This window comes from Castor canadensis, chromosome 16 (genome assembly GCF_047511655.1).
Source record: "Castor canadensis chromosome 16, mCasCan1.hap1v2, whole genome shotgun sequence".
Lineage (NCBI taxonomy): Eukaryota > Metazoa > Chordata > Mammalia > Rodentia > Castoridae > Castor > Castor canadensis.
The window spans coordinates 24,688,919-24,759,904 of record NC_133401.1 but is presented as its reverse complement, the minus strand read 5'-3'; the positions used below and the strand labels follow the sequence as shown (position 1 = coordinate 24,759,904).

Sequence of the window (70,986 nt, the reverse complement as noted above, 5' to 3'; positions counted from 1 at the left end):
CGGTAGAGCACTTGAGCATGCTCAAGACCCTGGGTTCAATCCCCAGTACTGAAAAAAAAAGGTTATTCCTTCCATCTAATTCCATCCCCATGCCTGTTAACCATTCTCTCTCCATCCCTCCCCCTACCTAACTGAATTTGATTGCAGTCATCAATGCTTTCCGACAGAATATAATCCAAGCTACATATGTAATTTAATTTTTCTTGTAGTCACATTACAAAAGTAGGAACAAACAGATGAAAATAATTTTACTAATTTTTTTTAAGTTTTGGCAAGGATTTATTTTAGTATAACAGGATTAAAGTATAGACAAGGGGGCGAGAAAAAGAGAGAGAAATATTTCCTGTTCCCCACGCAGGAAATGGAAGAAAAGAGTCTTACTAATTTATTTTATCAAGTGTTAAACAGAACCACTTGGTGGAAGTATGCTGGGCCTATAGCAAATTTCACCTCATACATCCCAAACATTATCATTTCAATATGTGAGTGATATAAAAATATACCAGTGAGGCATTTGACTTTTTTTCATACCAAATTCTTGAAATTGGGGATGTATTTTACATCATGGAATTGTGTGTGTGTGTGTGTGTGTGTGTGTGTGTGTGTGTGTGTGTGACTAGGATTTGAACTCAGGGATTTGCACTTACAAAGCAGGAGCTCTACCACTTGAGCCACACTTTCAGTCCATTTTGCTCTGGTTATTTTGGAGGTTTGATCCCAAGAACTACTTGCTCAAGCTGGCCTTGAACCACAATCCTCCTGAGTCAGCCTCCCAAGTAGCTAGGATTATAGGCATGAGCCACCTTCACACAGCATTTAAGCCTTGTATGACTGGTAGCTATAGCACAGAACAGGGCAGGTCAGTTTGACCCTAGTATTGGGATGGGGAAAATAGTAGCCTTAGAACCCAGAAGTACTCACACCTGGTTTAGAACTCATATCTGCTTCATGCTAGTGCTCTGCTCAAGTAGAATTTGCTTTGCATTTTTCAAGTAGAGTGACTCTATTTAAGAGACACCTGGTCTTCCCCTCCCCAGCCCTACACACATCAGCAGGTGCACTTGTTCATCCATCTTGGCTTTCCCTCCTGCCTTGCACTGTGCTCTTCTCACTTCCTAAGCTTTAGTCCCACTTTTTTCCTGCATCTATTTGGTGCATCTATTCCATACCCTTACACCATCTTTCCCATTCCCCTCACTGGACCTTTCCTTCAGTTAAGGCAGCTTTTATACCCAGTTGTTCAGTCTCCCTCTGTCCTAGCTTTTCTCTTCCCCTGACAAGCTCCCTCTCTCCTTAGCTGCAGTCCTTCTTTCCTAGCCAGATAGTCTGTCTCCCTCCCCATTCTTTCCCCTTCCTCCCTCCCCCCGCTTCTTTCCTTTGTCCCTGTCCCATTTCTCTCCTGTCCAACATGCTACCTCTCCTTTTACATGTTTACTCTTCCCTGTACTCCACACTCCCCTCCCTCACTGACTGCCCTTTTTTTTTTGCGGTACTGGGGCTTGAACTCAGGGCTTACACTTTGAGCCACTCCACCAGCCGTTTTTTTGTGGAGGGTTTTTTTTGAGATAGGGTCTCTCAAACTATTTGCCCAGGCTGGTTTTGAACCTTGATCCTTCTGCTCTCTGCTGCTGAGTAGCTAGGATAACAGGTGTGAGCCACTGGTGCCTGGCTAAAAGGAACATGTGATTTGGAAAAAGGATATAACACCCTTCCTTCTTTTTTTGGCAGTACTTAGTCTTGAACTCAGGGCCTTGTGCTTGCTAGGCAGGAGCTCTACCATCCGAGCCATACCTCATACCCACAGGCCTTACTACCCCATTTGCCCCTTTCCTTGTCCACCCTCCTCCCCAAACTCTCTGTCTTCTTTATGTAAACATGCCCACACTCTTGTCCAACTCCCCATCTCCATCCCCAGTCTTTGTAGTTCAGGGGGCATCTCCACTCTCAATTGCTCCCCCCACCCCCATTGTGACCTTGCCCTAACTCTAGCTCTTTTCCGAATGGAGTTTTTCATATCCTATTCTTGGGAAAAAGCAAATGAAGGAAGAAGAAAGGAAATTCTCCCAAAATGCTGAGCCCCAAACAAGTTCCCATGAGCAAAGTTTGAGGGAAGTTGAGTTAATCAGTCTCTTGAGGATGATTAAAAGTTTTCAAAGTTTTTGGGGTCCCTAAGGCCTGATAGTCTCCCACTTAGAATCTTCCAAAGTCAGGAGGTGCTACGGGAGTTGAGAGAGGAAAAGATTTCCCCTTTCACACTGAGGTATAACCTCGTCTCTTGGTAGCAATGGCCTCTAGAGACCAAAACAGCTGCATTCTCACCAAAGACCTCAAAGACTGGAAGCAGTTTTTCTCTCTCTTTTGCTCATAGACTCTCCATCTTTATCTCTTTTCACCTTGTTTTTCTTGCTTTATCTTTCTTTCTTTGTTCTGTGTCTTTCCTTTGCTCTGATTCTGTGATCTTCTCCTTGGTTTGTGTGTCTCTTAGCTGCCTCTCTTCCCTCCTCCCCTCAACCTTTTTTTCCTGCCAGTCTCTTTTGGTGTCTACCTGACTGTGTGCCTGTCTCTTTCCCTTTCTGGCTCCTCTCCTCATCTCTGTCACTTGGGCTGGTTTGGTTGATGGCATTCTCCTTTTGTTTGTTTTCTGCCTTTCTGGAAAAACTCCAGAATCCAAACTTTAATCCTTCATGATAAAGAAGATAGAATAAATTCCAGGTAAAATCATTCTGACCACCTGATCTGTGAGTGCCATTGGGGAGAAATGGGGGACTGCTCCTCAGAGCAGGAGGAAATCACCCAAGAGGTAGAAGAAAGAATTGCACTGAGGGAGACCTCCCTGAGTTTATGCCCAATTAGAATGGGGCTAGGTGGAGGAAGAGGGATGAATGGAGACCTCCCTTGGATGGGCTGAGGTGGGGAGGCAGCCTGGCTACCTGGTTTCCTGCAGGCACAGGGTCACAGCAAACCACTAGGTCCAGATTTGGATGGCAATTTTATTTTATTTTATTTATTTGTTTGTTTATTTTTGGTGGGACTGAGGGTTTTTTGTTTGTTTGTTTGTTTTTGGAGTACTGGGGTTTGAACTCAGGGTCTACAATTAGAGCCACTCCACCAGCCCATTTTTGTGATTTTTTGAGATAGGGTCTCTTGAACTACCTGCCCGGGCTGGCTTCGAACCAAGATCTTCCTGATCTCTGCCTCCTGAGTAGCTGATAGTATAGTCATGAGCCACCAGTGCTTGCTGAGACTGGGGTTTGAACCCAGGGCTTCTCACTTGCAAAGTAGGTACTCTATCACTTGAGCCACTCCTCCAGTCCATTTTGTACTGATTATTTTGGAGATGAGGTCTAGAAAACAATTCACCCAGGCAGGTCTTGAGCTGTGATCCTCCCTATTTCAGCCTCCCACGTAACTAGGGTTACAGGCATGAGCCACGGATGCCCAGCCACTTTAGTTATTTTTTAGGTAGGATTCCATGGTTTTTTCCCACCAGCCAGCCTGGACCTGGATCCTCCTACTTATGCCTCCTGCACAGCTGGCTGGTAAGTCTTTACCTGGATGGCAGCCATGGGAGTGAGCTATGCCAACAGAGAGAGGGAACACAATCATTTTAATGACTCTTACACTTGCATCACAGGCTGTAACTTATTAAATATCTCCTATCAATGGTCTTGTTCAGATGCTAAGGGGGTGAAAGAAACAAAACTAAATCTGAAGCAGCCACGTGTTTGATGAATGGCACAACCACTGTTGAAATCCAAATTTGTGTGCCCTCTCAGTTGTGGAGTGAGGAGGACCCCCTGCATGAATATGCTGTACACAGGGCTCCTGCCCTCTGTTTCTCCTTGAAGGGAGTGGAGTGAGTCATGTTGAGGGTTCTGGGGAATCCATGGTGTCTAATTCTAGGACAGTCATCCTCAGTCATTCCTGAATGTGGCACCTGGCATTTCCTCTCTCATCCATTAATTAATCCAACCAATGATTCATACCATCATTTATTCATATGTATATATGTAGATACATATTTGGTGGTGCTAGGGATGGAACTCATGGTTTCATGCTTTCATACTGCTAGGCAGGTGCTCTACCACTTGAGCCACTCTACCAACCCTGATTTGTGTTGGGTATTGTGTGTGTGTGTGTGTGTGTGTGTGTGTGTGTGTGTGTGTGTGTGTTGAGTATTTTCCAGATAGGGTCTCTAGAACTCTTTGCCCCAGCTGGCTTCAAGCTTCGATCCTCCTGATCTCTGCCTCCTGAGAAGCTATGATTACAGGAGTGAGCCACAGGTGCCCAGCTGTATTTATTTTACTTTTATTTTTTGCAGTTCTGGGAAATTGAACCCAGGGTCTTTTGAGTGTTAGGCAAGTGCTTTACTATTGAACTACATCCTAGTCCTTTATTATTATTAATTATTAGGGACTTTTTTCTTCTCCCTTAGGATGCCCAGAGCACCAGTGTTCAGTCCTGTGAGGAGAAGGTAGAGCTCCTGTCCTCTGCTTGCCTCTGCTATTCAGATGAAGCAGGGAGAGGGGCTCCCATCCCCACCAGGATCCTAGCTCTCTGGTCCAGGTTGGTGCCAAACCCATCTCCTGTCCCCTAGGCTCTTTCAACTGTGTCTAAGCAGGTGGCACTTGAGTTGACTCTTCCAGATGGAAAAGGGTGGACACTTGGTTTCACTACAGGTAACTAAGAGGGTGAAGAGGGACAGAGGGTTTGGAGGCAGGGAGCTGGAGGTAGAGATCAGCTGGGGTTCATGAAGAAGGGCCTTGAATGCCATGCTGAGGAGTTGGGACTTACTTCTGAGGACAGTGAGGAGTCATGGAAGAGACCTGAGCAGGAGAGTGACAGGTCAACTCTGAGCAGAAGAGAGAACTGTCACTCAGAGAATGAGGAAGATGTGGAGGATGCACATCCACCAGGAGACCAGTGGAGAAATGACCTAGAATTCAGCTGTCCAATATGGTAGTATGTGTGGATATTGAAATTTGAAATGAGGTGGTAAGTGTAAAACACATACCAGATCTTTTTTCTTTTTTGGCATACTGGTTGAACTCAGTGCCTCACACTAACTAGGCAGGTGCTCTAACACTTGAGCCACTCCACCAGCCCTTTTTTGTGCTGGAGATTTTAAAGATAGGGACTTGAGAACTATTTGCTTGGGCTGGCCTCAAATGGTGATTCTCCAGATCTCTGTCTACCAAGTAGCTAGGGTTTCAGGTATGAGCCACCTGTGCTCAGCTCCACCAGATTTTTTTAAAAAAAAAATGTAAATGCAGTGGGTGCCAGTGGCTCACACCTGTAATTCTAGCTACTTGAGAAACTGAGATCAGGAAATCAATGTTCAAGGCCAGCCCTGCCATTTCGAGAGACTCGCCCCCATCTCCAAAATAACCAGAGCAAAATGGACTGGAGGTGTGGTTTAAGTGATAGAGTGCCTGGATGCTTTGCAAGGGCGAAGTCCTGAGTTCAAAGCCCAGTTCCACCAAAAAAAAAAAAAAAAAAGTTTTCATGTTGGGGGAGCAGAAAAAGAAACTCTTCCGATTAAAGGAAATAATACTTTTTTCCCAATCATTGTCTACAGATAAGAGCAAACATTCAGGCGGTGTTCGTGATGTGCCAAGCGCCATTTTAAATGTCATTTATTTAATCTCCACAACCTTATGGGACAGGCACTGTGACTGTCCCCACATTATCTCTGAGGCCCAGAGGGCAGGAGCCACAGACCAGGGCCAGAGCAGGGAGCGAGCTACCGTGGCCCCTGAGGATGGGGGGCCACGGGCGGAGCCCTGCCGCTAACTGCACGTTTGTGCAGGACTTCGTGCTGCTGGGGATCACCGACGTGCGCGGGCTCCAGCTCCTTCTCTTCATGGTGCTCCTTGTCACTTACTTGCTGACCCTTCTGGGGAACCTACTTATCGTCATCCTGACCTTGGCTGACCGCCGCCTGCACACGCCCATGTACTATTTCCTGCGCCACTTCTCGCTGCTGGAGATGGGGTTTACGTCAACAGTCACCCCTCAGATGCTGGTCCACCTCCTCACCGCGGACAAGGCCATCTCCCGCGCCCGGTGCTTCACGCAAACGGGGCTCTACTTCATCCTGGGCACGGTGGAGACCCTGCTGCTGGCGGTGATGTCCGCTGACCGCTACCTGGCCATTTGCAGGCCCCTGCGCTACGCTGCCATCATGACGCCTCGCGCGCGCGAGACCCTGGTTTTGGGGTGCTGGGGCGTCAGCCTCCTGGGGCTCACCGGGTTGTGTGTCTGGATGTTTTCGCTCCCCTTCTGCGGTCCCCATGTCCTCAATCACTTCTTCTGCGACAGCACCCCTTTGCTAGAGCTAGTGTGCGCTGACACCAGGCTCCTGCAGCTGGTATCCTTCCTGATGGCCATGTGCACTCTGGTCAGCGCAGTGTTGGTCACCGCCCTGTCCTACGGCTGCATCGTGCACACGGTCCTACACCTTCCCGAGGCTGGGGGCCGCTGCAAGGCCTTCTCCACCTGCTCCTCGCACATCTTGGTGGTCTCGCTCAGCTACGGGAGCTGCATCATCATGTACCTAAACCCCACGCAGACAGGACGCCTGGACCTCAACAAAGGGATCGCTTTCTTCAACACCATGGTGTCGCCCCTGCTGAATCCCTTCATCTACTGCCTCCGGAATGAGCTGGTGCAGAAAGCCAGCAGGGACTTGCTGATGAAGGGAAGAGGGCTGTCTGAGAAGGTATTCAGGGTGTGAGCCTTTCAAGACATTACTGGATATTGGCCTCCTTTTGTTTTGATTCCTTTTATTTTTCAGTGAAATCGTTTTTTACTTGAGTAGGGGGCAAAGCTAATTTAAAAGCAGATGCCACTCAGGTGTGGTGGTTCATGCCTGTAATACCCGCACTTCAGGTGACTAAGGGACCAAAAGTCCCAGGCTGAATTATTGTTCTATCAGAAAGGGTTAAGAGAGAAAGAAGGAGAGGGGGCAGAGAGAGAGAGAGAAAAGTAAACAGAAAGAGAGTTAAGAGAGAAAGGAGAGAGAGGTACAGAGAGAAGACAGAGGTAGAGAAAGGGAGGTAGAGTCTATCTCTCTCTCGCTCTCCTTTCTCTCTTAACTCTCTCTCTACTTCTCTTTCTGTTTACCTTGCTCTCTCTCCCTCCCTACCTCTCCCTTCTTCCTCTCTCTGTCTCTACCTCTCTTAACTTTCTCTTTCTTTGTATCTCTCTCTCCATTTGTCTGTCTCTACCTGTCTCTTAACTCTCTCTACCTCTCTCTCTACTTACTTCTTTCTTAACTCACTCTGCATTTCTGTCTACTTTTCTAACTCTCTCTCTCTCTCTTTCTATTCCTCTCTCTCTCTCCCTCCCTCCGACCCCTCCCCCACACTTGCCTGGCTGTCAATTTTATAGGAAAATCCTTAACTGCATGGAAATCCTATCACCAGGAGATTCCATCTGTCAATCTCCCTTCCTCCTTCCCTCCCTCCCTCCTTCCCTTCCTTCCTTCCTCCCTTCTTTTCAGCTTTGCTGTGAACCTGAAAGTGTTCTAAAAACATAAGTCTGTTTGAATAAAGGAGCTCCCCTCTCACTCTTGGCTGTGCCTGCCAGGTGACACCTACAGGAGCCTCCTCCCCATTTCCTTTGGTGTATCCTCTGTAACTATTTCTTTATGGGTAACGTAATGGGGGTTCTATCTGACATCCTGAAGTCATAACTCTGATGTTCCTGATGTGAATTTATACCAGCTATGTTCAATAAAACACAAAAGTGACACTACTGTATACAGCTCAAACTACACGCCATTGTATTTACAGATGTCACAAACATTCTGCCTGAATGCATCATGTGTCTAAAATCATAGAGTCATAGTTATTTTGATACACTGCCCTCTTAAATCATGTAGGAAAAAAAAAGCAGCACCAGTTTTGCTAACTGTCCATGTGCTTAAACTGTACTAGCAATTTTTAGTTTCTCATCTCACTCATCTTTGAATGGAGAAAGTGGCCCTCATGCAAAGTGGGGCTAAATGGTAAAATAAAAGGCAATAAGAAAAGGAAAGAAGCCTTTCACAGATTTTAGTACCTGGAAATGTCTTTAGTTCTGCCTTCAACTCACTCCCTGATGTCCTTCTCACTCCTGTGGTGAGTTCTGGGTGTGGCTGTAGGCTCAGCCTCTGCATCATAGAGACCTTCAGGCATTTGATGTTTAGACCTACAGACCAACCACTGTGTGGATGCTGTACAAGTGGAGTTTCCTGAGTGCTCTGTGGAGGACACACAGCCAATGAATTCCCAGTAGTACCCCAGCTGGTAGCAGGGCCTGACTTGATATTCCCGGGCCAGACCCCCAGTTAAAAAAAAAACAAAAGTCCCAGGCTGGCTGGGTGCTGGTGGCTCATGCCTATAATCCTAGCTACTCAGGAGGCAGAGATCAGGAGAATCAGGATTCCAGGCCAGTCTGGAGCAAATAGTTCTTGAGACCTTATCTCAAAAAAAAAAAAAAAAAATTATTAAAAAAAAGGCTGGTGGAGTGGCTCAAGGTGTAGGCCCTGAGTTCAAACCTCAGTACCACAACACAAACAAAGAAATAAATAAGTTCCAGGCCAGCATAAGCTACATACTGAGATCCTGTCTCCAACAAAACCAAAACCAGCCAGGTGATGGTGGCTCACACCTGTAATCCTAGCTACTTGGAAGGCTGAGATGGGGAGGATCTAGATTGCAGGACAGCCATGGCAAATAGTTCACAAGACCCCATCTCCAAAATAACCAGAGCAAAAATGGACTAGAGGTGCGGCTCAAGCAGTAGTAAAGCACCTGAGTTCAAACCTCAGTCCCACCAAGAAAAGAAACAGAAAACAAAAAACGAGTGAGATCAGGATGGTTGTTTGAGGCCAGCTTGGGTCTTAGTAAGACCTCATCTCAAAGAGTAAACTAGACATGGTGGTGCATGTGTGTGATCCCAGCTACTGTAGAGGCCTTAGATAGGAGTATCTGAGGCTTCCCAGGCAAGAATATGAGACACTACCCAAAAAAATAACTAAATCGAAAAGGGCTGTGGGCATGGTTCAAATGGTAGAGTATCTGCCTAACAAGGAGGTCCAGAGTCCTAAACCCCAGTACTGTCAAAAAAATTAAAAATTAAAAAAAATATATAAAATAAAAGCAGGTTGTGGTAACTTTGTAGGGCAGGAAACATATTTCTTAAGCCAAGTGATCAAGTTCAACAGGAACAGATCATATTGGCCATGACATGGTGAAAATGGCCCTTTCTTTACCTTTGTACTCTGCTAAAAAAAAAAAAACTTGTGACCCTACTCCGGTGATGAGAAAAATATCAGACAAATGCCAAGTAGAAGGGTATTGTATAATATAACTCACCTGAATTCAATATTGCCAAGGTCATTAAAGATCAGGAAGGTGCCAGGAGCTGTCAAGGCCAAGAGGAGCCCATGGTGTCATGAAGATCAACTACAATGTAGGCTCCTGCATGGATCCTGGAACAGAAAGACTTTGGTAAAAAACTAAGGAACTCTGAATAAGCCACAGACTAGACTTAATAATCATGCAAATATTGCTTCATTCATTGTAACATTGTAACAAATATTCCATATTAATATAAGATATTAATATAGTGGAAAAACATATTGGGGTCTTCTTGGACTGTCTTCTAAATATTTTTGTAAGCCAAAAACAGTTTAAAAAATAATAATAAAATCTGGAGTTGGTCACCAGTGGCTCACATCTGTAATCCTAGCTATTTGAAAGGCTGAGAGTGGGAGGATTGAGGTTCAAGTTCAGACCAGGCAAATAGTTTGTGGTTATTATCTCCAAAATAACCAGAGCAAAATGGACTGGAGGTGTGACTCAAGCAGTAAAGCCCCTGCTTAGCAAGCATGAAGTCCTGAGTTCAAGCCCCAGTCTCACACACACACACACACACACACACACACACACACACATACACACACACGTCAGTAGAAAAAGAGGCCAATTGAAGTTATTTCAGCGTGAAAGGGGACTGGAAGATGAAACAGACCCCTCTTTTGCTTGGGAAAACACATCCTGCTGACAGCCACGGGAAGCTGATGCTCCTTCTGCACATCCTGGCTCACAGACACTCAGGTTATCTGGCATCTGATCCAGCTCTCCTGCAGCTACGTGAAGTCGTGTGACTGTGTATTCCAGGATGGGATGTAAGCGAATGATCTGTGTGATTTATCATCATGGTTTCAGAAGGAAACAATTAGCATTCCATTTTTTATTTCCTCCTGCCTATAGCTGAGAAAGGGTGACATCCTTAAGCAGACACTTAAGGACCAGGTGTGGAAGCCATCTGTTGGGGAAAGTAGACACATCCTATCAACCTGGGTCCCTTAGTGAGATTGTGGAACAGAGTGGGCTGCATGCCTTGGAACAGCCAGGTGTTTCTGTCTCTGATGACAGAGAAAACAAAGGTTGACTTTATTAGCCATTGTACTTTGGGTGTCTTTGTTACAGCAGCTTGGCATAGCTTTTCCCTACTCTTGTAGCTACAAATTACAATTTCATAGCATAGCCTGGAATGGGGAAGTCAAGGTCAAAGGAGAGAAACACTGTGCCTAGCAAAGTAAAAAACAAAAGCATCTTTTCTGGGGTGGATAAATTGATCTGTGGCAAAATGTACTGGAACCTGGAGATAAGAGTTATTTGGAAATACTCAGACTTGAAGAAATGGCCCATCAGATTTGCTTGGGGGAAAATAGGCTCTAATTTGGTGGGTGTAAGGCAAAAGTTCAAGTGACAGATGGCAACCAGTAAGTTACTACAGGGAATGGATTTAGACTGATAAACCAGGCATGGTGGTACACATCTGTAATCCCGGTACTCTGCAGGCTGAAGCAGGAGGATCATGAGTTGGAGGGCAGCCTGGGCTATGTAGTAAGATCCTGTCTCAAAACAAAATGGAAACTGAGCACCAGTGGCTCATGCCTGTAATCCTAGCTACTCAGGAGGCAGAGATCAGGAGGACTGCAGTTGGAAGCCAGCCCAGGCAAATAGTTCATGAGACCCTATCTCGAAAAAACCCATCACAAAAAAAAAGGAGGCTGGTGGAATGGCTCAAGGTGTTGGCCCTGAGTTCAAGCTCCAGTACTGAAAAAAAAGAAAAGAAACAAGACAAAATGCTAGTTTGTTCATTCTGCAGAATGTGACTTCCCTACAGGCCAAATTGGAGCTGTCATTGGCTCTTCTTTTCCACTCCCACATCTAATTGGTCACTTGGTTCTTCTAATTCTACTTTACTGGAGTTGTTTGTTTGTTTTGGTGGCACTGGGGTTTGAACTCAAGGCCTTACACTTGCTAAGCAGGCACTCTACCACTTGAGCCACCCAACCAGCCCTTTCAATTTAATATCTCCCTTTCCATTTCCAGAGCCCCCACCCAACGGGTCTCATCTTCCTGCTCCTAGAATAAACCTGATAATTATCAGCCTGTAGGTCTGTTCCTGGAGGCTGTAGGCTTTTTGGACAAGGATAGGTAATTCCAAACCATAACTTGCTCGGGATTCTTGGAAAGTCTGTAACAGGGGAATGAGGGTTAATTTTTTATGTCAACTTGACTGCGTTAAGGGATGCCCGGATAGCTGGTAAAACACTATTTCTGGGCATGTCTGTAGGATGGTTCTGGAAGTGATTAGATTTGAGTCAGTGGACCAAGTCAGGAAGATCTGCCCTCTCCAGTGTGACTGAGCATCATGCCATCTGTTGAGGCCCCACACTGACCAAAAAAAAAGGTGCACGAAGAGCCAGTTCACTCTCTCTTCTTGGAGTGGGACACCCCCGTGTTCTCCTGACTCTGGGCATTTGAGATCCTCATTCTCAGGCCTTGGAATCAATTGAACCACCGATTTCCTGGTTCTACTGTTTGTAGATAGCAGATGGTGAGACTTACGGGCCTCCAGGATTTTGTGAGCCCAGTCCCAGAATAAAGCTCTCTCTCTCTCTCTCTGATTGTGTATGTGCTTGTATATATTTACCTAACTATCTTTCTTTCTGTCTATCTCTATCCATCCATCTTTTTTTTCTCTTTTTTTGGTGGTCCTGGGGTTTGAACTCAGGGCCTCACACTTGCTAGGCAGGTACTTTACCACTTGAGTCACTCCACTGCCCCATTTTTGTGTTGATATTTTCGAGATAGGGTCTCTCGAACACTTTGTCCAGACTGGCTTTGAACTGTGATCCTCCTGATCTCTGCCTCCTGAGTAGCTAGGATTACAGGAGTCAGCTACTGGTGCCCAGTCCCCCAGCTCTTTTGTTCTTAGTTATTTTTTAGATAGAGGCTCACACTTTTTGTCCGGGGCCAGCCTTGGACCTTGATCCTCCTACATACACCTCCCACACAGCTAGGATTACAGGTGTGCACCTAGATTTTTTTTTTCTTGAGGTGGAGGTCTCACTAACTTTTTGCCCAAGGTGACTTTGAACCTCAGTCCTCCTGATTGCTACCTTCCAAGTAGCTGGGATTACAGGATTACAGGCACTACCTACCATACTTTGCCCTATCTATCTTTCTATCATCTGTCTGCCTACCCATCTGTCCATCGTCCATCTGTCTGTCTATCTAGCTATTTATCCATCTATCTATCTATCTCTCCTACTAGTTCTGCACTTCTGGAGAATGCTGATGAACAATGGAGGTAGAAGACTCCTCTGAGAAGTTAAGGACATTATACATTTTCTTTGAGTGCCACCCACAGCTCCCTGATGTCACATTTTAGCATCAGTAAAGCAGTCTAATTGATCAGGATGGGATGGTGGAGTCTGGGGGAGCTGGACTCTGTTCACTGCCCTAAAACTCTTGGGGGAGAAGACAGCCAGGATGCAAGCTTCCTGCTAAGGTCTGTGGTCAGAGAGTGAGCACACAGCTGGCAGAAGGGAAGTTACACAACCCATCCCAGGGCCTTGGTGAAGGTGTGACGGTGACCATGATAGATCTTAGCCTTGATTAGTGGGGCAGCAGTGGGCTGTGACTGACTGCTTTGGGGTGCTGTGTGATGGTCTTCAGACTGCCCTTTGGCCCACAGCTTACCCCCCTTGAATTGGAAGTGCGTGAGTATCCTTCTAGCTGATTAAGTTCTTGCTCAAACTTTGCAGCCCAACAGATATGAGTTTGAATGTCAACCCCATTTTTTTCTAGCTCAACCATGTAGGTCACAGTCTCTGAGCCTCAGTTTGCCCAGCTGCATATCAGGAATGAGTCCCACTTTCTGGCTAGTTGGCTGTGAGCCAATAATGCTGGGATGGTTATGATAATGATGGGGGATTTGATGTGTAGCACAAAGTTCCTCTCCATGTGAAAACAAGGGTGTACGGAAAAGGAAGAGTAATGAAGTCCATTAAAAATTGTTTTTAAAAGGAGGGGGAGAGAATGAAGGTGATCAAAGTATGTTGTATGTATAGATGGAAATCTCACGATGCAGTCCCTTTGCACAATTAATATATGCTGAGAGAGAGAGAGAGAGAGAGAGAGAGAGAGAGGGAATGGAAACATAGGATATGACCTCCCCATGGGGCAGACTGTTCTCATCCAATGCCACCAAAGGACTCAGCATTTTGTCACGGCACCCGGGTCCATTTTTGTAACACATTAGTGAGTAATGTAGATTTTACTGATGATGGGTTTGGCTGGAGTAGAAGACAGTGTTCCTCTTCACCAGGCAGTAAAACAATTCATTCTCATTAGTCACCTCCATCAGGCTACCAGAGGTTTTCTCTAGGTACTTGACATCTCATGTTGTTTTCTTCCTCTGTCTTTCCCAACATGGCTAGTTCTCAAGGCCCCATCTCCAAAAATAACCAGAGCAAAATGGACTGTGCATGGCTCAAGTGGTAGAGTGCCTGCTCTGCCAAAAATTCCTTTTTGTACTGATTGTGCTCTACCTGCAAACAACACAGATCACAGTCAAAATCCCTCCAACAGGTACCAGGTGCAGTGATGCAAATCTGTAATCTCAGCAGTCCAGAAGTGGAGGCAGGAGGATTACCAGTTTAAGGCCAGCCTGGGCTATATAGCAAGTTTCAGCCAGATTGGGATTGCAGTTCAAGGCCAGCCTGTGCAAGAATTTCATGAGACCCCCATCTCAACAAATCTCTGGGCACAGTGATATGTATCTGCCATCCCAACTACAAGGGGGAAGCACAAATAGGAGACCAATATAAAGTGTGTTGGTGGAATGGCTCAACTAGTAGAGCAAGCATGAGGCCTTCTTCAGTTTAACTCCCAGTACCACCAAAAAAAATAAATAAAAAAACTCCAGGCTGGGTGCCGGTGGCTCATGCCTGTAATCCTAGCTACTCAGGAGGCAGAGATTAGGAGGATCTAGTTTCGAAGCCAGCCTGTGCAAATAGTGCCACAGACCCTATCTCGAAAAAACCCTTCACATACACACACACGCACACATATACACACAATGCTTCAGTCAATATATCCCACACCTAAGTGACTTTGTAATAACAACAGGGGGGTTGTTGGTTTTGGTGGTACTGGTTTGAACTCAAGGCCTCATGCTTGCTAGTCAGGTGCTCTGTGATTTGAGCCACTCTACCAACCCAACAACCCTCTTCTGGGATGGTAAAAAGGGATTTCTGCTGCTAGAAAACTGATTTCTCTGTTCCTTTTGCAGTGTTAATGTGGAGTGATTTTCAGCAGAATGTCTCAGGGAGCTTCGTGAAACCATGCTGTGATGGTCTTACTTTTAGTCCCTGCTGCAGGAGCTCTGTTTCAGGAGGTCCAGGAGGCCAGGGGCCCACCTCAATGATAGAGCACATCTTTTTTTTTTTTTTTTGGTGGGGGGAGGGCCTGGGGTTTGAACTCAGGGCTTCGAGCTCACAAAGCAGGTACTCTACCACTTGAGCCATGCCTCCAGTCCATTTTGCTCTGGTTATCTTTGGAGATGAAGGTATTGAGAACTATCTGCCTGGGCTGGCTTGAACCTCAGTCTTCCTGATCTCAGCCTCCCAAGTAGCTAGGATTATAGGTGTAAGACACTGGATGAAGCCTGTTCTTCTGTCTTTACAAATGTTACCTTGCTTCTCATGCCAGCTCCTCCTCACAGTTTCACCATCACTGCTTAATCTCCAGGCATGAACACAGATGCAATGATTTCCAAACAAATGTCTTTTTCCCCTCAAATGTATCTTTCTGCCAGATGCCAGTGGCTCACATCTGTAATCTTAAACTACTCAGGAGACAGAGATCAGAAGGATTGAGGTTCAAAGCCAGCCCAGGCAAATAATTTGTAAGACTCTATCTCAAATAAATCTGTCACAAAAAAACAAAAAGGGCAGGTAGAGTGGCTCAAGGGGTAAGCCCTGAGTTCAAGCCCCAGTACTGCAAAAAAAAAAAAAAAGTCTCTTTCTAGGACAACAAATCTTTCCCAGGACCTACCTGTAGACTTCTCACAGACTACAACTGGGTCATACAGATTTTAAACTGATTCCTAGCCAGGGAAAAGGTGTTCACACAATTGGCTTCATGAACCACGTGGCTGAGTGCAGTAAGAAGAAGAGCATGAACAGAGTCTCATCAGCAGAGAAGAAAGCAGGAAGCAAGTCTGGGGCAGTGCACTCAGTGGCAGAGCACTTGCCTCCTGTGTGCAAAACCCTGGGTTCCATCTCCAGCACCACACACACATGCACAAAGAACTAATAAGCAAAATCATCACATCAGCTGATTTTGCCAAGGTACACTGCAGTAAGACATAAGAGGCACATGTTAGTGACACAGCAACATTGCTGACGTCTTTCTTCCAAGTTCATCATGAGCCAGTTAACTACAGCCCCCATCTATGTTCTCTTCATCCCTATACTAAGCTGAAAAATAATTTGTATTAGTGTCTTATCACTGCTGTAAAAGCTACCCCCCTCCAAAAAAAAAATCTTGAGATTTTGTAAGTCAAAACTTCAAAACAGAACCAAAATTAAGGTGCTAGCAGGTTATGTCCTTTTGGAGGTTTTAGGCAAGAATTCATTTCCTGGGCTGGTGGAGTGGCTCAAGTGGTAGAGCTCCTGCCTAGCAAGCCTAGCAAGTGTGAGACCAAAAAACCCAAAGAATTCATTCCCCTTTCCAGGTTCTAGAAGTTTCCTTTATTCCTCTAATGATGGTCCCCCAGTCAACAATCATATCCTCCAACTTTTGCTTCTTGCCTTGCCCCTTTCTCTTCTCTTCTCTCCTCTCCTCTCCTCTTCTCATCCTCTTTGTCTCTCTCTCTCTCTCTCTCTCTCTCTCTCTCTCTCTCTCTCTCTCTCTCTCTCTCTCTCTCCCTCTCTCTCTCTCCAGTGCTGGGGATGGAATTTAGGACCTTGCCTATGCTAGGAGCTATACCTCGGCCCTTCCTGCCTCTCTCTTATGGAATTTCCTGTGATTACTGCCTCAGCCTCCCAAGTGCTGGGATTTTAGATGTGTGGCACCACACTGGGCCATGTTGTTCTTTTTTTTTTGGTGGGATGAGGGTTTGAACTCAGGATTTGGCACTTGCAAAACAGGTGCTCTAGCACTTGAGTCACACCTCTAGACCTTTTTGCCCGGTTATTTTGGAGATGTGGAGATGTAGTCTCTCCAACTATTTGCCTGGGCTGGCCTTGAGCCTTGATCCTCCTGACCTCAGCCTCCCAAGTAGCTAGGATTACAGGCAGGAACCACTGGCACCTAGCTCTGTGTGGATTTTTTTTTTTTTTTTCTTTTCTGGTGGTACTGGGGTTTGAACTCACACTTGCTAGACAGGCACTCTACTGCTTGAGTCATTCTGCCAGCCCTTTTTCTGTGTTTGGCATTTTCAGAATAGTATCTTACAAACTATTTGTCAGGGGCTGGCTTTGAACCACAATCCTCCGGATCTCTGTGTCCTGAGTAGCTAGGATTACAGGTGTGAACCACTGGTGGCTGGCTCTGTGTGACTTCTGCTGTATCTCCCTGGAGAGATTGAATATGCAGTGTAGACAAAGAAGACAGGAGCAAGAATAAAAATGAGTGGCCATTTGGTTGGGCACCATGGCACACAATTATAGGAGGAAGGCTGAGGCAGGAGGATCTGGAGTTCCAGAACAGCCTGGGCTATATATTGAGACCTTGTTTCATAAAGCAAACAAAATAAACAAGATTGGCTGCTTTGTCAAGGAAGTCAGGAAGACAGAGCAGAAGTGAAAATCTTTCTCACCCTCTAGGACGCCTGTGATTTCTTAACCTCCCCAACTTCCCACTCTTTAGCGCAAATGCCCATTGGTGAGAGGGCAGCAGGAGGGAACTGAGAGGTGAGAAAGCATGATTTCTGTAGAAGGTCTTTCTGCTCTCCCTCTCCTCTCAGTCCTACAACCACCAGCAGTGGCCTCTCCTTCCTTCTGCCTGCAAATGAGCCCAGTGGGCAGGCTGGAATTACCACTTGTTCTATGAAGAGAGACATCAGAGTCTCCAGCTCCTCTGTAGTGCCCCCATGCTGCCAATCACAGCTGGGGATGGCCTCTGTCGCCTGTCCACCTACCTGGAAGAACTTGAGGCTGTGGAATTGAAGAAGTTCAAATTATACCTGGGGACTGCCCAGGAATTGGGCCAGGACAAGATCCCCTGGGGACGGATGGAGATGGCTGGTCCCCTGGAAATGGCCCAGCTACTGGTGGCCCATTTGGGGACAAGGGAAGCCTGGCTGTTGACTCTCAGTATCTTTGAGCGGATCCATAGGAAGGACCTATGGGAGAGAGGACAGAAAGAGGATCTGGTGAGGGGTAAGGAGGTGGCGGGACGGTGGAGCCTGGAACCCACCAATTCCCTTATCTATCAGGTCACCCTAATCCTGAGACCTGGAGTTCCCATTTCAGCCCTTTGGTTTTGCTCATGCTGCCTTCTGCCCAGAACACCCTCCATCTTTTTTGCTTGAATTTCCTTTTTCTTTCTTTCCCTCCCTCCCTCCTTTCTTCCTCTTTCTTTCTCTCCTTCCTTCTCTCTCTCCCTCCCTCTCTCCCTCCCTCCCTCCCTCCCTCCTTTCCTTTCTTCCTTCTTTCCAAAATTCTTGGGACTGGAAGTGTTTCAGATTTTAGATTTTTGTTTGAAATATTGGCATTTACATGATGAGATATCTTAGCAATGGGACCCAATCGTAAACACAAAAGTTAATTTATGCTTCATGTGTACCTTATGCAGGTACCCTGAAGGCAACATTATGCAGTGTTTTTAGTGTGCCTGGGGCTTTTGTTTTTAGTGGGACTGGGGTTTTTGTTTTTAGTGGGACTGGGGTTTTTGTTTTTATTGGGACTGGGGTTTAAACTCAGTGCTTAGAGCTTGCAAAGCAGGTGCTCTATTGCTTGAGACACAACTTCATTCCATTTTTCTCTGGTTATTTTGGAGATGGGGTCTTGAGAACTATTTGCCAGGGCAACCTTGATCCCCCTGATCTCAGCCTCCCAAGTAGCTAGGATTCCAAAAACAAAACAAAACAAACAAACAACAAAAATCCAACAAACCCTTCTGCTGGTGGAGTGGCTCAAGAGGTAAAGTGCCTGCCTAGCAAGGATGAGGCCCTAAGTTCAAACCCTAGTACCACCAGAAAAAAAAAAACACCAAGTACTTAGGATTGCAGGCCTGAGCCACCAGCACCTGGCTGTGTCTAAGTTTTAATTGTGATTGGTCACATGAGTTCAGGTGTGGAATTTTCCACTGCAATGTCATCTCAGCACTCAAAAAATTTTGTATTTCCAGACTGGTGGAGTGACTCAAGTGGTAGAGTTCCTGCCTAGCAAGCATGAGGCCCTGAATTGTCCAAAAAAAAAAAAAATTGTATTTCCAAGCATTTCAGATTTTAGATTAAGGATGCACACAATCACCTGTACTACCTTCTCTGTAAATTCTTCTTTTTTTTTTTTTCCTTGCAGTACTAGGGTTTGAACTCAGGGCCTTCACCTTGAGCCACTCTACCAGCCCTTTTTTTGTGATGGATTTTTTTGAGATGGGCTCTCCCGTACTATGCCTGGGCTGGCTTTGAACTTTGATCCTCCTGATCTCTGCCTCCTGAGTGGCTAGGATTACATGCGTGATCCTGTAAATTCCTTACTGCCCTTCCCCCCCTTTTCTGCACTCTGCCCCTGACCACCTAACTGGCTTAGGAACCCCACTTTCTGCTTCCTCAGCACCCTTAGGTGCTTAGGGCACCAATGTTTATTAATTCCCTTCTCTGCTAAGGCATCCTTTCAGTGTAGCGATGTGGCAACACAGACCACATTCAAAATGTATTACTATTACCCCTAATATATACAGGAGAAAACTAAAGCTCAGAAAAAAACAGTATTTGCTCTCAGATAAAAATTCACAAGCAGACAGGTATGGTGGTGCATTCGTGTAATCCCAGCACTCAGGGGGCTGAGGTAGAAGAATTGAGAGTTGAAGAGACCCTGTCCCCCACCAAAAAAATTCATAAAATGTAACCCATGTACAGGGCTTAACACTCACTTGTATGTTGTAAGTACTCAGCATACAACACCTACTGCTGGAAGTAGCCAAGAGGTTGCTTGAGCTTGGGTTTTTAATGTCATTCATCACCTGTGTGGGGACATGGACCACCTCCAGAACAGAGAGAGTTTTGACTTCTCCACTTAATTCTGTTTGATTCAATCCCGATGGCTGTTAACAGTCTGTCTGTGGAATGTTTGTTGAATGAATAATCAAGTCCTGCCAGTAACTGGCCATACACAATCACTTCTGTAAAGCTTAGTGACTCATAGGTGACCAGGTGTGGTGGCAGAGCTGTGCTGGGAAACATTTAACATCCCCAGGGATAAGTCTTTAAGGACTCTGATAAAACAAGGGCCCTTGTTTGTTCACAGCATTTGTTAATTTAGTAACAGATATCAAGTCACCACAGTAAAGTCATCCGGCTTGTAATTTGCAGAAATTTAACAATAGGTTCTTCCCCCGCCCCCTTAGCAGTATTGGAGTTTGAACTCAGGACCTCACACTTGCCAAGCGGGTACTCTATAGCTTGAGCCACTCCACCAGTTCCTAACAAAAGGCTCTTCTTAAGGTTTCTTCAGTACTGTCTTAAACAACTCCTTCTCTGTCCCATTCTTAGAGGTTTTTATTTTTATTTTTTTGGTGCTGAGGAGGAAGGCAGGAACATTGTGAGTTTGAGGCCAGCTTGGGCTACACAGTGAATTCTAGGATAGCAAGACTTTGTCTGAAAAAAAAAACAAACAGAGAATAGAAAAGAAAAAGAAAGGCTGGCGGAGTGGTAAGAACACCTGACTAGCAAGTGTGAAGCCCTGAGTTCAAACCCCAGTGCTGCAAAAAAAAAAAAAAAAAAAAGGAAAAAAAGGATAGTGTGGAGAAGGAGCTCAGCAAATGTTTCTCAGTTGTTAATGCTGGGAGAAATTTAGGCAGGAGAGAGAAGAGAAGAATTTTATTTTTTATTCTATACTTGTACATTATGTCCATGTCTTAAAATAACTATGCAAAGTCTGTGTAATTAAGTGTAATTATGCAAAATTGCAAGCACATTTATGCTTTTTTTCTTCTTTTATTGCTGATACCATTTCAATTTTCCTTATGTCTCTACATACAGATGTGGTTCAACTCACATTCTCCAAGCCCAAGGGACCTTCAAATATTTTCCAAGAATGAGCCAGGCAGTAGGCACCAGTGGCTCACATCTGTAATCCTAGCAACTTGGGAGGCTGAGATCAGGAGGATCAAGGTTCAAGACCAGTCTGGGCAAATAGCTTGAGAGATCCCATCTCCAAAATGAGAGCAAAATGGACTGGAGGAGTGGCTCAAGTGGTAGAGCACCTGCTTTGCAAGTGTGAAACCCTGAGTTCAAACCACAGTCCAAACAAACAAACAAACAAAGACTGAGCCAAGCATGGTGGTGCATGCCTGTAATCCTAACTACACCAGAGGCTTCAGCAGAAAGAGCACATATTTAAGGACAACCGGAGCAACTTAGCAAGACCCTGTTTCAAAATAAAAACTAAAAAGGACTAGGAAAGGGTGGGGAGGGGGTTGAGGGGGAGAGACAATGGGTGCAATATAACTAATGTATAAGTCTAATTGAAATTACCACTATGAATATATCCTAATAAAAATTTATTAAAAAAAACAAGGCTAGGGATACTGGATGCATCACTCAAGAGGTACAGTGCATGACTACCAAGCACAAGATCCTGAGTTCAAACCCCAGTGCTGCCAAAAAATATATACAATACAGATAAATTTTAAAATAAGAGCCTGGGGGTGTAGCTCAATAGTAGAGTGCTTGCCTAGCATGCATGAGGCCCTGAGTTCCATCCCCAGTACTGCAAACTGCAAGCAGTACCCGTGGACAGAGGCTAACAACCTGCTATGATCAGATTTTTTTCTTGCAGTACTGGGGTTTGAACTCAAGACCTTGTGCTTAAAAATAAATAAATAAATAAATAAATAAATAAATAACCTTGTGCTTGCAAGGCAGGGCACTCTACCACTTGAGCCATGCCTCCAGCCTATCAGGCCGTTTTTTGTGAAGGTTTTTTCGAGATAGGGTCTCATGAATTATTTGCCCAGGCTGGCTTTGAACCTTGATCCTTCTGATCTCTGCCTCCTGAGTAGCTGGGATTACAGTATTGAGCCACCAGCCCCTGGCTTGTTTGATTTTTAGACACAACTTTTATCATTTGGTATCTGAAATTATATTGGCTGTTCTTACTTTATGCAGTAGTAGAGATTGAACCTGGGCCTTGCATATGTTACTTGAGCCACGACTCCAGTCCTTTTGTGTTCTATTTTGTTTTTGAGATAGGGCCTTACTAACTTCTGTCTGGGCTGGCATTGATCTTGTAGTCCTCCTGCTTCTGCCTTCTGAGTAGCTGGGATTACAGACAGGTGTGTGGCACTGTGCCTGACTTGGGGTGTTTGCTTTTATTTTTTTTATTTTGGTGGCACTGGGGTTGGAATTTATACTTTTGAGGCAGGCACTTCATCACTTTAGCCTCTAGTCTCTTGGGTGTTTATTTTTCATATACTGAGCTTCCTATACAATTAGAATGTAAGTTTCTAACACAGAGCACTTAAAGTGAATACCAAACATCTCAGGTGTGGTTGGCAGAGGGCTATGCAGGCATGTTGGAGTAAAAGTAGCTTGACAGCTGGATGTTTGCTAGCTGATCTTCCCAAATTCCTTTTCCAGTTACTCCGCCTGGTGGCCCATGCTCACTTGGGAGCCAATCAGCATGCTTTCCGGAAGTCCATCCTGGCCCTCCAAGAAAAGGTAAGCCACAAACGGCATATCCATTCAGGAGTACGAGCTACGTGTAACCAGCTATCTACCTGTGGGTGAGTCTGGCAGAAAGGATATTTATTTAGTGTTTTAATATGACAAAAAGTCTTGGGCAGGCAGTGGTAGGGTTTGTATGATGGATTAGCACCTTCGAAGCCCCAACTCCTTTCTGCTTTCAGTTCCATCAACCTCTATGTCAGCAGTTTGTCCTAAAACTTATCACCTCAGGGTTGAAAGATGTCTACCAAAACACCTCACACGGTGAATTAGGAAGGGCTGGTGGAGAGGGTGTGGCTCAAGTGGTAGAGGACCTGCCTAGCAAGCTTGAAGCCATGAGTTCAAACTCCAGTGCTGCCAAAAAAAAGGTTGGTCAATGATAGAGAACTTGCCTCCCGTGCATGAGGCTCTGAGTTCTATGCCCAGCACTGAGAAAGAAAGAAAGAGAGAAGGGGAGACAAAGGGAGGGAGGGAGGGAGGAAGGAAGGACTCAAAGAACAAGGGGGACATCATGGGATGTGCCTGTAATCGCAGCTGCAAGGGTGACTTAGGTCTGAAGATTGACATCTGAAGTCCAAGGCCAGCTCAGGCAAAAGGTGAGCCTCTATCTAAAAAATAAGTAAAACAATAAAAATAAAAAAAATAAAAAAACCACAATAAATAAATAAATAAATGGCTCAAGTGATAGAGCACTTGCCTAAGTAAGTATGAGGCCTTGTGTTCAAACCCCAGCACTAAAATAAATAAATAATCATCAGAACCAAACAAATAAATATCTCTGCCTAGTAGGCTTTCTCCCAAGGGAGCTGAGCAAAGGATTTCTGGGACCGATCAAGTCTCCTCCTCCACTGCACAGTGCACCTGCCTATTGTGGAAGGGAGCACAAGGAAGGCGAGTTCTGCTTCTCAGACTTGAGTGTGCAGGCAAACCAAGTGGCAGCCTCGTTAAAAGGCAACCTTGAGCCGGGAACCCCTGGCTCACGCCTGTAATTCTTCTTTCTTTCTTTCTTTTTTTTTCCACTGTTGGTGTTTGAACTCAGGGCCTACACCTTGAACTACTTCACCACCAACCCTTTTTTGTGATGGGTTTTTTTGAGATAGGGTCTCATGAACTATTTGCCCCAGCTGGCTTTGAACTAAGATCCTCCTGATCTCTGCCTCCTCCTAGTAGCTGGGATTATAGGTGTGAGCCACCGGTGCCCAGCCTCATGCCTGTAATTCTAGTTACTCAAAGGCTGAGATCAGGAGGATTGCAATTAGAGGCCAGCCTGGGCAAACAGTTTGAGACCCCATCTCCAAAATAACCAGAGTAAAATGTACTGGAGGTGTAACTCAAGCTTGCTTTGCAAGTGAGAAGCCCTGAGTTCAAACCCCAATTCCTTCCCCACCCCACCCCAAAAAAGACAGCCTCGAATCAGTAGGTATTTGGAACACTTCCCTGGAAATGCTGCGGCCCTAAGGAGCAGCCTCTGAGTAGAATGCATAGAGAATGTACTTCCTTCCTTACAGCTCATGGGACTGCCTCAGTTTCCCACAAGGGGAGGCCTTTACAGGGAAGTTCCAAAGTTCTCACAATGCCCCTAGGAAATGCTCTGAGGACACTGCAAGACAAGCAGGCACTAGCGACATCAACTTTCACTCCTGAGTTCATTAAAGGTTGCTGACGAGCCTCCCATGCACCCTCCATCTCTCTCCTCCAGATCCTGGGGAATCCTACAAGGACCATGTCCGCAGGAAGTTCCGGCTGATGGAAGACCGGAATGCACGCCTGGGAGAATGCATCAACCTGAGTCACCGGTACACGCGGCTGCTGCTGGTGAAGGAACACTCAAATCCCATCTGGACCCAGCAGAAGCTCTTGGATACAGGCCGAGGACATTCGAGAACCATGGGTCACCAGGCCAGCCCCATCCAGATGGAGACCCTCTTCGAGCCAGACGAGGAACGCCCTGAGCCACCTCGCACGGTGGTCTTGCAGGGGGCAGCTGGGATAGGAAAATCCATGCTGGCCCACAAAGTAATGCTGGACTGGGCAGACGGGAGGCTCTTCCAAGGCAGGTTCGATTACCTTTTCTATATCAATTGTAGGGAGATGAACCTGAGCGATGCCCAGGGCAGCGCACAAGATCTCATCTCCAGCTGCTGGCCTGAGCCTGGCGCACCCCTCCAGGATCTCTTCCGTGCTCCTGAGCGTGTCCTTTTCATCATTGATGGCTTTGATGAGCTCAAGCATTCTTTCCACAGTCCTCAGGGACCCTGGTGTCTCCGGTGGGAGGAGAAACAGTCCATCCAGCAAATTCTTAGCAGCCTAATTAGGAAAAAGCTGCTGCCTGAGGTCTCTTTGCTTATCACCACGAGGCCCTCGGCTTTGGAGAAGCTCCACGGCTTGCTAGAACACCCCAGGCACGTGGAGGTCCTAGGCTTCTCGGAGGCAGAAAGAAAGGAGTACTTCTTCAAGTATTTCCACAATGTAGAGCAGGCAAAGCAAGCCTTCAGCTTGGTGAGGGACAATGAGCCTCTCTTCACCATGTGTTTTGTGCCCATGGTGTGCTGGGTGGTGTGCACCTGCCTCAAACAGCAGCTGGAGGGTGGGGGGCTTTTAAGGCAAACATCCAGGACCACCACAGCTGTGTACATGTTGTACCTTCTGAGTCTCATGCAACCCAAGCCAGGGACCCCAACCCTCCAAGCCCCACTCAACCAGAGAGGCCTATGCTCTTTGGCAGCAGATGGCCTGTGGAACCAGAAGATTCTATTTGAGGAGCAGGACCTGCAGAAACATGGCCTGGATGGCGCAGATGTCTCTGCATTCCTCAATATAAACATCTTCCAGAAGGACATCAACCAAGCGAAGTTCTACAGCTTCATCCACCTGAGTTTCCAGGAATTCTTTGCAGCCATGTACTATATCCTAGATGGTCGGGAGAATGGGCCAGGTCCCGACCAGACCGTGACAAGGCTGCTGACTGAATATGGATTCTCAGAAAGGAGCTTCCTGGTGCTCACTGTCCGGTTCCTGTTTGGCCTCCTGCACGAGGAGATGAGACAGTACCTGGAGAAGAACCTTTGCTGGAAGATCTCGCCTTGCATCAAGGCAGAACTGCTGGAGTGGATTCAGAGCAAGGCACACAGTGAGGGCTCCACCCTGCAGCATGGCTCACTGGAGTTCTTCAGCTGTCTGTATGAGATCCAAGAGGAGGAATTCATCCAGCAGGCCCTGGGCCACTTCCAGGTGGTCGTTGTCAGCCACATTGCCACCAAGATGGAGCACATGGTCTGCTCGTTTTGTGTGAAGAACTGCAGAAACATCATGGTATTGCACTTGTACGGGGCTGCCTACAGTGCGGATGAAGAGGATGGCAGGACATGGCCTTCAGGAGGCCAGACGCTGCCCATGCCGTAAGTAATCCGAGGGCCCGTCTCTCCAAGTTCTCTAAAGCACCAGTCAACCAGCTGGGCACTGGTGGCTCGAGTGTATAACCCTAACTACTTGGGAGGCTGAGATTGGGAGGATCTCAGTTCAAGGCTAGCCCAAGCAAATAGTTCTTGAGACCCCATCTCTAAAATAACCAGAGCAAAATGGACTGGAAGTGTGGCTTAAGTGGCAGTGTCTGCTTTGCAAGCACAAAGCCCTGAGTACAAACCCCAGTCCCACCAAAAAGAAAGAAAGAGCCAGTTAACCACTTGTTCTCAAAGAACAACTGTAATTCTAGCCATTCAGGTGGTGGAGATCAGGAGGATTGCAGTTTGAGGCCAACCCAGACAAAAAGTTCGAGACTCCATCTCAACCAATAGCTGGGTGCAGTAGCTTGTTGCCTGTCATCCCAATGTATGTGGGAGACTGAGATCATGAGGATGATGGTTCCAGACTGGCCTGGGCAATAAGTGCCAGAGACCCCATCTCAATCAATTCCTGGTGTGGCATAGTGCTTCTGTCATCCCAGCTATGGCAGGAAGTATAAAATAGGAGGCTCGTGGTCCAGGCCAGACCAGTCATAAAACAAGACTTTATTTCAACCATAGCCAGAGTAAGCTGGGCACCGATGGCTCAAGCCTGTAATCCTAGCCACTTGGAAGGCTGAGAAGAGGAGGATCAGGGTTCAAGCTGGAGGCATGGCTCAAGTGTAGAGTGACTGCCTAGCAAGTGTGAAGCCCTGAGTTCAAACCCCAGTACTGCAAAAATAAATAAAAATAAAAAGAGGGTCAAGGCTCAAGACCAACCCAGGCAAATAGTTCAAAAGACCCCATTCCCAAAATAACCAGAGCAAAATAGACTTTAGGTGTGGCTCACACAATAGAGCGCCTACTTTGTAAGCATGAAACTCTGAGTTCAAATCCCAGTTCCTCCAAAAACTAAATAGCCAGAGCACAAAGGGCTGGAGAACTGGCTCACATGGTAGAATGGCTGCGTATCAAGTACAAAGCCTTGTGATTTTACTTCCCAGGCTCCCCAGACACATTTGGCAATATCTTCATTGTCAGTTGTCACAACTGAGAATCAGGGCAATGCTACTGACACCTAGTGGAGAGAAGCCAGAAGTGCTGGAAGACATGCACGATACCCAGGGCAGTCCCCAAGGACAAAAATTATTTGACCCCAAAATGTCAGGAGTGCCATAGCTGAGACCCTGCTCTCCAACAATACCCCCTGGGACTAAATCAGGTTTCATGTCAGGGAGAATCTAGTCTATCAACAAACACTATCAAGAGCCTTGCCAGGAGCCTGTAATCCTAGCTGCTTAGGAGGCAGAGGTCGGGAGGATTGGGGTTCAAAGCCAATCCCCAGAAATTAGTTTGGGAGACCCTCTCTTGAAAATAAACAAACAAACAAAAATCATAAAAGTGGTAACAGTGCCTGCCTAGTAAGCTTGAGGCTGTGAAGAAATGAAGCAAGGTGACACAGTACACCTTGACATGGGGGGGCAAGGGCTGCAGTGGTCAAGCAGGAAGGAGCCAATTTGAGCTGACTCATATCATTTGGGCTTCCCAAGTGGTAATCTCTTAAATAGGGTTTGAATATTTATTTGGAAAGTGGAGACAGACCTGGGTGTGTAACGCAGTAGTAGAAAACTTGGCTCGTGTAGGCTTTGCCCTGGGTTCTATCTCTAGCACTCCTAAAAACACACAAGTCAGGTGCCAGGTGACTAACATCTGTAATCCTAGCTACTTGGGAGGCTGAGATCAGGAGGATTGAGGTTCGAGGCCAACAAAGGCAAATAGTTGAGACCACATCTCCAAAATGGAGATGAAGGAAAAAAAAATGGACTGGAGGAAGCTGAGTTCTGAGTTCACACCCCAGTTCTACCAAACAACAACAAAGTGGAGAAGAACCACAGGAATGGGAAATCCCCTAACACAGAGGGCATCAGAGGCTCTTTACCCTACTAGCTCAGAGGTAAAGGAGCTGAGGTATCTATGCCCCAGATCTGCACTGAACAAGAACTGTTGAGGGTGGGTGCCAATTTTCAAGCCCCTCCCAGGATCCAGTAAATATCTGCTGCTGGCCTCAGTGATCAATTGGAGCCCACTACAGTAAAACTCAGGAAGAGCTGGGTATGGTGACATATACCTGTAATCCCAGCACTCAGCACTCAGGAGCTTGAGGCAGGAGGATTGCGAGTTTGAGTTTGAGGCCAGCCTGTACTATGTAGGGAGATCCTGTCTCAGAAACAAACAGGACTAGGGCATGGCCTAAGTGATAGAGTGCCTGCCTAGCAAGTGCAAGGCCCTGAGTTCAAACCCCAGTACTTCCAAGAAAAAAAAAAAAGAGAGATTACTGTACCACAGGTTGAGTATTCCTAATCTGAAATCCTAGCAATGTTTTAAATTTCGGATTTGCTTTTAGATTTTGGAATATTTGTATACACATAGTGAGCTATCTCAGGGATAAGACTCAAATCTAAACATGAAATTATCTATGTTTCATATATATGGTTAGACACTTTTTTTTCTAGTACTGGGGAGGGAACCCAGGACTTGACAAGTACTAGGCAAGTGCTCTGTCAATGAGTGCATCCCCAAGCCCTTAATATACAAATATGTATGTATGTATGTGGGGGGACTGGGTTTGAACTCAGGGCTCCCTGCTTGCCAGGCAGGTGCTCTACCAAGCGCTCCAGCCCTTTTAGCTTTAGTTATTTTTCTAATGATGCACAGATGACACGAGCAGGAATTTCAGGTGCTCAGGGTTCTTGAGCCTGCTCTGAGAATGAAAGCACAGACAGAATCCAACAGCAGAGGCCTGAAAGATTTTATTTGTAGAGAAGAGAAGAGAAAGACTGCATATTGGGGAATGCAGGGGGACCCAGGAGTGGGGTATTACAGTCTTTTTTGGATTGCCTGAGGGTGGAGATGCCTTTCAGATGCAGACTCTGTTCCCTAGGGAGGAGAAGTGTCTCCTTGACCTCCCAAAGTCTGTCCTTCACTAATAGGGTCTTGTGTTTATGCCCTGGCTAACCTGGGCCACAATCCTCCTATTTATGCTTCCTGTGTAGCTAGGATGATAGGCAGGAGCCACTGTACCCAGCTCTCATTGGTTGAGATGAGGTCTCACTAACTTCTTGCCCAGGCTGGCCTCAAACCTCCATCCTCTGGATCTCCACCTCCCAAGTAGCTATGATTAAAGACATGAATAATGGCTCACTATTTTTAAAGCATCTGTATTTTGACTGTGACTTCTCACAGGATATCACATGTAGAATCTTTCACAGTCATGGAATCATGTTGGCTCTCCAGAAGTTTCAAATTTTAGAGCACTTCCAGTTTCATGTTTTCTGATTAAAAGTGTTCAACTTGAGCTAGTGGAATGGCTCAAGTGGTAGAGTGCCTGCCTAGCAAGTGTGAGGCCCTGAGTTCAAACCCCAGTACCACCAAAAAAAAAAAAAAGTTCTCAACTTGAGGAGCAGACAATGAGGATGGTGGTTCGTAACCTGGGGTTTTGTTTTGTTTTTGGCAGTACTGGGGTTTGAATTCAGGGTCTCACACTTGCTAGGCAGGTGCTCTACCACTTGAGCCACTCCACCAGCCGGTAACCTGGGCTTTGGAATCAGACACACATGGGCTGGAACCCCAGAGCTCTGCCACTGACAAACTGTGTGACATTGGGCCAGACATTTCTCTGCATGGAAACTTTTCCTGCTTGGAAAATGAGGATTAATGCCTGTCTTTCTTTTTTTTTTTCTCAGTACTGGGGATTGAACTCAGGCCTCACACCTGCTAAGCAAAGTGCTCTACCACTTGAACTATGCCTCTCCCCCACCCCCACCCTGTCCTACTTCCTGATTTTTATGCTTGTTTATTATATTTATATTAAGTGGGGTTTTTTGTTGTTATTGTTGGACTGGGGTTTGAACTCAGGGCTTTGTGCTTGCAAAGAAGGAACTCTGTCTACCACTTGAGTCACAGCTCCATGCATTTTGCTCTGGTTATTTTGGAGATGGGGGGTCTTGCAAACTGTTTGCCTAGACTGGCCTCGAACCTTGATCCTTCCATTCTCAGCCTCCCAAGTAGCTAGGATTACAGGCATGAGCCATAGGCACCCAGCTTGTATTAGTTTTTGATCACTATGATAAAACCAATCAGAATGGATCTGGGAGATGAAATCCATTTGCAATCCCTGACCCAAGGATTCAAGCCTCCTTATGTTTGTTGCTCATTCACTGTGGGAACTTGGACAATACTGTTCATTCAGAAGCTAAATTTAGGGCTGATGGAGTGGCTCAAGTGGTAGAGCGCCTGACTAGCAAGCATGAGGCCATGAAGTCATGAGTTCAAACCCCAGTGCTGCCAAAACAAAAAACAGAAGTTAAATTGAAATAATAAAGATGATAGCTGAATATGGTTGCACAAGCCTGTAATTTTAGCCATTGGGAGACTGAGGCAGGAAGATCCTAAGTTCAAGGTCAGTCTAGAGTACATAGCAAGACCACAAATAAGCAAAAATCAAGATGGTAAACCCCGTGTCATGGTGCACACCTGTAACCCCAGCACTTGGGAGATGGAGGCAGAAAGATCATCAGTTCGAGGCCAATGTAGGCTACATTTTGAGACCCTGTCTCAAAAAATAAGTAAAATAAAGATGATACAATGCTTCTTTAATTATGAAGTGACACACAGTGCCAAACATAACAACTGTAAAGTGACCGGTAAAAATTTTTTTTATTAGGATATATTCATTATGGGGACGGGGCAGGGATTCCTAGTGACAATTCCGATTAATCTTATACTGTACATTAGTTACATTGCCCCCATCGTCTCTCCCACTCAGTCCCCTACCCACCCCCACTTAAAGCAATTGTAAGAGGTTTCTCAGCTGTTTCATGATGGTATATAAAGTCCATCAACTATACACCATCACCTTAATCTCCTTCATTCACCCCCGACCCCCTCACACTGTACCTATTTTACAGTCCTGGTTTTTGTTACTATTTAAATTGATGTTTAAAGGGGTGTCTCACTGTATTCCCACTGTGGGTGTGCTTTACTTCGGTCTGTTCAGTCCCTTCCATTACTCTCCCTCACCCCTTTACCTCCCACCCCCGCTTTTCAACAGCTTTCCATACACATCCTTATATCCTCGACCGTCACATCTTATGTTTTATGATATTACTGATGTGCTATCATTCTCTTTTCCTTTCCTCTTTCCCCAAGTTCCATAGAGTAGTTCTATTGTTACAATCATATTGTACATCTGAGTTTGATCATACTTGTTTTGTGTATATGTTTACCTTTGGCTCTATCTTCCAGCTGTGAGAGAAAACACGTGGCCTTTGTGTTTCTGAGCCTGGCTAACTTCACTTAACATGATGTCCTCTGATTGAATCCATTTACCTTCAAACCTCAGGTCATTATTCCTTATGGCTGAGTAATATTCCATTGTGTTTTTATACCACAATTTCTTGATCCAACAAGCTTTGTTTCCAAAGCTTGGCTGTGGTGAGTACTGTGATGAACATTGGTGAACAGGTGTTTCTATTGTATCCTGTCTTAAGTTCCTTTGGGTAGATGCCCAGGAGCGAGCAGCATCACTGGATCATATAGCAGTTCTGTCTTTAGCTTTTTGAGGAATCTCCATACTGCTTTCCATAGTGGTTGTACTAATTTGCATTCCTACCAGCAGTGTATAAGTGTTCCTGTTTCACCACATCCTCACCAGCATTTGTTGTTGTTATTGCCCTTGATTCTGGCCATTCTAACTGTGGAGAGATGAAATCTAAGTGATGTTTTGATTTGCACCTCTTTTATAACGAGCAAAGTTGAACCCTTCTTCATGTATTTACTGCCCATTTGTACCTCTTCCTTAGAGAATTCCCTGTTTAATTCATGTGCCCATTTTTTCATTGATGTGTTGATCCTTTGGGGGCTGAGTTTTTGAGTTCCCTCTAGATTCTGGATATTAGACCCTTGTGAGATGAGTAGCTGGCAAAGATTTTCTCCCATTCTGTGGACTGTCTCTTGATTCTGGTGACTGTTTCCTTTGCTGTGCAGAAGCTCTCTAGTTTGATGCACTCCGATTTGGTCATTGTTTCTCTTAGATGCTGAGCCTTTGGAGTTCTGTTTAGAAAGTTGTTCCCCATACCTATATGTTCCAGTGTATTTCCTACTGCTTCCTGGAGTTGTTTCAGGGTTTCAGGCCTTACATCAAGTTCTTTGATCCACTTTAAATTGATTTTGATACAGGGTGAAAGACAGAGATCTAGTTTCAGTCTTCTATGTGTAGGTATCCAGTTTTCCGAGCAGCATTTGTTGAAGAGGCTGTCTTTTCTCCATTGTGTGTTTTGGGCTCCTTTGTCGAAGATTCGCTGGCTGTAGATGTGTGGGTTTATGTCTGGATCTTCTGTTCTGATCCATTGGTCTTCCTGTCTGTTTTTGTGCCAATACCATGCTGTTTTTATTGTTATGGCTCTAGTATAATTTGAAGTTGGGTATTGTGATGCCACCAGCATTGGACGTTTTGCTCAGAATTGCTTTGGCTATTCAAGGTTTTTTGTGTTTCCATATGTATTTCACAACTGTTTTTTCTATTTCTGTGCAGAATGTCATTGGTATTTTGACAGGGATTGCATTGAACATGTAGATTGCTTCTGGTAGTCTGGCCATTTTCACAATGTTGATTCTACCAATCCACGAGCATGGAAGGTCTTTCCATCTTCTGAAGTCTTCTTCGATTTCTCTTTTCAGTGGTTTATAGTTTTCATTAAAAAGGTCTTTGGTTTCTTTTGTTAAATTTATTCCAAAGTACTTTGTTTTTGAGACTATTGGAAATGGGATTGTTTCCCTGATTTCTTTCTCAGTCTGTTCATTGTTGTATATAGAAAAGCTACTGATTTCTGTATGTTAATTTTGTATCCTGCTACTTTACTGAAAGAGTTTATGATTTCTAATAGTTTTTTTGTAGTCTTTGGTGTCTCTTAGGTATAGGACCATGTCATCTGCAAATAGGGATAGTTTGACTTCTTTCTTCCGTATTTGAATCCTTTTTATTTCTTGCTCTTTGTCTTATTGCTCTGGCTAGGAATTCCAAAACTATATTGAGTAGGAGTGGAGAAAACAGACAGCCCTGTCTTGTTCCTGACTGTATGGGGAATTGTTTCAGTTGTTCTCCATTTAGTGACAATAAATGGGTAACATTCCTTCTGTTCCTAGTTTCTTCAGAGCTTTTATCATGAAAGGGTGTTGGATTTTGTCAAAGGCTTTTTCTGTGTCTATTGAGAGGATCATGTGGTTTTTGTCCATGCATCTGTTTATATGCTGTATTGCATTTATGGATTTACATATGTTGAGCCATCCTTGCATCCCTGAAATAAACCGACTCAGTCATGGTGTATGACCTTTTTGACATATTGTTAAATTCTATTGCCAGTATTTTGTGGCAAATTTTTGCATCTATATTCACTAAAGATACTGGTCTATAAATCTCTTTTCTGGTTACATCTTTATTGGGTTTTTGGAATGAGTGTGATGCTGGCTTCATAGAATGAGTTTGGTAGAGTTCCTTCCCTTTCTATTTCCTGGAAAAATTTGAGGAGTATTGGTGTTAGTGCTTCTTTAAAGCTTTGGTAATGCTGGCAGAGTGGCAGAAATAGCAGAGTACTTGCCCTGAGTTTAAAATCCAGCACTGACGGCCAAAAAAAAAGTAAAGGTTTGGTAAAATTCATCCATGAATCTATCAGGTCCTGGGCTCTTCCTTTTAGGGAGGCTCTTTATTACTGCTTCAATTTAGTTGGCTGTAATAGGACTGTTTAGGTGTTTAATATCTTCTTGGCTCAATTTTGGTTGGTTATATGCATCTAGGAATTTATCCATTTCATCTAGATTTTCCAGTTTACTTGAATATCAGTTCTCAAACTACTCTCTAATGATTCTCTGGATTGTGACTAGAAAAATTTGACAATAGCCTGTGTCTTTCCCACAGACCCAAGAGGAATGTGTTGCCAGACGCCTACAGTGAGCACCTGGCAGCAGCTCTGTGCACCAACCCCAGCCTGATAGAGCTTGCCTTGTACCGTAACATCCTGGGGAGCAGGGGGATGAGGATGCTCTGCCAGGGCCTCAGACACCCCAACTGCAGGCTTCAGAACCTGAGGTGAGTCAGTTGGTCCATAAGATTGGTCCTCCTCCCTTCTTTTCTTCCTTTCTTTCCTCCTTCCTTCCCTTTCTTCTCTCTTTTCTCTCTCTCCACCCTTCCTCCCTCCTGCCTTAGCCTCCCCAGGGCTGGGATTATAGGCATGTACCACCACACCCATCTGGCTTGTGAGTTTCTGATGGTCCCACTACTGCTTCTTGTGGGGCTCAGCAGAAAAGACACACTGAGGATGGGTATCATTTGCTAGGGTTGCTGCACCAAAATCCCACAACAGGGCATCTTCAAGAACAGAGTTGATTTTCTCGGTTCTGGGCCTAGGAGTCCAAGATCAAGGGGTTGGCAGTGCTAATTCTCCTGAGGCCGCTTTCCTCTCCTCAGCTTACAGATGGTCATCTTCCCCCCTATGTCCTCACCTGGCAGCCCTCTGTGTGTCTGCATCCTACTGTCCTTTTCTTACAAAGACACCAGCCATAAATCTAAAGCTCACCCTGTTGACATCATTTTCTCTTGGTTCCCTTTTTAAGGCTCTATATTCAGAGACAGCCACATCTGAGGTCCTGAGGTCCTGGGATTAGGACTTTTAGTGCATGAATTTTATAGGAGACACAATTCAGATCCTAATAGAAGGGGATTAAGAGAAGTTCAGGTGCCATGTCTCTTGCTTTTCTTATTTTTATCCCCTCCCTCCCAGTCTCCCTGGTTCCCATCTAGTCTCCCCTAACCTGGATAAATTTTTCACTGCTGATATTTGTGTTAAGGGTGGTGATTCACCTTCGAACTTCGACGATTCTCAGATAAGAGAGGTATTCAGGAGCCCATGTTCTCCATGGGTGAATTGATAGACAAAATGTGGTGTATACATACAGAGGAACATTATTCACCCTTAAAAAGGAAAGAGGACTAGGGAGTGCTCAGTAGGTGAGCGCTTGTCTAGGAAGGGCCTGGGTTCCAGCTCCAGCACTGCAAAAAAAAACTAAAAAGGAAAGTGAGGTCTTGAGTTTCTCCTTTATTTATTTATTTATTTATTTTTTGGGTGGGATTGGGCTTTGTGCTTGCAAAGCAGGTGCTTTGCTGCTTGAGCCACACCTCCAGTCCATTTTGCTCTGGTTGTTTTGGAGATGGGGTCTTGGGAACTATTTGCCTGTGCTAGCAATCCTCCTGATCTCAACCTCCCAAATAGCTAGAATTACAGGTGTGAGCACCAGATTGCATTTCTCTTTTAAGGGCAGTGTCTGTGAACACATACATTGATTGCAAAACACTAAAACATTGTATATTATTTTTGTTGCTTTGAATTCTCTTTCCATCTTTTAAAATTTGACAGATAGAATTGGATGTATTTGCCGGGTGCTGGTGACTCACTTCTGTAATCCTAGCTATTCAGCAGGCAGAGATCAGGAGGAATGACATTTGAAGCCAGTCGAGGCAAATAGTTCGGGACCCCTTATCTCGAAAAAAAAAAAAAAAGGCCAGTGGAGTGGCTCAAGGTTCAAACCCCAGTAACACACACAAAAAAATTGGAGCTGGCTGAATGGCTCAAGTGGTAGAGCACCTGCCTAGCAAGCGTGAAGCCCTGGGTTCAAACCCACTCCCACCAAAAAACAAAAAGCATCTGTAGCACCACCTAGCATTCAGGGGTCTGGGGCAGAAGAATTGAGAGTTCAAGGCCAGCTTGGGCTGCATAGGGAGACCCTGTCTGCAAACAAGAACAAATGCAAAACAAAATAAAAAATCAGAATGTAATTCCCATTCCAGGAAATTTGCTCAGCTAAAATGTGTAGCTCAGTGGTTTTTAGTGTATTTACAAAATTATGCAATATCACCACTATCTCTCTCCAGAGCATTTTCCTGGTTCCGAAAGGAAGCCCCATACCTATGAGTAGTCTCTCCCCAATGTCACCCCCACCAGTCCCTGACAACCTCATCTCTGTCTCAGTCTCTCTTTCTAGGTCTCTTTCTCTCTGTCTCTCTGTGCTGGCAATGAGACCCAGGGCTTCATGCAATACTAGGCTAGCATTCTAGCTCCACCTCTTTTTTATTTTAGAAAAAGGAAAAAAATGTGTGTAACCTAGAAAAAGGAGAGAGGCCAGGTGCCTGTGGCTCACGCCTGTAATTCCAGCTATTCAGGAGGCAGAGATCAGAAGGATTGCAAGCCCAGGCAAATAGTTCTTGAGACCCTATCTTGACAAAAACCCATCACAAAAAGGGCTGGCAAAGTGCCTACCTAGCAAGCATGAGGTCCTGGTTCAAACCCCAGTACTGAAGGAAAAAAAAAGAGATAAGAAAGATACAAAACTGCCACAGGAAAACTGACCGGCCCTTTCCTCTTCCCCTCCCAGGCTGAAGAGGTGTGGTGTCTCAGGGTCAGCCTGCCAGGACCTGGCCGCCGCACTCAGGGCCAACAGGAGTTTGACTCGCATGGACCTCAGTGGCAACAGCCTGGGCATCCCTGGGGTGGCCCAGCTCTGCGAGGGGCTCCGGCACCCCAGGTGCAGGCTGCAGATGATTCAGTGAGTGTGTCTCCACCTGCAATGAGTGCTTTTTCTCTTTTTTAAAAACATCAATACGTGTTAGGGTTTAGTTGATATTTCCATATGTGCATATGGCATGCACTGATCAAATCCAGCCTTTCTTCATCCTCATCTATCCCCCACCAGGTTCTTTTCTCCCCCAGTACTCATTCCTTTCTTTTGTTAGCATATATTAATTGTACAAAGTGGTTTCATCGTACTCAATGGGGTGGGACTGGGGTTTAAACTCAGGGCTTTTGCACTTGCAGATCAGGCACTCTGCTACTTGAGTCACACCTCTAGTACATTTTGCTCTGGTTATTTATTTTTGGGTGGCACTGGGGTTTGAACTCAGGGCCTCACGCTTGCTAGGCAGGCACTCTTACTGCTTGAGCTACTCCACCAGCCCTTGCTCTGGTTATTTTGGAGATGGAGTTTTGCAAACTATTTGCCCAGGCTGGCCTTAAACCTCAGTCTTCTGATCTCAGCCTCCCAAACATCAAAAGGTGTTTTTTTTTTTTTTTAACTCAGGGCCTATACCTTGAAGCACTCCACCAGCCCCTCCAACTCTTTCTTTTTTTGTAAAGGCTTTTTCTGAGATAGGATCTCATGAACTATGTGCCCAGGTTGGCTTTGAACCATGATCCTCCTGATGATCTCTGCCTCCTGAGTAACCAGGATTACAGGTGTGAGCCACCGGCACCTGGCTCCAGAATATTCTTAAACTACAGGACTCCTCTGAGCAAACTCAATGTCTCCTGGGGCTGAAATAACCCCAAATGGAAATAAGCCTCAAATATCTCCCTCTAAATTGGGGTTTCTGCTATACTCATGACCTTAGACCCTGGAAGCCTAAGTGTTTTTTTTTCTGGTGGTACTGGAGTTTGAACTCAGGGCCTTGCCCTTTCTAGGCAGGCACTCTACCACTTTAGCTAAGCCCCTAGCCCTAATCTCTGACACACAGTCATCCCTCTGTACCCATGGACTCAGCAGCCATGGATTCAACCAACTGTGATTGAAAATATCTGGGAAAGCTGAGATCCTATCTGGAAAATACCCTTCACAAAAAAGGCCTGCTGGAGTGGCTCAAGTGATAGAGTACCTGCCTAGCAAGTGTGAGGCCCTAATTTCAAACCCTAATACCACCCAAAAAAAAAAAAAAAGAAAAGAAAAGAAAATATTCGGGAAAAATTGTATCTTACTGAACATGTAAAAAAATTTTGTCATTCTTTCCTAACCAACGCAGTATGACAACTATTTGCATAACACTTACATCATATTAGGTTTCGTAAGTCACCTGGACATGAAGTACACAGGAAGACACATGCAGGCTGTATGGAGTAGTATGTCACTTTACATAGGACACTTGAGCCTTGAAAATGTGGGTACCTTTGAGGGGTCCTGGACCAAATTCCTCATGGTCTAGGTTTGTGTTGGGTGACATCAGGACACTGAGTTGCTGCATGGTGGCCTCTCCTCCATCTCTACCCCCCAGGTTGAGGAAGTGCCTTCTGGAGGCTGAGGCTTGTGGAGAGATCGCGTCTGTACTCAGCACTAACCCACACCTGGTGGAGTTGGACCTGACAGGCAATGCCCTGGAGGACTCGGGGCTGAAACTGTTGTGTCAAGGACTGCAACACCCCGTCTGCAGGCTGCAGACCTTGTGGTGAGTTCCTGGGCCCAAGGGCAAGAGCAAGGGTCTCCATACTGAGTGAAAACAGAGAAATCACATCCTGTATGTGCACCAAGCACCCACACTCACAGTGGCATGAGTCACATAGCCATGAGGTGGAAATGACCCAGGGCCCACCAGTGGATAAGCAAAATTGCACTCTGTAATTTACCAATTTATAATTTAATTGGTCATTTAAAATGGGAGGTTGAGCTGGGCTCATGAAGCAGAGATCAGGAGGATCATGGTTTTCGGCCAGTCCAGGCAAATAATTCAGTACTATAAAATAAAATAAAACCAGAGGTTGAAGCTGGGAGTGGCTGTGCAGGTCTGTAATCCTAGCACTCAGGAGGTAGAGGAAGAGGGGAGGAGAATTTGAGGCTAGCCTGGCTCCACTGGAAGACCCTATCTCAAAACACAAAAACACTACCTCTCATTGAGGGTGGGTATGTATCTAGTACTGGCTGCATGGTTATTTTTTCTTTTGCTCAGTGCTGGGGATGGAACCCAGGGCTGAGAACATGCCAGGCTAGTGTCCACCACTAAGCCACTTCCCAGCCCACATGGAGTGTCTTCTCACATACTAGTGAGCTATTATGTTTTTGTTGAGACAAGGTCTTACTGTGTAGCCTAGGATGGCCTCAAACTCTTCATTATCCTGATTCTACCTCCTGAGTCCTGGGATTATAGGCCTGTGCCACCATGCCTGGCTTTTCTCCCATTGTCTTTCTTTTTTTGTGGTGCCAAAGCTTGAACTCAGGGCCTGCACCTTGAGCCACTCCACCAGCCCTTTTTTGTGATGAGTGTTTTTGAGATAGGGTCTCGAACTATTTGCCTGGGCTGGCTTCGAACTGTGATCTTCCTGATCGCTGCCTCCTGACTTGCTAGATTACGGGCATCAGCCGTGGGCACCTGTGAAGAGTGTTTTTCAAGAAATGGTCTCTAGAACTATTTACCTGAGCTGACTTTGAACCACAATCATCAGCCTCTTCAGTAGCTAGGAATACAGGCAGGAGCCACTGGCACCTGGCTCAAGGGTTTTTCTGGGCTTCATACTTGTTAGGCAGGCACTCTTACCACTTGAGCCACTTCACCAGCCTGCTCCCATTATTTTAATCAGGTTTGAAAATGCAGTACTTGTTTGTGACAGGGTCCCACATTGTAGTCCAGGCTGGTCTCAAACTCTCAACCCTCCTGCCTCAGCCTCCTAAGTGCTAGGATTGTAGCTGTGTGTCTCCACACCCAGATAAAAATGCACTTGTTTAGCCAGTGGCCCACGACTGTAATCCTAGCTATTCAGGAGGCAGAGATCAGGTGGATCAAGGCTCAAAGCCAGCTGGGCAAATAGTTCCTTGGTACTCTATCTCGATAAACCCTTCACAAAGATAGGACTGGTGGAGTGGTTCAAGGTGAAGGCCCTGAGTTCACGCCCCAGTACTACAAAAAAATAAAATAAAAAGAAAGCACTTGTTTCAAGATTGGGGTCAGGGGATAAATTAAGCACCAACCCAAACCTGTCCATCATGTTTACACAGTTGGGTTTTGTGCAGGCTGAAGATCTGTCACCTTACTGCTGCCTCCTGTGAACACCTGGCCTCCACCCTCAATGTGAACCAGGGCCTGACAGAGCTGGACCTGAGCCTCAATGATCTGGGAGACCCTGGGGTGCTGCTGCTGTGTGAGGGCCTCAGGCACCCCACATGCAAACTGCAGACCCTCCGGTGAGCAGGAAGCCAAATCCTTTCTCCTTGCCCTCTCTTCTGTGCTCATGGAGGACAGGCTACCTCCCCTTTCTTCCTGAACTCTAGCTACACCAGCCTCCTTTCAAGATTTTCTGCCACAAGGCCTTTGCGCAAGCTGTCCTTGCTTCCTGGAATGCCCTTCTATTCTGTATACACTTGGGCCCAGAAAAGTTTGCTCATTTTGTTGGACTCAGAACAAATGCCAGTTCCCCCGTGGATGCCTTCCTTAACCCCTAGATAAAGTCTAAATTATGAATTTTATAATTCTGTAAGATTACATTCTTGTCCTCAGCATCATGCATTAGTAATTGCAGGCACGCGTGAATTGTTCGAGGCATTCCAGAAGTGCAGCTTCCAGTGGCAAATTTCCCTCCCAGGGTTGTTAGGAGGAGTAAATGAGTGACACTTTTAAATTACTCAGTGTTGGACCAGGTTGAGTGGTTCACACCTATAATCCCAGCACTGGGGAGGTGAGGCAAAGTTGTGAATTTAAAGCCAGCCTGTCTCAAAAAAAAAGAAAAAAGAAAAACCTGAATAAGAATAACAAAAACACACATGAAGTAAACTTGATTTTTTCAAAAAAATAGTCACACAAACTGCAACCCCTGCTGATAAAGGTCTTAAGTAAAAAAATATATATATACACATATATATATATACACGAAGTAATGTCAGTTTGCTTAGCCATTCCACAATGTGTACCTATAACTGCACATTGCATTGTACTCCATAAACAAGACATAATTTTGTCACTTTAATCAACTATTTTTTTCTGACAGTACTGGGGTTTGAACTCAGGGCCTCACCATTGCTAGGCAGGTGCTTTACCACTTGAGCCACAGCTCTAATCCTACTTAGTTAAGCCAGCGGAGGTGGCTCACTCCTGTAATCCCACCTACTTGGGAGAGCATACTTCAAGACCAGCTCAAGACTTTTGCTGAAATAGCTCAGTTGGGAGAGTGTTACATTGCAGTCCAGCCCCGGCAAAAAGTTAGTGAGACCCCCATCTCAACAAACCAGCTGGGTATGGTAGTATATACCTGTTATCCCAAAAGGGATATAGGCAGGAGGATTGTACTTGGAGGAGGCAAAGGCCAAAAGAAAAAAAAAAATCACGAGAGCCTATTGGAAAAATAATTAAAGCACAAAAGGGCTGGCAGTACAGATCATGAGGTCCTGAATTCAAACCTGTACCACAGGGAGTTAAAAAATAAAAAAAGATATTTCTTAGCTGGGTGCCAATGAATAGTGCCTATAATCCTAACTACTCAGGAAGCAGAGACCATATTTGAGACCACCATGGGCAACAACACTGAGACCCTATCTCAAAAATATCCAACATTAAAAAGGACTGGTAGAGTGGCTCAGATGGTAGAGCGCCTGTCTAGCAAGTGTAAGGCCCTGAGTTCAAACCCCAGTACCATCAAAAAATAATTGTCAAGCCTGTGCCAGAGGCTCACACATGTAATCCTAGCTACTGAAGAGGTGGGATCAGGAGGATCATGGTTTGAGGCCAGCCCAGGCAAATAGTTCTTCAATCCCTGTCTTGAAAAAACCCAACACAAAAAAGGGCTTGTGGAGTGGCTCAAGCTGTAGGCTTCACTGAGTTAAAAACAACAACAACAACAACCAATCAAACAACAAAAACACACACAAAAAATAGGGCTGGTAGCGTGGCTCAAGTGGTAGAGTGCCTGCCTAGAAAGTGTGAGGCCCTGAGTTCAAACCCCAGTACCACCAAGAAAAGAAAAAAAAAAAAAAAAACTTGTGCCTGTAAGGGGAGCAATGACAGAGGTGACTCCATTTTGAATGAGAGAGGTACTTTAGAAAAAACAATAGGTTCCTCACAAAAATAAAAAGCCTCCAACAAAAATAACAAAATGCAGCTGCAGAATGTGGGCCCCAAGGCCAGGGCAAGCTGACCAGACCTTCTCGGATTGCTCAGTTCAATAAGGAGAGAGATGGACAGGTGGCCAAGTTCAGCGAGAAGCTGACTCAGCACCAAGCAATCACAAATTTAGTCTCAAGCATACTTGGACCTAAGCCAGTTAGTACCCTATATCATCTCCTAGACTTCAGCCGTTGTTTGGCTTAGCTCTTTCACTAAGTCCCACCTGTCAGAGTGCTTTGCTAGCCTTTAACTCCTGATTGTCCAGGGACTTCATTCACGACTGAGCCAGGACACGAATCTGGGGGCCAACAATCCAGTCCAGTATCAAGCCCTACTTACAGCATAGCTACTACACTCACCCTTGCTCTGTCTGTATATTGAGTTGCTTCCTTCCTGGTCCCTGGCCTTTGGGCTTCCCTGCCTTGTCCTCCCTCAAGGGCAGAGCCTGTGCATGTGCAGCAGGCAGGTGCCAACCCACCCACCCCATTACCAGGTTGGGCATCTGCCGCCTGGGCCCTGCGGCCTGTGCTGGCCTGTCCCTCGCACTGCAGGCCCCTGCCGGGCTGCGGGCCCTGGACCTGAGTTTCAACGACCTGGGTGACACCGGCGTGCACCTGCTGACTGAGGGGCTGCAGCACCCCATGTGCAGGCTGCAGAAGCTATGGTGAGTGGGGCTGGGGTGGGAATACTTTTCTATATAAGGGCCAGCCCCTCCTCACTGTGGAAAATCCAGGAGTAGAGGTGGAAAGATGGAAGGAGTTCCTGAAATAACTCCTCCTGGAGGAAGTGCAGGCAAACCTTGCTCGAGCTTCACCAAGCACTGGTTCACTGAAACATGTTTTTGGGTTTTTTTTTGGTGGGAGTGGGTTTTATTTCCTTGTGGCACTGGGGTTTGAACTCAGGACTTTACACGTGCTAGGCAGGCACTCTACCACTTGAGCCACTTCACCAGCCCTGTTTTGTGTTGGGTATTTTCCAGAACTATTTGCTGGGGGACTGGCTTCCAACCACTTCCTTCTGATCTCTGCCTCCTGAGTAGCAAGGATTACAAGCTCAAGCCACACCTCCAGTCCTGCTTTTTGTCTATATAAAAAATTCTCTATTTCAGCAGAATCATAGTTTTGTTTTTTGGCGGTGGTACTGGGGATTGAGCCCAGGGTCTTCTGCATGCCAGGCAAGCCAAGTCTACTACCCACAGCAAAAAATGTTCTGAAACTTGCTACTCAGGAGGCAGAGATGTGGAAGGTCTCAGAAGCCAATCCAGGTAAATAGCTCTCAAGACCCCATCTTGGAAAAAAACCCTCACATAAAAAGCGTGGTGGAGTAGCTCAAGGTATAGGCCCTGAGTTCAAATCCCAGTACTACACCAAAAAAAGAAAAAAAATTAAATCTTGCCCAGTGTAAATTTCAGTCAAATGCTAATTGACATTCTCCTTCCCTCTTCCTTTGACACCAGCGTAACCTGTAGGACTCAAAATGAGATGAGGACCTTTTATAGGTTGCCCCCCATACCTTGGTGAGACTGGAGTTTGAATTCAGGGCTTTGTGCTTACAAAGTACGTATTCTGCCACTTGAGCAACACCTGCAGTCCATTTTGCTCAGGTCATTTTGGAAATGGGGTCTCCAGAATTATTTGCCTAGACTGGCCTACAACCTCGATCCTACCTCAGGCTCCCAAGTAGCTAGGATTACAGGTGTGAGTCCTAGTGCCTGGCCTTAAATGCCATTCCTAAATGCTTTCCACTACCAGATTGTCTCTAATCTGGACTGTTTCTTCTTAAACTGGTCCCCTGAAAACTTCACAACTTCCTTCAAAAGGAAGGCTTCCCCAGGGGCTGGTGGAGTGTTTCAAGGGGGTAAGAGCACCTACCTAGCAAGCATAAGCGAATTCAAACCCCACTACCTCCAAGAGTGCCTGATGTAGCTTTGACCACTGTCTTCCACAGGCTGGACAGCTGTGGCCTCACAACCAAAGCTTGTGAGGATCTTTCTTCCACCCTGGGGACCAACCAGACACTCACTGAACTTTATCTGACCAACAATGCCCTGGGGGACACAGGTGTCTGGTTGCTGTGCAGGAGGCTGAGACACCCCAGCTGCAAACTTCGAGTCCTCTGGTGAGAGATGGTGTCTGGGCTTGCGGATCAGGGTCTGGGGGTAAATCGTGGACAGGTAATCTGGAAAACATGGGACATATTTCACGTGGAATACAGATGAGACCTACACCTATACCACTTGCTACTGTGACCTTGAGTAATTGTGAAGACTTTTTGGGCAGTACTGAGGTTTGAACTCAGAGCCTTGTGCTTGCTAGGCAGGTACTCTACCACTGAACAGCAAGCCCCCCACCCCAGCTTTTTTGAGACAGGGTCTCACTGTAGTCCAAACTGGTCTCCAGTTTAAAGATCCTCCAGCCTTACCTTCTGGGTGCTGGGATTACAACCCATGTTTTACCTTCTAATCTTTCGAATGTCTCCATGGGAATCTGGAATTTCTCTGCCTGAGAAATTTTACCACTTTTTGATGACACTGGGGTTTGAACTCAGCTCCCAAATGATGTTACCTTTTAGTGCTTTGCTTTATCTGCACCTGTTAAGAGGAAGAAAGCTGAGAGATGGAAATAAGAGGTAGAGCACCTGCCTAGCAAATTCAAAGCTCTGAGTTCAAATCCCAGTATTGCCATTAAAAAGAAAGAAGCTTTTTCCTAAAGTTATTTTAAATGAAGCAACTTAACCTGGGCACTTAAAAATCTGGAGCAGCAGAGAACTAAACCTATTTTTCTGGTAGTGTTGGAGGATAATGGGTTTTACCAGGCTGAAACACCTCAAATTAAATGTCACAATAGCGACTGTAATATTTCCCACTCTGTGTCCTCAGGTTATTCGGAATGGACCTGAATAAAATGACTCACAGGAGGCTGGCAGCACTCCGTGTAACCAAGCCTTATTTGGACATTGGCTGCTGAATTCCCAGAAGTCAGGATGGAAGATGGGAGGATGTACCCTTGAAGCCCAGGCTTCTTTTACTGGTGCTGGGGATAGAAGCCAGAATCGTGGGCATGCTAGGCAAGCACATTACCACTGAGCTATATGACCAGCCCTTGGTTTCTTTGAGACAGGGTGTTATGTAACCCACATGCCTCTATCCTTCTGTGAGTGCTAGGGACTACAGGGGTGCACCAGATACCAACTGTGTGCAGGTTGAACCAAGTATCCCTGCACTTGGGATGTAGGCAATCTGCAGAGAATTCAGGACAGTCAGCTGCTGACCACAAAGGCTTAAAACTCCTACTTAAGACCTAAAAGCACAGGCTTTTAACTCTGTGGGAGTAGGGCAGAGTCAGGCTGACTTACTACTGGGGCAGATGTGACTGCCACCTAGTGGGCAGAGTAGAAATGCTGCTTGCCACCCTGCAGTGCACCCAAATTTGCCTGTTATTGGGAAAGGTGTGTTGAAGGCTGGTTGGGGTGGAGTTCCATGGCTCAGTACTTGCCTAGTATGTGAAACTAGGTGCTGAATAGCCAGTACTGCAGGAGCAAAGAGGTTAATATCCTGAGGAACTGTCCCTTTGGGAAGAGTCAGACCTCAAAATGCATAACTAAGACTACTCTCCTGCGGGGGTGAGGGGGGAAGGGAGAATCACCTAATGCCAAATGTGCAGTGTAGAAGGCAGTCCAGTTTTCCTCCCACACAAGTGAATAGTAATCACTTGCAATCAACCTGACCCAATCCTCAATAAACATGCCATCGTACCGAATCACCTGGAATACCTCATCTGAGCCATCAGAAGATCTAAGCACTCACTGCACCTCTTAGTTTTGACTAAGACAGTTGCACCCCCACCACAACACCCTAACATCCACAGGTTATTCCACATGGAGGTGGGAATCACTCCTACTCCCCCACTGCCTCAGGAAACCATGGGGAAGTCTAACTTTTGAGTATCCAGTTTCAGGAAAGGACAGGCCACGCTGCTAAGATTAACCTAAGCAGCCAGTTTCAATGGCTTGCTTGTGGCTCGTATTACTGGGGCATGTGACGCAAAAAGTACACAATGCAGGTAATCAGGTTTGAAAGATTTATTGAAAAGCTTTCCCAAACCTAGGGGTGCAGACAAATTGTTTTTCTGTAAACTGGTTGTTTTTGTAAACAAAACCAAATCTGTTGCTATGTATGGGGCGGTTTGGCTGAAATCTCATTCAGCTTGAAGGCTCCACAAATGGGGTGGAGGAAAGGACTTTTAAGCATTCACACCTAAAATGTCAGCCATTTTTGGATATACAAAGCAATAGCTGATTCTTCTGCAACCTAAATACATTTAGCAGCCCCCCACATCTACCTGAGGTTCAGGTGGCTAGCGTTGGAACCAGGAGACCTAAACTCCCTTAAAAACCTTCAATTTCCCCTGCAGCCATTCCTCAGAAAATAGAGGATCACTTTGCACCCATCCCTGTCTTCTAGAAGAGGACCCATACCAGCATTCTGCCCTCCCCTCATTCCAGAGGGGATGCAAGCAGGGTAGAGCTAATGCACCATTTCCAGGATGCTTGTCTCAGACAGTGACACACAAAATGGAAGCACTTTCCAGTCAAATCAAGGCAAGTGCGTCCATTTTGGTCACCACCACCTGAGCAATCAGAGCAAACTAGCTGGGAGTGGACCTGCAATCCTTGTTGCTGGAGAGGCTGAGATCAGGACCACAGCTCAAAGCCAGCCCCAGAGATGCAAAATAACCAGAGGCAAGAATGGACTGAGATGTAGCTCAAAGCCACATAAAAAGCCCAACAAAAATCCCATTTGTACCATTTAATGCAGAGGGAGCAGTTATGCCTAAAGAACACTAACCACTGCCCATGGTCTCATGCACAAGCTGACCCAGGCTGGGTTAGTAGGGTACACATTGCACTGTGTAGGCTCACAGCTGGCACTTCAAGCTATTCCCGACTGGAAACCAAATTCCCAGCACCAACTGAAGCAGCCCACCTTGCCCCCCACAAGTCAGCATGCATCTCGTTTCTGGTGTGGACTCAGCTCTCAGTAGTGCTCAAGTGGCACATAGCAGGTGAAGCTACCACAAGTATTGGGGCACCTTGAGTGGTACCCACCAGTGACACCCAAATGTCGTAGCACTTTCTACCTGCATACCAGAAGAGCGCTCCCACATTTGAGTGCCACAGTGCGGGCATTTCCTGATTGCCCGCCTGGAGTTCATGGCAGAATCCAATTCACCTGTCCACTGACAGCAATGAGCACAGCCGTCGCTTTCTCAGCCGGTAACACTCAAAAACTGGCGGCACTTTTTTTCAGATTTAACAAAAAGTGCCCCCACAGTTTGAGTGCCACAGGCTGAGGAGTTCGCAGCACAAGCTGGATTCAGAAGGCAAAGCTCAGCCCAGTCCTTGCAGGAGACCTGGAAAAAGAGATAGTAAGTTAGTTGGGGCTGGGACGTAACCCAGGTGTGCAGTGCTCGCCTAGCATGCAAGAGTGGACTTGAACCAAGCATCCAGGCATGGTCAGGTATAAAAAAAACCGCCTCCCCCCCCAAATGGACCCAAGGTCCCAGAACGTTGTGTGACAAATTTGAGTGGGGCCGTAGTCTGAAGGCAGAGGGAATAGGACCAAAAGGCTACACACGGTAACAGGGATGGGCTTAGGCCTGTGGTACACCGGCTGCCCGGCAGCCTAGCACACATAAGGTCAAAGAATGGACCCCAAGAAGTTGGGGGAAAGAAAAAGTGCCAGGAAGCATGTTTGAGAAATTGTACCAAAGTTTAAAAGTAAAAAGAAACACAATGACACTCAAGAAAACACTCAAAACGCCACAGCCAATACTTACAGAACACAGACAGGAACCGCGCACGTCTGTCGGGCCACGCGCTCTGGGCTCTTATATAGGCGGAGGGCCCATTGCCCCGGGCCCGGGAGAGGATCTGAGACCACTCCCCCCACCCAGTCCTCCCTTCCGCCCACACCCACCCGCTTCCTCTGAGCTCAGCTTACCTGGGGGTCAGACTCACCTTCACAATTTTTTTCTTTTAATTTTAAATAAATCTTTTACTGCTTTAGCAGTTGTAAATAGCTTGGAGTTTGCAGTGAAGTGCCCAGAAGAAAGTAGTCCTCCGCTCTAGGGTTTCAGTTATGAACAGCAATATTTAAAATTACTATGTTTGCTAAGTAAGGAAGACATAATGGGGACTTTGCTAATACTTGGGCTGGAGAGGTGAATTTTGTAGTCTAGGACAGTGTTTTTTGTTTGGTTGGTTTTGTTTTTCTTGTAGGGCTGAGAATTTAGTACAGGGTCTACAACACATGTATTATGCAAGTTCTCTACCACTGAGCCATACTCCCAGCTCCTTTTTTTTTTTTTTTTTTAGCGGTACTGGGGCTTGAACTCGGGGCCTACATATTGAGCCACTCCACCAGTCCTTTTTTGTGATTTTTTTTCGAGATACGGTTGGTAGTGCGCCTCCTTACCAAGTGTGAGGGACTGAGTTCAAATTCCAATACCACACACACACAAAAAAATTGGTGTTCTTCTGCAATGAACATTTTTTAATTTTTGGCAGTACTGGGGTTTGAACTCAGGGCCTTGTGTTGCTAGTAGGTGCTCTACTACTAGAACCAAGTACCCATTCCTCCTAATGAACATTTTTTGAAAGCAACTTGGAAAAAAGTGGAAACACTGGGGGTTGGTGGAGTGGCTTATGTGGTAGAGCGCCTTCCTAGTAAGCATGAGTCCCTAAACTCAAATTCCAGTACTGCCAAAAAAAAGAAAAGAAAAAGAAAAACCCAACTCTGCAAAAAACCCCAGTGTACCTGTGACCTGAAGGCTGAACAGAGAACTCAAAAGGGGAGGAGGGGAAGGAGAAGGTGGGGTTGGCAAATGTAAATGTTGAAAATAATGAATGACCTGACCATGCCAGGAGGTAGAAAGGCTGGGGGCCAAGGAGGATGTCCCCTTCACTTTTGTAATCCTTCCTATCTGTGGGAGGTCACTTTCAACCCTTCTGGATGAAATCTTCCCTTCCGAAACCGACTGCCTTTGCCACAAAGGATGTTGAGGAAAAATTATTAAAGTTAGAACTTTATTGTTAGGCTAATGTTTCTCTCCTCCCCTGCAGAAGGTCAGAGGCCCCAGTACTGATGAGGACTCAAATCCAGACACCGATCTTGAGTTATGCCAGGCCCCGGGACAGTCCCCCTGCTCCATCCAAAGGTGGAGTGATGGGCCGTGGTACACTAGTGAGCTCTCCTCCTTCTGCAGCCTCCCATGACGGCAGGCCTGTGCCATGGCCACAATAATCACAAGACCCCACCTGATCCATCTCAAACTCACTGGCCTCCTTTCCTGCTCTAGGAACTTGGGGAAGCCCTGAGTTTGTGGAAGAAATAACCTCTCTGCCAGTCCCTCCTCCTTGGCATCAGAGCATCCTGGGGCCTCTGCAATTGGCCGTCTCACTGCCATGTTGTGCTTTCTTTTTCTTTTTTCTTTTTGGTTTCAGTTTGGCCTCACTCTTGCTAGGTGGGCGCTCTATGACTTCAGTCACTCCATCAGCTTGTGCTTTCTTTTCTTCTTCAAGGCTCACTATATAAAGTGATTTTAGTTATTTATTAACTTGTGTACAGTTGTCCCTCAATATCCTCACGAATTGTTCCAGGACATCACTACCCCTTAACACCAAAATCCAAGGATGTTTGAATTCTTTAGATAAATGGCACAACATTTGCATATAACCTCTGCAAATCCTTCTCTCTTTTTTTTTTTTTTTGTGGTACTGGGTTTGAACTCAGGGCTTCACACTTGGCAGGCAGGCACTCTACCACTTGAGTCACACTTCCAGCTCCATTTTTTTTCTTTTTTTTTTTTTTTTTGGTCATGGTCTCTGTAGCCCAGGCTGGCCTTGAATGTGTGCTCCTCCTTCCTCCTGAGCCTTTGCACTGCTGGGATTACAGGTACAACCCATCAAGCCCAGCCTCCTCTGAGTTTTAAATCATCTACACGTGATTTGTAGTACCTAAGACAAAGTAACTGCTAATGGAAATAGTTATATACTATATTACTTAGGGACTACTGGCAAGAAAATGTCTAAACAAAACAAGAAGAAAACACTGGGCACCAGTGGCTCATGCCTGTGATCCTAGTTACTGAGGAGGCAGAGATCAGGAGAATCATGGTTTGAAGTCAGCCTGGGGCAATTAGTGCTGTGATCCTATGTTGAAAAAACCCTTCACAAAAAAAGGGCTGGTGAAGTAGCTCAAGACACCTAACAAGCATGAAGCTTTGAGTTCAAACCCCAGTGCTGCCAAAAAAAATCTTTGGTTCCACTTCCTCCATGAAGGCAAGAAATGTTTCTCCTTCTCTGTACCCTCCCCCTTTGCCTATTCTTTATCCTGTTATACTATCCCCTAATAAAAACGAATGAAAAAGGAAAAGAAAAAAGTCTACAGTAGAGCGCCTGCTTAGCAAGCACAAGGTCCTGAGTTCAAACCTCAGTACTGTAAAATAAATAAATAAATAAATAAAAACAAATGAATGAAAGTATATTTTTTCAGTAATGTGAAACTGTTTGCCCAGATAAGCAGTTGGGAGCCAGGTCTGGGGGTGGGGGGGCACATGTGTAATTCTAACTACTCAGGAGGCAGTGATCAGGAGGACTGTGGTTCGAAGCCAGCTAGGGCAAATGTTCTCAAGACCCTATCTTGAAAAAACCCATCACAGAGAAAGGGCTGGGGGAGTGGCTCAAGTTCTAGAGTACCTGCCTAGCTAAGCGTGAGGCCCTGAGTTCAAACCCCAGTACTGCCCCCTTGCCCCCCAAAAAAATGGTTGGATCCTCTGATAGGAATGCCGGATATGGAGGGCCAAATACACTCACACCCTCCCCCACTGCCCTGAAAACTCCTGAAAAACAGGAAATAAGATTCCAATCAACTCTATTGTCTATTGCCCCACAACCTCTAAAAAGACCAAGGGGACATCACTGGTGAGGTTGGGGAGCATGAGTTGGAGGCCAGCTAGGGCTAAGAGGGAGGCCCTGACCTGGAGGATCTCCCTTCCACACTTGGTCCTCTTATTATGGGGACACATTTCTTATCCTTCCTTGTGTCGTTCCCCTCCCCCCCCAACACTGCCCCAGGCACACAGTAAAATGCTTAATTGACATTGTTCACCAGGTGGATGGATGCGTTATTGTGCCCCTAACCTGCAAATCCAAGTAACTCCAAATACTTGAACACAGAGGATACCAGCTACACCCAGAAATAAGTAGCATTCAATGCAGATCCACAAGTCCATCCACCAAATTCTTGGTCTTGGTCAAGGTTGCTGGAGGGCCCTGGCCCTGCTCAGCCATCAGGGCCCTGTCTAAGCAGCTTGCACCTCTCCCTCTGCACCTGGATATTCTGGTATTCGTCAGTCACCTGGATGGACGGAGTGGCGCATTTCAGAACTCTGTCAAGGTCTTTCCTGTAACTTTATTTTGCCTGTGCAATAATCTCAGCCTCTGTAGCGTTCTTTGTCCTGCCCTTCATCCCCAAACAGCTTGCTCAGGTTGACTCCTACATATATTACTCATCCTAGAAGCATCATCCAGACTGGATTTGAATATTATTAGACAATAATTTTGTTTCCCCTCTAATATGCTAGTTCTTATTTGAGAACAATGGTCCCAAGGTATTTAGACAGGAATATCCTTGGCTTATCATTGTAGTACTATAAACTTGACAAAGAACCGGTTACACAGAATATAATAGATACTTTTCTTAGTCTTTTACTTATTTATCTTATTTCAGTGGTATTGAGGTTTGAACTCAGGCTAGTTAGGTGCTCTACCACTTGAACAAGCCTTTGTTGTGATGGGTTTTTTCCGAGGTGGGATCTTGCAAACTATTTGCCAGGGCAATCCTCCTGATCTCTGCCCCTGAGTAGCTAGGATTACAGTTGTGAACCACCAACACATGGCCTAGAAACAAATATGTTAGCCATTAATCTACATTTAGTCTCAACAACGATTCTTCCATGAGGTTTTTTCTTTTTTTCTTAATGGAACTACGACAGAAGGAAGTGGAAACTCCAAAAGAAAATGAGGTATGACAGCCTGTGGTTGTGGGGACAAGGTAATGACCCCTAGATGCCCTTCTGTGTCACAGCAGAATTCTTCCTGAGGAAGTGAAAGCACTTGTCATTTGCAAGTCACCAGAAGTCCTTGTCATTGTAATCACCTTGAACTCCCCTCTGCACCCCGCCCTGTCCTTGGCATTGTCCCCCTGGTGAAAATAGTTTCTTCTGCAAACAGCCCATCAGTTTTGGAAATCCTATTATGCACATTGCAGAAACCCGCTTGTGGCTGGCAGATGCTTATGCACACCTTAGGGTGGGTGGCTGGTAATCCTCGTTATGGCATTAAAGAGAAACGACCACCAAAAAGTGGGTGAGAAGATGCTTTCCAGACTAGATTAAATGATTCTGAAAGGTTAATGGCTGAGGCAGGAGGATCATGAGTTAAGAGGTCAGCATGGACTATGTCGAAAATTTCTGGCCAGCCTTGGATATACAGAGCCTGTCTCAAAGAAATAGAAATTAAAAAACAAACAAAACCCCGGGTAATGAGTGCTCATTTATTTAATGCAAGCCTGGGAGCAAAGAGGTATATATATATAAGAGAAAGAACAAGCCGGGCATCTTTGGTTCATGCCTGTAATCCCAGCTACCCAGGAAGCTACCCTAGATCATCGCTGTTCGAAGCCAGCCTGGGCAAATAGCAATAACCTATCTCAAAAAAACCCTTCACAAAAATAGGACTGGTGGAGTGGCTCAAGGTGTAGGCCTTGAGTTCAAACCCCAGTACTGCAAAAACACCCACAAAAACCAAAAAACAAATCAGGGCTGGGGGGTGGGGGGCATGACTCAGGGGCACTTGCTTGCTTAGCAAATACAAGGTCCTGAGTTTAATCTCAGTACTGCCCAAAAATAAAACAATTTTTTTTGTCAGATCTTATGGTATTGCAGAGTTTTGTTTTGTTTTGTTTTTGGGTATTTTGTTTTTATTTGTAGTACTGGGGTTTGAACTCAGGGCTTTGCACTTTCAAAGCAGGTGCTCTACCACTTCAGCCATACCTCCAGTCCTAAATTCTTTAATAAGCTCTTCTAACACCCTTCCACTGAAATACCCTAAGATTCCTCCCGGTGTGCGGGTCCCCTTGCTTCAGGAGTGTCAGACCACGAATTGTTCAGCTTCAGTGTGTTCCCAGCCATCTTTGGCTGCAGACCTTGCTGGGTGCGTTGAGAACCTCTGCCCCCAGGCCAGGTCTGAGGGATTCTTGTGTGATGGCCCCTGACTCTCCTCCACAAGAGGAAGTCAGCAAGGGCTGACAAATGCCACGGCATGAGCTGAGAATTTTGCCTTAAGTGGGTGAAAGAAAAATCAAAAAAGAGAGTGGGCTTGGTGATACAGACCTAAAGCAGGAGAATCGTGAGTTTTAGGTCAGTCCAGATTACATAGCGGGGACCCTGACTCAGAAAAAGAATACCAGTTTCCGATGCGTGAAATTAAAATTTCGGTGTCAGCAAATGAAGTCCTGTTGGGGCATAGCCACATTCACTCCTTTTCCTATTGTTTCTGGTGGCATTTCTACTCTAATTGTCAAGAGTTGAGTGACTGCCAAACCTGAAAACCTTCAAATCTGGCTGTTTATGGAAAATGTTAATGGTTTGCCTGAGGGCCAGAGTGACAAGGCAAGGATCACACTTTCTCTTTCTCCTCCCCTCTCACCCTCCCCCCTCTCTTTCTTTTGAATGCTGAGTACAAGAACCACGGCCTTACACTTGCCTGGCCAGAGCTCTACTCCTGAGCTACACTCCCTGGCCACACTGTAGTTTTATTCATTCCACAACTTTGGTTTTTTTATCTTTTTGGGGGGGTGGAAATTGGTGGGACTGGGATTTTATTTCAGGGTTTCACTCTCGCAAAGCAGATGCTGTACTGCTTGAGTCACACCTCCAGTCCATTTTGCTCTGGCCTTGAACCACGATCCTCCAGATCTCAGCCTCCCAAAGTAGGTAGAATTCAGGCATAAGCCACTGTCACTAGGTTACAGCTTGTGTCTTTAAGCTATGTGCTACATATAATTACAATATTCTATTAAGACAACATGAAGTGTTAAAAGTTGGTGAGGAAGGATTTGGGGGTGTAGTTTAGTGGTAGAGCATGTGCTCAGTGTACACAAGGCCCTAGATCCCATCCCCAAAACACTGAGAAGGAAGAATTTTTTTTTTTTTGGCAGTACTGGAGTTTGAACTCAGGACCTCCCACTTGCTAGGCAGGCACTCTACCATGTGAGCCACTCAGCCAGCCCAAGACTTTATGTAACTCTATTCCAGCAGAGGTCAAGACTATCTCAGTAGGGAGACAGTTGAACTCAGTTCCAAACACAAGAAGGATAAGTAAGGATTTGTCACCAAACAGGAAAGCTACTAAGAAACTCAAGAGTGGAGGGACTTTTACTTCAAATGACTTGGCAGGATTCTTGCTTCAGGAAGGCCTTGGCTTTCTACCTCAAAGGTGAGCGATATGGGAACTTGATCACATACTTAGAGCATGAACTAATGCAGGTGGATTATTTGCTAAAATTGGGCTGGGCTGGTCAAAGATAAGATGGTGGCCAAGGCTGAGGCTTAGCAGAGATGGCTCAGGGGCCTTGATAAAAGTCTGACTTAATAAGCAAGCCTTTGTCAACCTATCTGCTCAAAATACGTTACTTACAAAGATCCATGGGCTGGCAGAGTGGCTCAAGTGGTAGAGCACCTGCCTAACAAGCGCAAGTCCCTGAGTTTAAACCCCAGTACCGCCAAAAAACAAAACCAAAAACAGGGGATCTAACCTCCACCTCTAACCTCCACCTCCCTACTGCTAAGAGTGTAGTTGTGAACCACCACACCTGGCTGGTTTTCAGTTCCAACCTTGTAAGTGAGGAACACCCAAGCATTTTGGAAACCAGAACTGGATTTCACCTTAAATCCAGAGATATAGAAAAGGAGGTGACATCCCACCCTTCCCCCTCAGGGCTTCTCTGGCTTTTAGAACTAGCCATTGTTTACTGCTCTTTGTCATTAAAAATCTCAAGATTGCTGGGGAAGGGAAGCCCTTTTCACTCCCAATGTGGGTGGCTTAGCTGGGGACCTGAAAATTAACTTACAATAGGTAGCTCCAAGGGAGAAAAGGCTAGGTTTATTTGCAGTTGCTCTCAGCAATGGAAAATTCCAGGAATTGCCTGAAGCAAAGGCATGTGTATCTTTACATCAGTTTAACAAAAGTTTTTTGTTGTTGTTGGCTGTGCTGGGGTTTGAATTTAGGGCTTGTCAGGTGCTTTATCACTTGAACCACTCTGCCAGACCCAAAACAAAGTCTTTGAATATGGAAGTTTTCATGTGTTTTTTTTGTTTTGTTTTGTTTTTTTCTTGCAAACCCTTCTTGCAGTGTTGGGGATGGAAGGCAGGGCCTGGCTCTTGCTAGGCCATTACTTAGCTGTGCAGGGAACATCCCCAGCCCTCCCAGGGCTTTTTGATGCTAAGGGTAGGGTGTTGGTCTTGTTGGCGGGATCCTGGGGAGAGGGCAAATTTTTGAAAAGATCTGCTTTAGTCAAACTTGGGAAGTTCGGATAAGATTTCTTTCTGAATCTTTTAAAGTTCAATTGTTTTTACTTTAAAATGACCTTAGCCAGGCCTGATGGAGCACAACTATAAGCTCAGGAAGTTAAAGGCCATTGTGGACTACATATGGAAACTATGTAAAAAAAAAAAAAAGCTATAAAAAACTTTATACCAACTCTGGGGGTCCAAGAGGGTCCCACAAGAAGTCATGTGTGCCAAGAGACCCAAAGAGTGGCTGGAAGACCATCAGACACAGTGGGGGTCGGGAGGATGTAGGAAGATGCTGGATGCAGAAGGCCTTGTTAGCAAGATACAGCATGGGAGCAGAAAGACTCGGGAAGGCAGAAGGTTGGAGAATGAAGTGGACACTGCGGGAGGCCGGGTGTTTCAGTCAAGGCTCATTTTGCTGAAACTGGAGCCCCTTGAGCACCCAGAGCGCTTCACAATTCATGCCTGGTTCTTGTGTCTTCGATGGCCCAGGGCAGTCTCGGGCATCTGTCTGTGCTTAATATTTGACAATCAGAATATAAGCTAAATCTTAACAGACTTTTTTTTTTTTTTTTTTTTTTTTGGTGGGACTGGGGTTTCATTTAGGGCTTTGTACTTTGCTAAGCAGACACTCTACTGCTTGAGCCATACCTCCAGTCCATTTCGCTCTGGTTATTTTGGAGATCTCGAGAACTGTTTGCCTAGGCTGACCTCGAACAACTGATCCTCCCAATACGAGTCTCCCAAGTAACTAGGATTGGTGCTCAACCTGATTTTTTTTGTTTTTTTCTTTTTTGTGGTACTGGGGTTTGAACTCAGGGCCTATACCTTGAGCCACTTCACCAGCCCTCTTTTTCTATGAAGGTTGTTTGTTTGTTTGTTTTTTTGAGATAGGGTCTCACAGACCTATTTGCCCAGGCTGGCTTTGATCCTCAATCCTCCTGATCTCTGCCTCCAGAGCAGCTGGGATTACAGGTGTGAGCCCGGCTGATTTTTTTTTTTTAATGATTCATGAACTTGTGTGTCATCCTTGCACAGGGGCCATGCTAATCTCCTTTGTATTGTTCCAGTTTTAGTATATGGGCTACCAAAGTGAGCACTGATACAGCCTGTGTATATAGCCCGTGCTGGAATTACAGGCCTGTGCCACAGATCCAGCTGACAGACTTGATGTTTATCTTGGCCCATTAAGAGCCAATTGGCCAGGGGCCATAATGTCACTGTCACTTTCCCCGTTTCACTGATAGACACACTAAGATTCAGGGGGAACAAGATCTTTCTGGCTGAGTCCTAGGCTCCACTCTCAGCTAAACAGGAGTGATGGGTAGCAGATAGACTTAAGCAACGGCCATTACTGGATCTTTGCATCTTGCTTGAATTATTCTGCTCTAAACACAAGAATGGAGACAATTTTCAAGGCCTTTTCTCTGGTAACAGGAGCACATTTTGGCTGAATGTGGAGAAGGAAAGAAAAGGATGGAAGAGACTCAAAAGAGACTCTGAGGAAGAGGAGAAAACCCCAGAAAGACAAATGTCTAAAATTAGGAGTTCCTTTTGGAGAACTTAATTCCTACAGGTTTCATTCCTTGAACTTTGTGACTCAGCAGATGCAGAAGCATGCAGGTATTCAGAGAAGCCTGGTTGCCTCCTCCATCCAACTGAGAATTCCCCAAGGGCAAAGCATGAGTCAGGCACATTGGCTTAGAGGTGTTGCCCTGAAAACTTGTGGAGTGAGTGATGAATTAATGAGCCCTGATTCAACCCCAGGGAGGACGGAGGACCATGGAGCTGAAATAATTACAACTCATCCACGCTGAGCACTGACTCTGCTAAGCTGCACACCCAGGGTTTAGGGAGCATCCTTTGATTTATTCCAGCTGGGGAAGTGTCATGGCTACAGCTACTCATCTAAGAACCAGAGATACCAAGCCATGTGCCTAAGGTCACAGAGTTGGTACAAGGCAGGATTTGTACTCTGGCAGTCTGAGTCAGGTTATCTGATTGTATTCTTAGATTTGCCCTGTGCAAGCCTCTGCTAATTCTCAGCCAGGGGCATCTCTTGAATCGCAAAGGGTGTGGTCAAAGAAAACCCAGGCCCAGTGCAGAGCAAGGAAGGACTAAGGAGGGTTTGCTTGAGTGGTCTTTCTTTCTTTCCTTTTTTTTTTTTTTTTTTTTGGTGGGGGGTGGTAACTAAGGTTTGAATTCAGGGCTTCCTGTTTGTGAGGCAAGAGGTATGCTAGCAATTAAGCCATATGTCCAGCCCAGGGACTATTTCAGAGAAAGAAAACCAGTAGGGAAGTTGAGTGGTTATGGAGGACTAGACATGGCCTAGTGGTAGAGAGCCTGTCTAACAAGTGCAAGGCCCTAAGTTCAAATCCCAGTACTGGGGGGGTGGGGGGAAGGTATCTCATGGGTGGCAGGATGAATGAGATAGTATCTTAAATCAGTGTCCTGTTGTCAGAGCTGCTTAAACAGCTTTTGCTGAAAAAGTACCCAGGGCCCAAAAATTAAACTAAAAGAAGGAGAAAAGTATGGTGTCTCTCCATCTTGTATCTGTCTTTGCTCTAAGCCATTCTCTCTGCAGTCACTTTTCAATCATCTTGGATTTCAGGAAGGAGAAAACTGATAACATCTTCATGACAAGGGTAGGAAATTGTCCTGAAGGTAGAGGCTCCTCAGGATGAAACACCTGCCAGGTGACAGTGACTCTGGATAACAGCATCTCAGGGACCCCTGAAGAATAAGGCCATACCTGTGACTGTGACTGTAACTATGCATAGCTTGATCCCCTGTCCCCACTCCTCAGTCTACCTGTAAAACCTGCGGCTCATGTCTGAACCCTGAAGATGGCTGAGAATGGGCAGAGTGCTCACTCTACGTTTTCCTGAGGCTGTGTAAGTGGATAAATTTCCTCTCTCTCTCTCTCTCTCTCTCTCTGTCTGTCTCAATCTCTCTCTGTCTTTTTGGCAGCCCTGAAGTTTGAACTCAGGACCTAACACTTGCTAAGCAGGTCTCTACCACTTGAGTCACCCTGCCTTTTTTTTTTTTTTTTAATGAGTTTTTCAAGATAGGGTCTTGTGAGCTATTTGCCTAAGGATGGCTTCAAACCATGATCCTCCTGATCTCTGCCTCCAGAGTACCTAGGATTTTAGGGGTACGTCACAAGAGCCAAGCTGGTTCCCAGTTTGTTTGGTTTTTTTTGTGGTGCTGGAGTTTGAACTCAGGGCCTACACCTTGAGCCACGCCACCAGCCCTTTTTGTAATGGATTTTTTTTCGAGATAGGGTCTCACAGGACTATTTGCCTGGGCTGGCTTTGAACTGCAGTCCTCCTGATCTCTGCCTCCTGAGTAGCTAAGATTACAGGATTGCATTCCTGGCTGCTTCCTAGTTTTTAACCTTGAAAAATTATTTGGAGATTCTGGAACAAGGTAAACTTAATAAAGCATATCAACTTTACTAAAAAGGAGGATGTAAAGTGGGCAAGGTGTGGCGGAGCACAGCTGTAGTTTTACCTCTCAGCAGGCAGAGGAAGGAGGATCATGAGTTTGAGGCCAGCTTGACTACATAGGAGACCCTGTCTCAAAACAGAAACAATGAAAGAAAGGAAAACAAATGTGGAAAATGCTGCTTCCTACATTCTCCCTTTTGGAGATTTACATGCTGCACCTCGATGTCCTGAAGGGTGTGAGGAGAAACCAAGCAAGCAAGTTAGCTGACAGATAAAACCAAACAGGTGTGACTGGATTTTCCAGGTTCCTTGTAGGAGCACTGATTTTCCTCCCCCGTCCTTCTGTACCCCCAGCCATGAGCGTAGAGAGAGGAGTTTCAGGAAAAGTATTTAGTGCAGATTATCTTGTCACCTGGGGCTGTGACAAGGGGCTGTTTTAAGGTTGATGGTATGATGTGACCTGATACCATTCACCCGGAAGTTCCAGTGTTTAATTGGCCCGTTTTACAGGCAGGAAAGATGAAGCATAGAGGGTAGATAGACTCAAAGGGTCCTGTGTCAGGAAGGTGGTGGACGAGGGCTTTGAACCCACAGCTCTGCTCTTTACAACAGTGCTGTGGGCGTCCCGAACTCAACTGCAGCAGTCCTGCCCCTGCTGGTTAGACGGGGAAGGAGTTGCCAGGGCAGTGTCTCCGCTTGGGCCTGGCTCGGCGCGCCCCCTGCTGTCCATTATGCAAAAGCGCATCTCTGGTTACTGGCATTCAAGCTGCCTCGGAATTTGGAAGCCAGTCCAGTATGGTTTTGGATTTGGGTCAAATTTGATTTAGTGAGTTGCGTGTATTATAGATTTACATTCGCGCCCACCGCTACTGGACCCCTCTATCTCCCTACTATGCCACACCCGTTCTCCCCAACACATCATTTTCTTTTGAGATAGGGTCTCCCTATGTAGCCCAGGCTGGCTATCAACTTTTGATCCTTCTGCCTCAGCCTCTCCAGTGCTGGGATTACAGATGTGCTTCACCACGCCCAGACCCAGGTCTGTTTAAACTCAGGGTTCTTGTGATTCCACCTCCCAAACTATGCACAGGACTAACATTTTGCCATACCCCCTGCTGCTCCTTTGGTGGCATTCCATGGGCTTAGCCTCCCATATCCACCCTGGCCTCTTGGGGTATGTTTGGTAGTGTTTAGTCTAACATACAAATAATTATCCTGACATAAACCCAATAAAGAAGCCCCTGATGGCCTCCAGTGACCCTGGAAAACCACATCCTTCCCTTCCCCATTTTATTTTTCATGGTACTGGAGTTTGAACTCAGAACCTCTCGATTACTAGGCAGGTGCTCTACCACTTGAACCACACCCCAGCCCTTTTTTGTGATGGATTTTTTTGATAGGGTCTCTTGAACTATTTGCTGGGGCTGGCTTTGGACCTCGATCCTTCTGATCTCTACCTCCTGAGTAGCTGGATTACAGGCGTGAGCCACCAGTGTCCAGCTGGAAAACCACTTTTTTACCAGGGCTTAAAGGCATGCCTGTGACCTTCCCCTGTTATTTTTCCTCATTATAATTAATCAAAAATGAGTAACAAATAAAATTAAGCTGGGCAAAATTAGGAGAAAAATCGAACAAATTTTATTGAATATTTTTATGTGGACAAGGGAGTCTTCATAGGATCACAAGAGCCACTTGCCCAGGCTGGCTTTGAACCATGAGCCTCCTAAGTAGCTAGGGCTACAGGCATGAGCCACTGGCACCTGGCATGGACCTCACAAGTGTTTTCAGCTCAAAACTGTCAAAAGACTAAAATGAGCCTGGTATAGTAGTACATAACAGTAATCCCAGCACTTGGGAGGCAGCAATAGGATTGTGAGTTCAAGGTCAGCCTGGCTTTTAGAGTGAGACCCTGTGTCAAAAACCAATCAACTGCCCTCCCCACAACCAAGCTGCCAAACAACAGCAACCAAACAAAAACATGACCCACTAGCATATATTGACCCTTTGACAGGGTTGTGAACATATTGTCTGCCTCGTCTACTGTGTACTTGCTATTCCATCTGGCCAACTCCTGTGCATGCTTGAAAAGTTAACTTCCATTGCCTTAGCAAAACTGTTCCCCTATTCTCTTTTGCAGAACAGATTACATGTTCACACTGCCATTATACTTTGGGTTTTTTTTTTTTTTTTTAACAGGGAATCAAAACTTACAAAATGTACAAGAATGTCCTGGAAGCTGGATGTGGTACACACCTGTAATCACAGCACTCAGAAGGCTGAGGCAGGAGGATACTGAGTTCCAAGGATAGACTGGGTTACATAGTGAGACCTGGTCTCCAAAAGAAACAAAACAAAACAAAATGAAAAAAAGAAAAACCCGTGTTGATATAGTGCTTGGTCAACTTAAGACAATAAGGTCAGGTCAGGCTCCAGGGCGGTTGACATTCTAGGGTCCCGGCCCACACAGCAAAGCAGTGTTTGTCATGGAGAACTGTTCAGAGCATTTTCCTTAATCCGGACACAGCAGAACCAAGTTGGTGGCCACTCGACCTTGCCAAAGACCCAGTTCAACCAGACCCAGTTCAACTCACAAACCCCTTGAACCCTGATGTAGGATTGCCATATAAAACACAGGCCCAGCCAGGCACCCATGGCTCACGCCTGTAACTCTAGCTACTTGGGAGGCTTAGATCAGAAGGATCAAGGCTTGAGGCCAGCCTGGATAAGTAGTTTTCAAGACCTCATCTTCAAAATAACCAGAGCAAAATGGCCTGGAGGCATGGGTCAAGCGGCAGAGCGTCTGCTTGCAAATGTAAAGCAGTTTAGACCCTAATTTTACCAAATAAAAGTTTTACAGTGGACATGGTGGTACATGCCTGTAATCTTAGCACTTGGGCTGCATAGTGAGAACCTGTCTCAAAAAAAAAAAAAAAAAGAAAAAACAAGGGCTGAGGTGGGCACAGGTGGCTCATGCTTGTGATCCTAGTTACTCAGGAAGCAGAGATCAGGAGGATCTTGGTTCTAAACCAGCCTGGGCAAATAGTTTGAGAATCTATCTCACACAAAAACAAAAAAACCCAAAACACCCATCACAAAAAAAGGGCTGGTGGAGGGGTTCAAGGTGTAGACCCTGAGTTTAATTCCCAGTGCCACACAAAAAAAAGAAAAAAAACCACAGCTGGGGGTAGTTTGCTTAGCCTGGGCAAGGTTTTGAATTTGATACCCAGCACCAAAACTAAAAGAACTAAAACTCAAAATTGTTTTGAGACAGGATCTCAGTATGTAACCCAGGCTGACAATCCCGCCTCAGTCTCCCTGGTGCTGGGGCTACATGAGTGCCCTACCACACCTGACTGAAATTTCACGGAGGTGGCTATCACTTTGAGTACCCTTTAAGAGAAGCGCCCCCCCTGGCAATTCAGGCAAGTGTCTTGTTAGGTCTGTGAAATGTCTGGACTGGTCTATTTCTATCATTTTTTGACTTCCAGCTAGGTCCAAGTTTTGCAATCCAGGAAGCCAGGTCAAGGTCTTTTCATTAGACTGGAGAGGACAGAGGGGACACTTTCAGAGTGGCTCACTCTCCCAGCAGCGGCTTTCTGCTCATCCTCCTCTGGGGGGGAATGGCAGCTTAGTGGCCTTCACATCTTACCAGGCAAACCAGGTCTTCTACCCTGGGATACCCCAGTATGGGCTGCCTGGAAGACAGGGATGGCTTTCACACAAACCATAAACACACCATGCTGAATTAGACAAAACAGGCACTCATTTAGCAAGCTGAGGGTCTGGAAGTCTCCAGTGTTTCCAAAAGGTTTAGTCAGGAGCTGGTGGCATGGCACAAGTTGTTAGAGTATCTAAAAAACAGTAAGTCCTGAGTTCAAGTTCCAGTACCACTCACAAAATAGTTCCAGGCCAGCCTGGGATACCAGCAGGACTGGTAGTTCTGGTTTGAATACACATCAGCCTAACCAGACAGCAGATCTGGCTTTGTGATGTTGGGGGAGAAAGTAGTTTTCTACCTTTATGACAGGGACTGGCATATTAAGCCAGACTGGTTAGCTCTACCAGTTTAGCTACATGCTGGATCCCCACCAAACCAAAGAGTAAGAAAAATGACCAGACAGATAGGGATAGAGAAACACAATCTTTATTAGTATTTACACTCATCACAGAATAGGTTGCTTAGGACTGAAAAATTGAATATAGTGGTACATGCCTGTAATCTCAGCAGGCAGGGAGCACGAGGCAGGAAAGTTAAGAGGCCAGGATGGAGACTGTCTTAAAAAAATTAAAGCAGGCATTAACATTTAGGTTCAAGTGGCAAATTTGTGAAAAGTGAATTAAGCATTACCATGTGTGCAAAACAAGGGCAAGGGCTGGTGGAATGGCCCAAGAGGCACAGCATCTGCCCAGAAAATAGAAAGGCAGAGTAAGAAAGTAATTGAGATAATTTGATCAAAGAACTTTATATGCATGTATAGAAATCACAGTGAAACCCCTTTTGCACAATGTAGGCTAAAGGAAAAAAAGTTAGACATAGCACTAAGCAGCTATTGGGAGGCCATCATTACTAGTGAACAGAGATGTCAGATATGTATGGAGGTGATGAAGCCAGGGGCCATATAATCAATCCTATAATCTCAGCTTTTAAGAAGGCTGAACCTGCCTAGGCAATTTGGTGAGACAGGACTGGGGATATAGCTCAGTGTTGGAGCATCTGCCTTATGCAGAAAGTCCTGGGTTCCATCTCTAGTATAAGAAAAAAAAATCAGGACTAGGAAGTCTCCTGCACTTTTTGGTGGGACTGGGGTTTGAGCTCTGGACTCTATCTACCCCTTGAGCCATACGTAGTCTTGTCTGGTTATTCTGGAGATGGAGATCCTCCTGATCTCAGCCTCCCAAGTGGCTAGGATTACAGTCATGACCCAATGACTGAGTAAGAAGTACAGCACTATGAGTGAAGCCATGGATGTCAGGGATATTCACCTTGGTGCTGGCTGTCTTCAATGGTCACAGCAGTCCTTCCTTCTCTCCCTGGTGCAGGCTTGGTGGAAGGGGCCTGGGGAATGCAGCTTCTTACCTCAACTGGGTCATGTGTCAATCACATTCTCATCCTCCAGAGCAAGCTCAGATAGGGCACAGTGAATTTTAAGCCTATGATCTTCCTAATAATACCATACACAAGTTCAATGAACACTGAAGTCACGAGTGGGAATTTGCTGCAATGTGGCTGCTTTTTTCAAAGGGTGACACTCAAAAGAGAAGCACTTTCCTCATTTTGAAAACAGAAAGTGCTTCACACTTGAGGAGCACCCCATGATCAAGTCCTTCTGCTGCTGCAAGTCTTCATTTTCTAGAACCTTGGGCAGAGTTAAAATGAAAGCATTGTGTAGACATCCACGTTCCTCAATGGTTTGCCTCAGGTTGTGAGGATCAAGCCTTGGAGTTGCTTTCCAGATTCAGAGAAAGCACCCCCCAGCTTGAAATCACAACTTGAGCTGGGGACAGATGTGCGCCTTGTGAGGCACTTGTGCCAGTTACGTTGTATGGTACCCACACACCACTGGACAGAGCTAGACTTACTACATACTGAACACCACCCAATATTATGCAAGTGCACAGGGAATATTCTCCAGGAAGCCCATAAGCCAGACCACCTCAACCAAGCAAGCTAGAAAATAGAATTTAAAGACAGTATGGCAGGGCTAGTGGAGTGGCTCAAGTGGTACAGTACCTACCTAGCAAGCATGAGGCCCCGAGTTCAAACGCCAGTACCACACAACACACACAAAAAGACACTATGACAAATGACAAAATCCATTTCAAGCTGAGTGGAATCCTTGCTACTTGTGAGGCAGCGACAAGGAGGATCTCTGTTCAAAACCAGCCAGGGCAAGTAGTTTGAGTCCCTATCTTGAAAATACCCAACACAAAAAATGGCTGACAGAGTGGCTCAAGTGGTAGAACTATCAAAAAAAAAAAATTCAGTATCCATATTTGTAATTAAAAGGTGGTGAATTTCACAATGTACCCCTAGCACAACATCATAAAAATAAAGATGGGAATTGAGTCAAGTGTCAGAGTCCTTACTCAACAAGTGCAAAGCTGTGAGTTCAAGACCCAGTACCACCAAAACAAAATGGGCCGGGGATGTAGCTCAGTGCAACAGTACCTGCCTAGCATGCACTAGACCTGGGTTCTGTCCCTAGCACAAAAGCCCAAAACCCCAAAAGCCCAAGCCCCGCCAAAGAAACAACTGGCTACATTGAAACACACCTGAATCAAGTGTCCTTATCTGAAGCATCCTGGTTGACTCCCCTTCAGCAGACTGGTTAGCTTCATAACTGATTTCCTAACCTTACTTTTTCATTTATCTGTAAGGTATGGAACCCAAGTTTAAGTTATCACCCAAAGTTTTGGGTCCCAGGAGTCACATGCAATGTGGCAGTTGTTTCAAGCCCCAGAAAGTGTCCCAGTCTATGTCACCATCTGCACCAAATCACAAGCCCCTGCAGCCAGCTGGCAAGATCAACCAATGACCCTACAGTGCCAGCCTGTGTCCCCACCCTGCCTGGGCCATGTACCACAGAAGGCTGTCAGAAGAGAAACACTGAACACTAGCATCCCAAAGCCATCTTGCCAGGGCTGGTTATTTCCCCAAGCCCTCCTTGGGTTGATCTGTAGACTTGGGTTCATAGGGTGGGGAGAGCATTTGTCTAGCATGCCATGGACATTGGCAAGACAAACCAATTACAAGATTCTACTTGATTAGCTTTTTTGCCTGGCTGCCATGCATCAGTGGGAAATAGCTACAAGAAACCCAGTTTAATTCAATTTGCCTCATGGAAAGGCTGACACAAGTGGTTACTGCTTAAATTCACCAACAGGGGGCATAGTGCGGAGGGCTGTAGTCCCTCCACTGGGGAGGTTGAGGGAGGACTGAGTTCACCAGCCAGGGATACATAGGGAGACTGTAATCTTACCTATTTGAGACAGGTTGGGAGGATCCAGCCCTGGCAAATAGTTTTCAAGATCCCAAAATGGACTGCAAGTGTGGCCCAAGCCTTGGAGCAGCCCTGCTTTGTGAAGGCAAAACTGAGTTCAAACCCCAATCCTACCAAAACAGTCAAATTCACCTTTACTTGTAAGGATACTAGGAAAGGCGTTACACAGTGACTTCCATTGACTAATACACTAGTCATTACTGTGTAGGTGGCAACTTTCTGGTGACCAATCACACAGGAAACCTATGGGCACATCCAAGGAGCACAGTATGGCCTGTCCTGAGAACCCTGCTGTCACAGCTTCCATTGCATTTATTGTAATAGCTTCGATGAGTAGCCCCAGTCAGTGACACTCAGCTATGGCAGCACTTTCTGGGTGTGACAACAGAAAGTGCCCCCAGGGCTGAGTGTCACAGACTGAGATGAGATCTCCCCTTCACCTCCAGGGCAGAGCAAAATCTACCTTCTAAATACTCGCCTTTGTGAGTGGTAGCTTTAGGGCACAAGAAGGGGAATTTCCTATAATTCTCCCCCAAACAGTGTGCATGATAATGTCCCCAGAAGGACCCATGGCTCCTGCCCTTTACACAGCCTAATTAAGTTGCCTTTTTTTTTTTAAAGGTCCAAAAGATTTGTAGAAGACAAAGACTGCATGGTGGGAAATGCAAGGGGACCCGAAACCGGCCATCCCTAAAAGTTGTACTTAATTTATTTCCTGGTGCTCAGGGCCTGAGGCTTCCTAGGCAGGCCTCCGACCACCTGACCCCACCCCAGCCGCTCAGGACCTGATACACAGTAAATATGGCTTTACAATACATTGTACCTCTCCTACCTATCTCTCTAAAACTCCAATTTTCCAACTGCTGCACAACCCTTGCCTTCCCAAGAAGCAGGACTTGATCAAGTGGAGCACCTGTTGAGTTCAAATTCGCAGAACTGCAGAAAAAAAAGTCAAGGAGCAAGATGTTAGTTGTGGCCATATCTAATGGCTTGCCATGAGATTTAACATTTACATAATAAAAGTCAAGAGCAGCAATGTAAAAGATTTGAGAGAAGGTCTCACTATATAGCCTACACTGGGCTGGAACTCCATGTTTTACTTTTTTGGTAGGACTGAGGTTTGAACTCATGGCTTCACGCATGCGAACAGGCGATATACCTGCTTGTGGAACTCATGTTCCTGATGCCTTTTGCCTTCTTGGGACTGGGATTATAGGCATACATTTAAGTCTCTCATTTATCGGTGACACCTATCTGCATCCGAATTTAATTCCCTTACACCTGAACCTTTCTACTGTCCACAGTAGCTCTTCCCAAAGCCAGCACTTGTGCAAGAAGCAATGACAGCTCCAGTGTCCAGGGAGCCCTTCCCAGACACAAGGAGCAGGAAGGGCAGCCTGGGCCATGTGGGAAAGCCTTGTCTCAAAAAAACAGCCACTAATGGTGATGAACCAAAGACATTTCAGATTAAAAGAGAAAAACAGAGGGACTTGCTGAAGTGGCAGTGCATCTGCCTAGCAAGCATTAAGCATTGAGCCCAAACCCCAGTACAGTAAAAAAGGTAAAACAAGCTGGCGCCAGTGGCTCACGCAAGTAATCCTACCTATTGAGGAGGCAGAGATTCAGGAGGATTACAGTTCGAAGCCAGCTTGGGAAAACACTTCCAACAAGATCTAATCTCAAAAAAGAGGTTTGGTGGAGTGGAAGGTGTAGGCCCTGAGTTCAAGCCCACGTGCCACAAAAAAATAGGGTGGTGAGCCAGGGAGGAGAGTTGAGTTCAAATTCCAGCACCGAAAAAATAAAGTATTAAAAATAACATGCCAAGCATTCATGTGGTAAAGCGCCCGGAGTTCAAACCCCAACGCCACTAAAAGAAAAAAAAAAAAATCTTAAAAAAAAAAAAAACCCAAAATAAAACTAGTAATAAAGGTAATATTAGGGCCCAAGGAGTCTCCAAGATATCTGGCAATATGTCTTCAGATTAAAGCCCCTAAGCTCCATCTCAACCTGGACCAGGCTGCTAGCTATGCTCTACTGCGGCCTTAGGCCTGGTGGTACACAGGGAGCACAAGGCCTGGGAGTTCAAACCCAGTCTTGCTAAAAAAACTAGTGGGCTGGCGGAGTGACTTAAGTGGTAGAGCCTGTCTAGCAGAGTTCAAACCCTGGTCCCACCAAAAAATAAGAAAGTGTGTCAGGAACTAGAGTTTCCAATTGTACTAACAGGCAAAACAGGAGCCATGGCTTACTATGCCCAAGGGCTTGGGTTCCAAAGAGGAAAAACACAGACAGTGTGCAACCATGTGGGCCAGAGTGGGAGATTTGAGAAGCTGGGGCCTGTCTTCCATGCAGGGCTGGAGCCAGGAAGGTGCAGGGAAGGTGGGGGAAGGGGAGGAGGGAAGGAGAGAAGTACTCACCCTCAGTGCTGGCCTCCACCTCAGGCAAGAGAAAGAACAAGGGCTCTGCAGCTTGTTCTTTTATACTTCCAGGGCCCATCAAGGCTGTTAACCAGAATGGATTAAGGGCTGGGCTGGACACACCCACCATCAGCTCTCCAGCCTCTTCCTACACTCCCTGAATTGGATTTTCCTGTATTCCATGAAAAAAAAAAAACACCTCACCATTTCTGCTTAAATTTTACTTTCTTTTCCCTTATGATGGTAGTTCTGAAGACAAAATAGAAAACATGGAAAAATAAAGGTGAGAAAATGGTAATGTTGGGATCGCCGTTCCCTTCTATAATGGAGAACGTGCCAAGTGTTTGGGGACACATCCTAAGTTACACCAACAAAGTCCCTGTCCTCTGTGACTTCATAGTTCAGAGATGGATGGGGGGAAAATAACAAACAGGTGTACAAATAAGTAGCTAGCTGGGCGTGGTGGACTGCATCCATAGTCCCAGCTACTGGGGAGTGGGAGGCTGGAGGAGCCATTGAGTCCAAGAGTTCAAGACCAGCTTGGGCATTGTAAGTGAGACACACCCTGGTTGATGGAAAGGCTCAAGTGGAGCGGTAAAATGCCTGCCTAGCAAATGTCAGGCCCTAAGTTCAAAGCCCAACATCATCAAAAAAAGAAAAAAAGCTGAGTTTGTGTAATGACAGCAGGACTTGGGAGGCAGGCAGGCAGAGGAATGGAGAGTACCAGGCCAGCCTGGGCTACATAAGGAGGCCCAGTTTACAGTTTAATTTTTTTTTTTTTTTTTTTTGCAGCACTGAGGTTTGGGTCTCATATTTGCTTACTGCTTGAGCCACTTCACAGCTAGGAGGCTCAGTTTAAAACTAAACCAAAACAACAATGAAATACCCAATAAATAAGTAAATAGTGAATGGTGGCTTACATAGGGATTTTATATAATTTTGTTTCTTCTATATGCATATGGCAACCTAATGAATGTCAAGCAACTAGTAAGGGATTTAGCAGGAGAGGAACACATAGATAATGCCAGCCACCATAAACGCCAGTTAATTTTTACTTAATTTTTTTTGGGGGGTGGGGCACTGGGGTGGTTCAAGAGATAGAGCACTTGCCTAGGAAGTATGAAGTCCTGAGTTCAAATTCCAGTACCACACACAAAAAAAAGATGAGACCCTATCTCAAAAATAACCAGAGGAAAAAAAGGAGAGGAGATATGGCTTGAGTGGTAGAGCACCTGCCTAGCAAGAGTGAAGACCTGAGTTCAAACCCTAGTACTACCAAAAAGAAAAAAAAAAAAAAGAATTGGGGAAATTCAGTTTCTTTTCACTTCTGCTGAAAATGGCATAGGTCCAGCACTTGCATTTTTTTTTTTTTTTAGCATTTTTCTTAGTGTATAACCAAAGTTTAAAAAAAAAAAGGTAAACGACCCGTGTTGTATGCACATATGAATAATAAAACAATAAAAAAAAGAAGTAAAAAAAAAAAAGGTTATCATGCCATCTAAAGGTTTGCTTTTTTTTTTTTTTTTTGATAATGGTCATGAAAGTTGCACATGCCAGGCAAAAGATTGAGAATTCAAGACCACCCTGGGCTACACTGGGAGAAAAAAAAAAAAAAAAAGGAGCAGGGTGGCCCTTGGCTCATGTCTTTAATCCCAGCTACGTGGGAAACTGAGATCAGGAGGATCGAGGTTCCAGGACAGCCCAAGCAAATAGTTATCAAGAACCCATCATCTCCAAAATAACCAGAGCACAATAGATAGGAGGTGTGGCTCAAGCAGTAGAGCACCTGCTTTGCAAGTACAAAGCTCTGAGTTCAAACCTCAGTCTCAACAAAAAAAAGCAAAAAAATGAAATGAATTAAAAAAACCCCAACCCTCTGATGATGCGATTTCCTACATGAATTACTGATACACTGACATGTCACAGAAGAGTTTGAAAGAAAAAAACAGGTTGGCCCATGGGCATGTAGGATAGCATAGACAGGGATGGAAGCGACAATAAAACAGAGGAGGGTTTCTCCCTGGCCAGGGTTATTGTTACAGGAAATGCTGGTCATTCTTAAATTGGCTGGTCAAGATGCAGAGGAAAATCTTCACCCAGAGCTGGATGCAAACATTATGGAAATGCTGAATTCCAGCTCCTGTCTATTGTGGACTGTTTATCTCCTATCTGACTTGGCCTCATTCCACTCTCCTCTGGCTGCCTGCAGGGCCTTTTCCAAACCCCCAGGACATTCAGCTCGTCCAACAACTACAAACTGATAAGAATTAAAACAAAATTGCTTTCAGTTTTATCATTTCTAGGAAACTATGGTGCATCCAGCCCAGAAATCTGCTTTTATCTGCTAACACAGGACTAGAATCACACCATCCCCAGCTTGATTTCATTACAAACTCTTCCTTTTGAATTAAGAATGGCTCCCTCTACTTTTCACAGTGGAGTCTTTGCCTCTTATCTGTGAGCCTGTTTGCCTAGGCCTGTGTACCTGTGGGTGGATTAGGGTGGGGTGGCTGGGAGGGAGAAAGTAAACGAGATTAAAGAAAAAGACAAAAATCTAAAAAATAGGAAAATGAAGGCAGGTGAGGAAAAGGGGTTACAAAGCTATGTAAGAACTATTCATCTCCCTGTCTTTTCATATCCATCTTCAGAGAGGAATTTGACTTTTTTTTTTGGAGGGGGAGCTTGCAAAGCAGACACTCTACTGCTTTTCCAACCCATTTTGCTTTGGTTACTTTGGAGATGGGGTTTCTAGAACTAATTGTCCAGACTGGCCTCAAACCTGGATCCTCCCAAGTAACTGGGATTACAGGTGTGAGAGGGATTTTTAAAAGCCAGAGATTTG

At 45.6% G+C, this 70,986-nt stretch overlaps 2 protein-coding genes and 1 non-coding gene across 3 annotated transcripts; 2 read left to right on the top strand and 1 right to left on the bottom strand.

Annotated features, from left to right (window-relative positions):
* The first annotated feature begins 5,761 nt into the window (after positions 1 to 5,761).
* LOC109693144 (olfactory receptor 6E1-like) lies at positions 5,762 to 6,736 on the top strand. Its single transcript, XM_020174251.2, has one exon. It carries the CDS (start codon positions 5,762 to 5,764, stop codon positions 6,734 to 6,736), a length of 975 nt encoding a protein of 324 aa, XP_020029840.1.
* A 10,574-nt stretch (positions 6,737 to 17,310) lies between these two features.
* Positions 17,311 to 45,856, top strand: Nlrp12 (NLR family pyrin domain containing 12). The gene is made up of 10 exons (XM_074058165.1): positions 17,311 to 17,737; positions 22,162 to 22,242; positions 23,948 to 25,646; positions 33,661 to 33,831; positions 36,171 to 36,341; positions 37,837 to 38,007; positions 39,564 to 39,734; positions 42,140 to 42,310; positions 43,594 to 43,764; positions 44,525 to 45,856. The coding sequence occupies exons 1-10, from the start codon at positions 17,449 to 17,451 to the stop codon at positions 44,610 to 44,612; spliced, it is 3,183 nt and encodes a 1,060-aa protein (XP_073914266.1). The 5' UTR covers positions 17,311 to 17,448; the 3' UTR covers positions 44,613 to 45,856.
* A 10,417-nt stretch (positions 45,857 to 56,273) lies between these two features.
* LOC141418284 (U6 spliceosomal RNA) lies at positions 56,274 to 56,380 on the bottom strand. Its single transcript, XR_012442967.1, has one exon. It is a non-coding gene; the product is annotated as a U6 spliceosomal RNA (small nuclear RNA).
* Positions 56,381 to 70,986: the final 14,606 nt, after the last annotated feature.

Bases quoted from the DNA above. Each gene is read 5' to 3' on its own strand.
- LOC109693144 (XM_020174251.2), top strand. From the start codon at position 5,762: ATGGGGGGCCACGGGCGGAGCCCTGCCGCTAACTGCACGTTTGTGCAG.
- Nlrp12 (XM_074058165.1), top strand. From the start codon at position 17,449: ATGCTGCCAATCACAGCTGGGGATGGCCTCTGTCGCCTGTCCACCTAC. The intron at 36,342-37,836 runs GTGAGTGTGTCT...TCTACCCCCCAG, and splicing joins TGCAGGCTGCAGATGATTCA to GTTGAGGAAGTGCCTTCTGG. The intron at 42,311-43,593 runs GTGAGTGGGGCT...TGTCTTCCACAG, and splicing joins TGCAGGCTGCAGAAGCTATG to GCTGGACAGCTGTGGCCTCA.